Raw genomic sequence first — 60,948 nt, 5'->3', positions numbered from 1 at the left:
TAATGTGAGCATTTTGTATTATAAGGATTTTTTTCTCAGTGTCACATACAATGGTTTAAGGGTTTACAGGGACAGTGATTTGGTTTATGCTAGCAATGTGCATCAGAAAGAATTTTTTTCTAATATCACATACAATGGTCTGACAGTTTACTGAGAAAATATTGCTGTCATCTTTTGCATATTAATGAGATACTACATAATTTTATGCACATTCATGTACATGAATATTTTATGTATATCAAAAATCTGCCAAAGTCACTAGGGTGTACTATTTTTCATAAAAGCTGCACGACACGGTACAAGTCCTTTTATTTCACTTTTCATCACACCATTATAATTTTTTAAAACACTAGCTCTCCTTACAAAAGTCAATTCATGAAAATAAATATCCATCTCATTCAAAAATGCAATATTTTCAAGAACTGAGTTTCTTTTTCCTCCGCCTTTTCTTCCTGTGGAGTTCTCTGTCAGGATCCTGCGAAAAGATAAAAAGGTAGCACTAACTTAAATCTCTACCTCACAAATGGTTTCTCTCCTACAGACAACCAAGTCACACTGGAAGCTTGCTGTTTATTTTTCTTTTAACAAAATCAACACATCATACAACAGATAATTTTCACTATACCATGATGAAGTGGAGTATGTAAAATTGCATTCAGTAGATAAAAAATGAAGGTGTTCAACCATCTACTAAATGGCAGAACTATATGAAGGAGATACAATGGCCACAATGAAATACGGAATATCAAATGAAGGAATGCATAGAGTACATGTCCAATCAAATAGGGGCATGACTGTCAGTGAATAGGCTAGTCTGTAAAACATGGAGTGATATCCACTTATAAAAATACCGCAATTATACGGTGTCGCTCAAATTTGATCAGAATTGGTACATACCAGTATGGGTACCAAAGATCAACAATAAATGTTGTTTCTATCTGTTCAGTGCAAGAAAATTCTACGTTGATGTTATGACAATGATTTCTGCACAGTACAACCAGAAAAACAACAAGAAATATTTAAACCAGAAAAACAAGAATGACAAAAGTAATTAAGGTCTGAAACTTTAGGTACTGGAGGTCAACTTTAGCAACATGCATAGCAGAAAGGCAGCTAGCCCCCTTAGTTTGACCATAGATGGTCTTCCTCCCCTCTACTGACGATCTTCCTCCCTCTACTGTCTATGGTTTGAGCAGGTCTGTTAATATGTAACAGTTCATAAACAATGACAGGAAATGACTCAAGTCAGTGGAGTAAGCCTGTTTCAAGCCTGTTTCAGAATTTCGCTTTTTCTTACTTCATTTGCACATTTTTGACACTGATGTGTTCATTTGAACAAATTCACATCTCAACCCCTACATCTACCTGTACACCAAATACTGAGACGGTAGCTTTGGCGGTATGGGAGCCTTTGTGTGTGACGGACATACATCCGCACATACCCACAAATATACAGACATACAGACGCCACTTAGACTCATCATATAAGCTCTTTTTGGTATTTATATATAAAACCAAATATGAGCTAAATATAGCTGGACAACAGTGAGCATAGCCTAAACCAAATGCTTGATACACTTAAAATATGCCAAACCATCACAAACTTGTCTAGACAGTGGACTATACCAAAACAACAACGAAAATGAACAGATCAGTAAATCATCTACAACATCTGGCTCAGACAATTTGGACACTGTATCACTCTTTTCAAAGTGTACCTTGCCATCTCGGATAAGTTGCTTTCTCTTGTTTATCAGTCTTCTCTCTCCAAACTCTTGTTCTTCTAAAGTCTAATGGCGGACATAACAAAAAGACAACACAAAATGTAATTATGTGCATCCTTAATCTGTTTGATTAAAGTTAAACGGTAGGCAGTATATTAGCTTAATAAACAACTCCTGCAAGCAGAGCCTGTACAACATGTTCTGATGCAAACATCTGTAGGATTCTCCATTATCTCAGTGTTTCATCTAGGCTGCGTGATTGGGCGATTCCCCCTCTTTGGTGTGCTGCGCGCCGCTAATTGTACGTAGCAGGGGCGACCCATCGCGCACTGCACTGAGCTGGCTGGAATGGCATATCAAATATCATGGGTGTCACACTTCTATACTTTTGACCCATTATCAGCAGCTGTTAATACTTTGGCAACAGGCATTGTATAGTGTAGCAAGAACATTTACATGAAAGGAACTAATTTTAGTTCGATTTTGATACTTTTTGTACTTTCCGTATACTGATTTTGCATATGAAAGCCTGTCAGCCCATTGAGAGTTACGTTCACAAAAGTTCATTGCCCTTGTCTCATTACCTCAGTACGATCGAGAACAGGAGACAAACTCAAGTTTTTGTGCATAGTATGAATGTCTGTAACACTATGAAAATAATTCTGTTAGCAAAAATTGACTCGGAAATTGGACTTTACTGTTACAGAAACGTTTTCAGTTCAGTGAATGGCATTGGCAATGCGATGGGATTGCATTGCATGCAATAAGAGTCACAAGCAAGCTGGAGTGTCAATGGGCCAGGTTTTTGAATTCAGTGAACGTACATTGACTTACTTTTCGGGCAAATAAACCCTAAAGTTAACTGTTGGTGACAACCAACCTTTCTGTTTGTTATTTTCGTACTTACGTACGTACGTAAAATGGCTGACAAAAAGCAATTGGCGCGAATCTGACATCGAGAGACTCCACATTCAGAACACGGCAGACAGAGACCTAAGTTGTTCGTTTTAACTCTACTGAGTATGCGCACAAACTACAAGACCAACTAGGTCACTAGAAAATGCAGCTAACTGGTTTGTATAGGGCAATCTTGATCCAAACTCTACAGTGGTTAGGGATGATGTAAGCACAGTAAAAAGTGACAAGCAAATGTATGTTATTTTTTCAGAAGATAGGAAAACATTCCTTTATAAGTACCAAAGCTTTTTTCTTGCTTTGTGTAAGTGCACACAGTTCATAATCATTTAAAAATGAAAAAAATCCCTTGAAGGTTCATGTACAGTGGAAATGGCCAGCTGCTAACAAACATACAGAATATTGTAGCATACAAATTACGCTACAATTTTTCCAGGAATATTAATGCTTATAATATTAATGAGCCTACCGCCACTCTTCTAAGCTCTACATACATTCACAACAGAGATACTCAAATTTGTTGACTTTTGAAAACATCTTATATAGGATGGTTTTTGCAGCCAGCATCTTGGATTGTGTAAGCAAGTGATGTATGGCTTGTAGTATGGGCATCACAAGTGACATCATTGCAACATTAAAACTTACGTGTAAAGCCTTGATTATATGTTTTAGTTAAATCCCCCCAAAATTTAAAATCCCCCTCAAAAATTCCAGTAGAGGGGACCAGTCCCCCCTGGTGTAGCATCCTAGATGAAACACTGTTATCTCTGACACAGAAGACTGTAAATTCAATTTGCAAAGAAATGAACACAAATATTGAATCACTTGGATTGTGAAAAATGTCAAGAAATCCAATCCTTACCACATCTGCTCCTCTTCTTGCAACAGATACTTCATTGAGAATTTCTAAAACTTCTTTTTCTTTGACTTCATATTCTGTGAGCTTGGTGTCTGCAATGGAGGACGCAATCATACATGTTCTCAAAATTTTCAGATAACAGTTCACAGTGCAACAAATTATGCACAATTCTCTATGATTTTTACTTTGTATTCTTGTAGGTTGCCCATCTAATAACTTTTCCTGATCAAATATTTGCAATAAAATGAAGCATCTCAATAATTATTTGATGGTATCTAATAAAAGACTTTTAGATATTCCAGTTTGTGTTTCAAACTCAATATTAAATAACCATAAAAGTGATGGTCTGCAGGTGCTGTAAATGCCATACTTTCAGGCAGCAAGTTATGACAAACTGAAATGATCAATCTCTATGAAAAGCTATCATGTAAATTTAGTTTTTCATACGCGGTAATAAATCAATATCTTTGTTTCACAAAACAGATGCACGTCATTCCCTTATTTTTCCTTTCACTATTCTGTATGGACACAATGACAGAAAATTTTACAAAATGCTATCTCTTTTCTCAATTGAACAGTTTTTTAAATCATTCAAAATGATAATTGAGAAGAATAGTGTGCTTTAAAGTACGTTTTCAGAATCTGTAAAACTAGTCTGTAAATTTGTTTACACATGAGGACATGGTAGAGTTCACTGAGGAATCTCTGAGGTAGGAATTATAAAGGATTACATTACCATGCCCTGTCCATTGCATTTTAATTGGTCGAGCTGAACCATGTGACTGCCCACAAATACACAGTAATGGTTTGTTTTCATGCCCGTGAATATGAATAATATCATAAACACAGTAACTTTACGGCTAAAAAGAATTATTGTGATTTGTACAAAGATCATAATCAACCACAAAATAAAATGGAGCATTTGTTGGCCAAGTTTAGATGCTTTATTCAAAAAAATCTCTGGATTTGCAAAATTTTTGCAGCGTGTGCACTACTCACTAGGTTCTGGGGCCCCGTTGTCATTCGCATGGGAAATTTTCGTACATTTTGACGGTTTTTCGGGGTTCATTAATAATATAATTGAAATAACAGACTCTGCGCTGACCATTAACAAGCCAAATTACCGGGCTGGTAAGTTCCGCCCGTTAATTTTTGGCTTTCCTCTCACCCTTGCCCATAGATAAACATTAATGGTCAGCGCGTCGTCCTTATTTCTATCTTATTATTGTATATCTCTAGTACTTTTGTATCTCTTAGTTTTAATTTGGACTGCTTATCAAAGTAAACTACATGCTATCCTGATGACAAAATATCAAAAATACCGTCAATGACGCTGTACCTTCTCTAATGTGTGGCCAGGTCAGGTAATTCGTTGTTGGCATGGAGTTGTTGGTAAATAGTTGATGATGTAGGGGCATGAGGTGGGATATGGACCCAAAAAACCCAAAAGATGATTAAATACATCAATCAAAAAAATTCTAAGCTACAGTATAAACTGCCTAAAAGATAGATAGTTCAATGTGGAAAAAAGTTAAACAATTCAGAAATAAGAATTAACAGTCCAAAATAGTAATGACGCACTTCCTTACTGACCTGAGTGCATGTGAAATACACAACCTGGCATCTGTAAATTAAATGTATACCAAGTGGTCATTTCCAGTCACTTTTAACTGTTTTTAATGGATTTTCCAAAGAGTCCTGTGGAAATGATGAAAACGCCTATCTGGTCTTGTGTTTGTATAACCTCATGGCTGATAATTGTCATAGTATTGAAAAAAAATTGAAAGTGAAGAAATTACTGTTTTTAATAGGCATATTTTCCTTGAAATACATGACCGTGTAAAGAATATATGCTAAAAGTGTTTAAGAGTAAATTTCTTTTCAAAAAATAATTTAATTTGTGACCAAAGGATTTTTATTCTTTGAGTTTACAAATTCAAACATTGCAATTTGTTCAATCATCTTGTGCAGTGCAAAATTTATAAAATGACTGAAAAACAAAAAAAATTGGCAGAATTACAGTCTTTGTGATGTAAAATTATGGGTTGACATCACGATAACTGTTAATCTGTTTGAAGTACAAATATACTATAATTTAAAAAAGAAAAATTCATGCAGAACGGTAAAATATATTGTCAGCATGTAGTGTTAATTTTGACTTTTACATCAAAATATGCCTTTGCTGGATACCAAATATATAGGGCGAAATATCAGCCATGTTCAGCAAAATCCACACAACAGCATCGATCCTTTTCTAATTTGATTTGATTTGCTTATGTTATCCTTGTATGACAGTCAGTACAATATGGAACTTGAACACAACACAGTGAATAAGTATGCTGTAAATGAAATGGTGTGGCTGCATCCACATGCAGCAATAGGAGTGCCTTTGTCTCTCACCCCTCATTTCCAACCTGTCCCATCCCCGAAAAAATAGTGTCAATGACACTGTGCTCCCATTTTACAGAAATACTAAGTACTAGTACACACATGACATTGCATTCTTACAGGTTGATTACTAAGAAAATTCCATTGTAAGTCCAAATTAATCTTATACCCCAGCAATATGAAATGCTCCATCTCATAATGACTTTTACATATCTGACAGAAAACAACCCTAGGATCAAGACTACCATGTTTTAAAGCAATCCAACAAATACTTTGGGAGAAAATGATTTTTTGACAAAAAATGGGAAAAATTACCCCAAAAATACAAATATATGAAAATTTCACCACAATTTGAATGAATCTGACAAAGGCAAACCCTGGGATAATGCATACAAGTTTTCAAGGCAATGGGATGAGCGCTTTCAGAAAATAAGATTTTTTGACCAGAAATGGGAAAATCGCCCCAAAAATACAACTTTCAACATTTCACCACAATTTGAAGAAATGTAACTAAAGTCACTATAAAGAGCCTGCATACCAAGTTTCAACCAAATCTGGTCAATGGTTACAGAGTTTAAGTAATTTGCAGGATTTTTCTTTTTTTCCCCCCACATTTGCATATTTTTGACTTTGGCATATTCATTTGAACAAATTCACATCTTCAACCCTGGATGCACCTGTCCACCAAATACTAAGATGGTAGGTGCTGCGGTTTAAGAGTTTTTAATGTGGATGGACATACATCCGCACATACTAACATACATACATACATACATACATACACAAATACATACATGCATGCATGCATGCATGCATACATACATACATACAGACAGACAGACAGACATAGACATGCATACATACATACATTTATTTTTACAGCTTTTAACCTCCAACAGCCGACCAACCTATCAATATCAGCTTGTTCAACTTGATACTACTGCTTATAATAATATAAACAAGAGTTAATACATTCTAATTAACGTAAACATGCCTTGAATATCAAGATTACGTCATAAAATAGAATCTTCAGCTTGTTATCTTTATCAGTATTTTCATCCTATTAACCAAGCACATTTTAACTCTCAAATTAACATTGCAAGTAAGTTCTGTTGAATAAGTTGAGACTGTAGGTACTCAGAGAAAGCACACTGAAGAGACAAATGTTTGCAACTTAAGAAGTTCAAGGTCATCAAAAGCATTATAAGGAATCATGTAACTCTTTCATTGCACTGTTTACACAGATTGCATAATTGCTATAAATAGAACATAAGGAATCTTATAGCCCAGCTTTACCATAAAAACCCTATCACTTTGACCACTCTTTTAATTGACCACTCTATTTTTTGTCCTCAAAATGTAATTTTATTTAATCCTTATCAAGTTGACCACAACTGGAAATCGGAACTTTCTCTATGGGTCTCTTTATATGGCCAACCTATCATGACAAACTATTATGAGCTATTTCTTTTAGATAACATACAGAGAACAATACATGATGGTACAGAATATGTCAAAGTTGGGATTCAGGAAAGTTGCCTTTACATGTTTTAATCATCCAAAATGGTAAACATTTCACTATGAACTGTCAAAAATGTTGAACTTTCTAATAATTCTACACTAAAATTATCTTGGCTTTGTTGATTTCCTAATTAATTCAATTATTTAAAATCATATGAATTATTTTTTTCTAGGTGAATTGATAGGGTTTATACAGTACAAGAGTTACATACAATGTAAGTCAAATTCAGTTAAATATCAATTACCGTCTAACATTGCATCATTCCTATAAATAACACCTCAGCCTGGAACAGCACAATCATAATCTGCTCATTCACACAGGCAGTACTTGACTTTGAATGAATGACCTACTACATTGCACCTATGTACCAAATTTGAAAGCATGGCAAAAAGTACCACAAATTTGCAAATTTTGCCTTTAGTTCATCAAGTCATCTTCAGGTCACTCCTAGGAACCTGCACACCCAATTAGAAAGTAATGGCATACACAGTTTCAAAGAAGATTTTTTTGACCAAAAATGGCAAAAATTGCCCAAAAATACAAATATGTAAATTTTGCCATAATTTCAATGAATCTTATTTGGGTCATCACAAGAAACCTGCAAACCAAATTTTAAAGCGAACAGACCATTGGTTTCAGAGGAAACAATTTTTTACTGAAATGGCAAAAAAAATAGAGAAAAAAATTCATTAAAAATAGAAAGCAGTCAATATTGACACCAAATCTATATGTTTGAATGAGTGGGGCCCAAGGTACCTAAAAACCAAATATGACAATGATCAGAAGAGTAGTTCCTGAGTTATTGATTTTTGACCATTTTCGCCCTTTTTTCTACCTCATTTGCATATCCATGAGACTAACACTTTCATTTTAACAACGGCACATCTAGACCATATATGGCATCACTACACCAAAAATCAGCTTTATACGTGCAGCAGTTTTGGAGTTTTTGCGTTGGACGGACAGACATCCATACATACATACATACATACATACATACAGACAGACATCTCACATACAGATTTTTTTCAACCATATAACCTCCCAATTGCCATATATGTATGGCAAATGGGAGCTAAAAATAGTTTGGTCTTATATTTATAATTGTTAATAGTTTCTGTATTTGTTAAAATGTGCGCATCTCAAAAACTTTTGATCATAAACATTTTCATTGTTTTTTATAGCTGACCAATCAGTTAACCTGTTTATTTTGAATATTTGCGCATTTTTCTTCAGTATTTGACATTTTCTGAATACCTTCTTATTCAGTTTGTCATTTTCTAAAAGTTTAAATGCTCCATTGTGTGGTCAAGCTTTCCACAAGCATCAAACGTGGTACTTCATATAGGAGGGTCTGCCTCTAGAGGCGCGGGCATCATGAACACTCCTGTGTTTGTTGATTAATTCCTCCACGTAAACTTCTGATTGTACTGTAAACATTGAACATGGCCGATGTCCGATTTTCCTGTCTAAAACTTTCACTCATTTTCGTTCATATGACTCTGAAACTCCAGGAAACGATTGGGAAGAAAGGGTTATCTTGAAATATTGAGGTACTCGCCGATATTTTGCAAAATTAAATGAGAAAAAATGCAAGGAAAATGCCGACAGGCTTACACAATGACAGTTTTCAGACTCGGAGGCAATCATATGATCATCTCTGCAGATTATGCAACAGGCCCAGATCACGTGAGGCCATGAGGGGATATCCACGCAACTCAGTACCAAACACTAGCGCTCACAGAGTGAGCAAACACAAAGTGAGTACCCTAACGTCAGCTCAGTAGTCTGTAATAGATTGTAGTCAACTAAGAAACCTTGGAGAAAGGCTTAACACTGTGGCTATGCCGCTAAGTCCCTTTTGATTTTTGTCATAGCTCAAATCGTTCTCCCACACCTCAACCTGAGCCATGAACACCCCCACCAGTTTATGATATGAACCCATCACAATGGCATGACGTCAACGGATCTTGACAGACGGAAGTCTTGACAGACGGAAGTTCTTGACAGCAGCATATTGGTTTTCAACTCTAATACCTTCTCTGTCTATAAATAGACACGAGAAGGTAACAAAATGGGAGCACTTACTAATATGAGCTTCTATTGCATGGATCAGTTTGACATCATACTGGGTCATTAGAGTTAATGCCATACCACCTCGTCCTGCAAGTACAATGCCAAGGAGTTATTAAAGTTCAAAAAACAATATCTCTTAACTATTACAAAAGATCATTATTTATGATATAATGAGTACCCCTGCAGTTGTTCCATGGGAACTATCAAGCAAAACATTGTGAATGTACGTACAAGTATAATATGTGATGGCTGATTTTGACAACTTTATCAATAATGGTTGCCATATGGCTGTATGCAATTCTAAATTAGTATGCCCTCTTAAAGTCAATTTGACAAGACACTGACTCAAGGGTGCTTTCTTTGAATCAAAATTTTACAGGTCACATATAATACTATAGGGCTAAAAGCAATTTCAAGAACTTCCCAAACTGACAGGGTTCAGAAATCTCATAGGTTATAGGGTACGCTACTCTGAATTGTGATTTTCATAATGCATTACTGACTCTTCTTGTTTCATTACATTGTGAACGGTACATGTATTTGTTAGACCAGGGTTACCAGTATAGTGTGAGGTGGCAATCTGTGATATAAACTCACTGTGACTAGCAATGTTATCCATCGTCCACGTCTATTCTCTTCCAAAGAAAATCTGATGAGTAATTATTTTTCCTTCTTGCTTTTAGTAACTTTATAATTTTGGTGTCACATCACTTTGTCAAACATATCAACAACAGCAACAAAATCTACTACTACTACTACTACTACTACTACTACTACTACTACTACTACTATGAAACTACAGCTCTTCATCTTACCTGCTCTAGCTGTACGTCCTACACGATGTATATAGTCTTTGGGTGAGGAGGGAACATTGTGGTTGATAACTACTTGTACACTGGGTATGTCAAGTCCTCGGCTTGCTACATCTGTTGCTATCAGTATCTTAGCAACACTTGATTTGAATTTTACAAGGGCAGCCATTCGCTCTCTCTTAAAAAGATGAAAAATATGCATGCATGAAATTACTGTGGGACTCCATGTGCTTTAAAACATGCTCCACAATTTCCTCAACCCTTGTTGAAGAAAATATGTCTATAAACGTTCATACCACAATGGTTGCACATGATCTTTTTTCTCAAAATTTGCATCAAAAGTTGACAAACTGAAAATCTATCAGTGTTAGATGATGAGAATCCATGATCTCAAGCAATATCAAAGGACAAATTGTAATTAACTGTGCTGCTTATCATTCCCACAAAAGATACAAAACAAACTCAATTGACTTTTGGTGATACAATTTGATATGTATTACAGCTTAAGGTTCTAAAATCAAATATTCATTCTGCCAGACTTTACAGTCTGACAATGTTCAACACTGTTCAACTCACGCAAATATTCTCAACAGAAAAGAGTGACTCTAGTACTAGTTTTCCTTAAAAGTAACGTGAGAGTTGGAACTGTTCATCAATACTGTTGCTGTCTGAGAGAGAAAACTTTTAAGGTCACTAAATAACAATGAAATAATGAGTGTAACCAACACTCAGAATGGACATACATACATGGACGGACATACATCCACACATACTAACATACATACATACAGACACACAGACGCAACCGACTCACCATATAAGCTCTTTTTGGTATTTATACATATACCAAATATGAGCTAAATATTATGACCTACCTGACGGATCATAGAATGCAGTGCAGCACAGGGAAAGTCTAATTCTCTTAACATCACTGATAAAAGCTGGCAATTCCTAAAGGACAAAATTAGACCAAGAAATAATGTTGTACCATTCATGAATAATATAAATTACAGTTTAGCCGCAGTATTGTTGTGACATAGTGAGATTGTGTGCTCAGATATCAGGACCAAAGTGGTAAAGTTTCAATGCAATTTAGCAACAGAATTTATTGCAGCATTCAACACCATAACCCTCAATATGGTAAAAGCAAAAAAACCTGCATACACTGTGAGAGCTTATGGCAACTCATAAGTGTGTGTTGGTACACTCAATGTATTTGCAATTGTTCATGGCATATGGTATGGCCACTATAATTTCATATTAAGGTAGAACACCCTTTGGGAACCGACATTCAGATTCACAATACTTCTCGTGTCTACCACTTGTGTGGACTCATTTCAAAGCTTGTGGAATAAAAGAAGTTTTTCTGTATTTTTTAATCAAAAATATAATTTAATCCAACAGAATTAACAGCCATATGAATAGGATTAATAGTCTGCTTCTCTCACAGTTTGATTTGATCCTACAGGTTGAGCTCAATGAACGGTGAACAATAATGACCTAATTATGATTAAACAGTACTAGGTCTCACTATTTTATACTCACAACAATTAATCTACACATACTGAAATTGGCATGACCCTGAACTTTCATTCAAATTTTCAACAACATATGACTACGCTTTTAAGAGATGACTAACGTTGCAAGAGATGACTAACTTTGCAACAGAAGACAATAGGATTGGACAAAACCATGGAAGTGAGAGTGTTGCAACTTACTTGCATGTGTTTGTAAATATGAGAATGGAATGATCTGGATGCTCATTCAGAATAGTCTGTAGTATGTGGACTAGATGTGCATCTTTGACTTGAGCTGGTGTCAGTACATAGCGTTGGTCAAGCTGTTCAACAGTAGCAATTCTATTGAGGGAAAACACAAAAGAAAAGTCAACATTGGATGAGTAAGACTGTTTCAATACATAAAAACTAATGGTAAAGATGTTACAAATCTGAACCATACATATTTTTTTCAGTTATCATCAATAACAGTCATCTTCAGGTTGATGGAGTGACACAATTAGGCATAGAAATGTTTTGCTTTCCTTTGTTTAGGTGCTCTGTGACATAGATGAAATGAAAGGATAAAGTGTAGTCTGTATAAAAGAAATATGTACACTTTATAGTCATAGTCTATTGGAAGTTGAATCAGTGTGGAAATCCGTACCACCTATACAGACTCTATGATGTGCTGATGATTGACAAGATAAACAAATTGCACATATGTTTACACAAGATGAGCATTTACTTCATACACCGGTATCAATGCAACATGTTACAGTACACTACATGTACCGTACTCGTCCGAGTATAAGCCCCTGCTCGTGTATAAGCCCCCTACTGATTTTAGAGGATTTTAGAAAATGCATTACATCCGTGTATAAGCCCCTACCCTAGTGTAACTCAAATACAGAAAGGTTAGGAGAGTATATTTGGTCATTTGACTTGGTAAAATTAATTTTAGATAATAAAGAAACCATTAAAAGATGTTAAAGCAATTGGAAACTGGAGTTCCCTTGATAATATCGTAAGGAAAATGACACGTTTTTCCAGTACTATCTTGATTCTTTGACCCTACTCACCCCCGTCGCCTAAATAGAATAGTCTCACTCACGTCCGCCATTGTTTATTTCATTCACGCCACGATGTTTTCATGCTTGAAACATGCAGTTTCTTTTGTTTGAAGCAATTATCCTTTCATTTGTGAAGACTTCTCCTGGTGACTATTACAATTTTCACTGCTATGTTGTTGTTTTCACAAGATGTAGACAGTTTGATATTGGAATATTGAGTTGCCTTTCCGTGTGGGCAATGCATGCCTGTTCACATTACTGTTGATCAGCAGCATACATGACGTCTTTGTTTCAAGTTTAGGGGTTTTTTCCGACGCTGAAATTTCACCAAAATTTCACTTCTGTATTCAGAGATTGTACAATCAATTTCTTTGGATGTGTAAGTCGATTTTGAAAGCGATAGAAAGATCGAGTGGTGTTGAAAAAAATCGTGCATAAAATTAGCATAAATTAAGCGTCCATGCCAGATAACTTGGGGTTGCTCGAGTATAAGCCCCTCCCCTAGTTTTACCGCTGTTTAGTGTTGCCGAACCGGGGGCTTATACTCGGACGAGTACGGTAAATCAACAATCGCATTCTATGCCTCTGTGTCATGTCAACATGAAATGGTACATTAGTCCAGTCAAAATAGGGTTAGACCCACCACAAATTGCAACAGAATTTTTTCTTCGGAATGCATTTCAGAGAGGTACCCAGAACAACATATTAAAAGTTTACTCGAATCCACCTTGGGGAAATATGTCTAATTTGCATAAATCAAATATGGCGGCCAACCATCCAACAAAATAACATAATGTGCTATATATCACAAGTTAAACAAGCTATTTCAGTGATTTCAAAGTCTGACTCTAGTAATTTGGCCATGGGAATTATTTTGGAAGTATAATGTTCCTTATAGATACTTTATTAATTTGCATAATTCCAATATGGCGGCCAACATACTACAAAAGACATTTTCGGTCATATACCACGTATTAAACAAACTTTTTCAGTGATTTTAAGTAAAAAGTATATTTCTTTGGCATGGACAAACGATTTTCGAGATGCTATGATTTGCATAGGTAATTTGTTAATTTGCATAAATCCAATATGGTGGCCAACATTCCTACGAAGGACATTGTCGGTCATATAGCACGCATGAAACAAGCTATTTCTTTGATTTTAAAGTTTTAATATTTTTCGTGGGTATGAAGAAACGCTTTTAGTGGCTCAATTTTTACAAAGGCCCTTTTATAATTTGCATAAATTAAATATGGCTGCCATAGTAATGCCCCATGGCTTAATAGCTTCTAATATAAATAACGGTTTTGGTATAGTTTTTAGCACTAGGAGACTATCAAGAATTTTTAAAATTTTTGATTTTTCTGTATATGACGACTGTTAATGAATGTTAGTCTTCTGAATGATATATTCTCTTTCTAAATATAACATTGAATTCATCTGTGTGTGGCATTTTCGTAATTTGCAAGGGTGTTTAACACTCTACAGTGTCAAAGCATGTAATCTATATTATAATGTTTACTGTTAAAAAGGGGTGTTCAAAATCTTTAGTTTTTAATTAGACTGAACCCCCTTCTTATGGATGGGTGCATCGTTATAAGATCCCTTATGATAGGTAAGAAGTCATCACACATACCAGCAAAATACAATAAACACAACAAAGCTAAAAAAAAAGAAAAAATGATATGACCGAAATAAAAAATGTCGTAATACACACAAATTGAAACTTAGCACTATTGCAAACAATGTCAGATTCATAAAAACTTTATGGACACACAAACTCAAAAAAATCTGAAAACTGCATGCTTTAGCAAAGACTTACAATTAATCCAAACACAGAATCCAACTATTACATAATACAAACAAGTACATCTTGAGTCATTTTTCCAAGTGTCATTTTTCCAGATGTACATGTTTGTATCGTGTAACAGTTGGATTCTGTTGGGCTAATGAGTTGTTTGAATTAATTTTAAGTCTTTGCTAAGCATGCAATTTTCAATTTTTGTGAGTTTGTGTGTTGATCAAGTTTTTAAGAGTCTGACATTGTTTGCATCAGCGCTAAGTTTTAATTTGTCTGTATTGTGGCATGTGTTATTTTTGGTCACATTATTTTTTGCGTTGTTATTATCTTTGTTGTGTTTATTGTATTTTTGCTGTTATATGTGATGACTTCTTGCCTATCATCTAGGGGGATGTACCAAAGATGCACTCGTCCATAAGGAAGGGGTTCAGTCTAAATTAAAAACTAAAGATTTTGTCCACGACTTTTTTAAAACAGTAAACATTAAAGATTACATGTTTTAACACTGTAGAGTATAAAGCACCAGTCCTATACAAATCACAAATAATGCCGTACACAGATGAATCCAATGTTATATTCAGAAAGAGATTATTATTAGATGACTAACAATCATTAACGGTTGTCATATTTAGAAAAATCACAAATAATTAAAATTGTAAACGCACATCAACATATACGTATTTTAATCCGTTTGGAAGTCATATATGTAAGTCTACCAAATTTGCTTTAACATTCTTTTCAAAATACAATATATTTATGGGGTATTTCAACGAATTCAGGTATCACAGACACCTATTAAAAGAAACTTTTATTCGTAAATGGATTGTTATTGTTAGTAAATTTATTGTATATTTCTACATTTTTAAAATAAATGTTCAAGGACTTAATGTTGAGCTGCACGTTGTCAACACAGGTTTTTTCGAAGGAATATTTCTCATCTAAGATGACAAGGAAACCCGTACAAACTATTTTGTGAAATGCAATATTTCACTTGAAACAAGAGTATATCCTCATTCTCAAATGGCATGGGCTGAACGACTGGCACTCAAAAAAGTGCTTAAAATCATGGTTAGCAAAATAAAAATGCCTCTAATACAAAATGTAAGAATTTTATTGCAAAATAAAATAGTTGTTTTGTTATATAGCGCTTAAAAACATGATGTGAAAATTTCAGAAAATATGACCCAGCCAGAATAGAGTTATATTCTTTGGAAATCTTGAAATTCGGATAAAAGGGAACCAGGAATTCAGGTGATTTGCATACATTTGCATACATTAACCCTTCTATATCATGCAACTTACGACTGCTTACCAAGCTAAAAGGTTAACCTAAGCAATTTTTAATCTTGGGTTAACAAATTAATAAAATTTGGAAGAATATTTGCAAAATACAGTGTGTTGGGTGCAGTGCCCTCTTGACAGTTTTTTTTGATATTCCTATTCCTAAAAACTCTACCATAACCTTTTTTATATTAGAAGTTATTTGGGCATTATTTTTGGCAGCCATATTTAATTTCTGAAATCATCAAAGTGAGTTTAAAAAACATTGAACCACAAAAGGTGTTTCTTCATGCTCAAGATATATGATTAAACTTCACAATGGCTGAAATAGATTTTTCAATACATTTTATGACAGAAAATTTCTTTTGTATTGGATTTATGCAAATTAACGAAATGCCAACGCAAATCATTGCACATCAAACATCATTTGACCATGCCAAAGAAATATACTTTTAACTTTGAAATCACAGAAATAGCTTGTTTAACCCTTTGACTGCTGTCGTTTTTTACACCAAAATTTTAATGCGATATTTTACCAATTTCTGTGAACATTTCTGTACATTTTTTCATAATTTTGGACCAAATGGATATCATTATTCAGCAGCTACAGATTTTAATCAAGATTTTGGCAAAAAGCAGAAAAATTGACTGTAGTACATTTTATAAAGTTGACAAAAATAGACTTTGGCGCCAAAAGGGTTAATACATGGTATGTGACACAGAAAATGTCTTTTGTAGAAATGTTGGTAACCCTATTGGATTTATGCAAATTAACGAAGTACCTAAGCAAATCATTGCATCTCGAAAACTGTTTGTCTATGCCAAAGATATACACTTTTAACTTCAAAATCACAGAAATAGCTTGTTTAACCCTTTGACTGCTGTAATTTTTTACACCAAAATTTTAATGCGATATTTTACCAATTTCTGTGAACATTTCTGTACGTTTTTTCATAATTTTGGACCAAATGGATATCATTTTTCAGCAGCTACATATTTTTATCAAAATTTTGGCAAAAAGCAGAAAAATTGAATGTGGTACATTTTATAAAGTTGACAAAAATAGACTTTGGCGCCAAAAGGGTTAATACGTGGTATATGACAGAAAATGTCTTTTGTAGGTATGTTGGCCACCATATTGGAATTATGCAAATTAACAAATTACCTATGCAAATCATAGCATCTCGAAAATCGTTTGTCCATGCCTAAGAAATATACTTTTAACTTTAAAATCACTGAAATAGCTTGTTTAGTACGTGGTATATGACCGAAAATGTCTTTTGTAGGAATGTTGGCCGCCATATTGGAATTATGCAAATTAACGAGGTGCCTATGAAACATTATACCTCCAAAATGATTCCCTGAGCCAAATAACTAGTGTCAGACTTTGAAATAACTGAAATAGCTTGTTTAATATGTGATATATAGCAAATATGTTGTTTTGTTGGATGGTTGGCCGCCATATTTTGATTTATGCAAATTAGACATATTTCCCCAAGGTGGATTCGAGTAAACTTTTAATATGTTGTTCTGGGTACCTCATCAAAATGCATTCTGAAAGTAAAAAATTCTGTTGCAATTTGTGGTGGGTTAGGTGCCAAATCTCGTAGATTGACTGGACTACATCTCCAGTGGCTCTGCAAACTGTGACATGATAAATTTCACAGTCACTCTGTACCTGACAGTGTTTCACTTCAGGAAAGTGGTGTGGAAAATATCACTGAGATTTCTTGGTCACTTTGTTTGTACCTGAGTACTGTACATTCAAAGCAGTCCTTTTAGAAAATAGCAAAAATGTTGACATGATTAGGAAACCATTGGTTCTCAGAGCACTTTCTTTGTATTGCTGCTGCTATTCTCTGCTGCAAACTAATATACTCTCAGTTCCACCTGAGAAAGCTGCAAAGAGTAAGTCGGGTATTTCAAAGGGAAACGACAGGCTGTCATCTATGGAAACATTAAGGGCACATATGTATACAAGTAGAAGGACAGGGCTGTATTCTATAGCAAAATGAGAAGCTACGGAAAAAGACTATGAACATGTATCTTGCAAAAAAAACCTTAAAAACCTACATTTGATCTTTGGTTCAAAATCTAAAATAACACCAACTCCTCGCAAGTGTGGTGGTCAGCAGGATGCCCTCTGACCAATAATACCGGCATTTCTAAACTTTTTAAATGAAATTACAAATTTGTTAAAATTTCTCTGCATCAGCCCCATACAACTACCAGTGCATGTACTATGTTAACTTTCAAGTGTAAAAGAGAACTTTCTTGAGTACATGGAATGTCTTTTTAACAGTGAGTTCACAATGCTGGTTAATCATACCATGGAAGTTTGCACAGTGGAGAAAATACAGCATTAAAATTTCATTTTGTCCCTTGCATAGGATTTTTGTTGGGGATTTGAATGAGTGGATCAGGATTCTGCTTTGACATCAGTTCACTTAATGAGTCAACCAGGAGAAGCAAGGCTTTATGTGATATGCAAATTACAAACTTTTGGGCAGAGCTTTCCAAAGCATCAAGCTAAGGAGAACAATTCTACATACAAGTACATGTATGTATGTTACCCACATTTCTCAGGAGTTACTGTTCACCACACAAACACTAGGATTTTGATATGATTTACTCACTCAGCTTTTGATTGCCAAAAGAATGGCTTATTCATGCAAACTTCTTGTAATTTTTCCAATGTATCTGTTAGTGTGGCACTGAAGAGAAGTGTTTGTCTTTTCTCTGGTAATGCATCAAATATAGTTTCAAGATCTTCTGAAAAAGTTGGTTCCAGCAAACGATCTGCTTCATCAAGGACCTGTTCAGGCAAGAGAGAAAACAGAAAGACAGATGACAAAACTATTTCTGACAAAAAATATGGACTCAGCTTTTACTGAGGAAGTAGTAAAAAACTGAATTTCACTTCAGAAGACACCAAAATCACTCGCATCATTAGGGGCAAATGCTTATGACAAGTGGAGCTCATTTCATAGGTGAGGAATTAAGATCAGTTTAAATTATTGTGTGCAAATTAGCACCAACTGTACACCTCACGTACACCAGGGAGAAAATGCATCTAAATGATACACTATCATTGTTCTGAGTTTACTTCTAAACGTTTGCTGTTCACAAACCTGTTTCCATCAATGTATATCAACAGTTTATAATATTTGGGGGTATTTTAAATCTTAACCCTTCAAGGGCCAAAGTCAATTTTTGTCACCTTTACAAAATATACCCTAATCAATTTTTTTCAGATTTTTGCCAAAATTTTGATAAAAAACTGTAGCCAATGAAATATGGTGTCCATTTTGTTCAAAATTATCAAAATAATTACAGGAAAATTCATAAAAAATGGTAAAATATTGCACTAAAATTTTGGTGGGAAAAAATACGGCACTCAAAGGGTTAATTCTATCACTGTACTTTTACACTTCAAACTTTTGTTCATGGGAGGGAGGTAGGTGAGGTGAAATTACAGGAGTTTCATTTGCCATACAGGTTTGCTGTCCATGATCCCTACCAGGTGCAAATTCTACTGTCTTTCACTTCAACACCTGCTGTACACAATTTTTGTGCAGTCATGCATCCAAGCTGCTGTGTGTGGTGGTCATTCCATTGTTACATACTGCATAATGATGATCATATAATATTGCAGTGCCATTTACAATCAGCTGATATTTTTCACTTGGTAACAATGTTCTCTCTCTTGTCAAAACCACTTTACTAAAGACTATAAAAGCAATTTATTTCAATGTCTTGCATTGTGGAAGAAGATAAACACTGTGCTACTGTCAACTGAAAACATACACATTCATCTATCTTTTAAAATAATTGACTTACCAAGTATTTGATCTTTTTCAGACTAAATGTGTTTGAACTGTTGAGGTGATCTGCCAATCTACCTGGTGTTGCTATGACAACATGAGGCTTGGCCGAGAGTTCCATTGCCTGTTTAATTGTGTCTGAATTGAACAACAACGGTACTCAGTTACATTAAAGTTAAGAAAGATTTGGAACAATACTAGATTTTTAATGGAGTGGGAAATTTGTATAGCTTTTGTTTTCCATCGAAATTGTAATCTGGTTGGTAAATTTTCTGATGAGACAATATGGTGCCAACACTTGCCTTTAAATCAACTTTCAACTGGGTCACCCTCCATAGTTTTTACATTTCAAAAATTGTTACGAATTTGCAAATTTTTGCCATTTTCTCTGAGCTTTGCTACAAATAGAAAACTTAACAGGTTTCTGACCAAATTAATTTCCAAAAACTGCACAAATTTTTGTATGTTAATATTACCACAAAACAGCCCCTGGCACTATACAATGTGTGAAATACAAGATAGGTCGAACCATACTATAATTGCATAATCATTCTCTGAAGAAAACATACTTTTTATTTGGTTATAGGCACTCGGTAAATAACTGACTGAAATCGCTAGGGATTCATACATTTATACAGTCATGTCACAGATTGGTTACACAAAACCCCAGTGAAAACTATTATAGGGACAAAGTCTGCCACTTTCTGCAATTTTTCATTAATTTTGTTTGATACGAGACACTGTTGAAAGATACTGAATGAGTGGGTGACCATGCATATCTTCCGTCCTGGTTTTAGACACAATGAATAAAATCATCGGCAGAAGAATAAACAGTCTGTACCATCAATTCAACTGCTCACCACTGTATGCATCATTGTGTGAAAAAAAAAACACAAAGTAAGTGAAAGGTCATGCATATAATTGTATGGCTCTAGATTGAGAATGCAGAGTTGCAGTTTCGGGATTCCCTACTCCCAATTCTGTTTGCTCCAGCTGCATTTTGACAGTCAGCTTTGAATGTAGACCTTGACAACATCCCAATCCTATTCTTCAATATCCCATTCTTTGCTACAAAACAGCATATTTTCGTGGTGGACATTTCGGATGCCTACAAGCAGCACTGTTTTCGTCTCGTTTGTACCTCCATACAGACTTGCCTAAAGACTGTGGGTATGGAAATATCAAAACTGAGTAAAATGAAGGAATAAACTTCAGCAGACTGTCACGTGAGTGTGGAGATCGCAAAATTGAAGCAATATACTTTGGTGACTGGTGTATGACGTGAACATTTTGGGGTGAACACCAGTGAGTGCATGCTGCGTACACCTGAGAACACACGTTGAACAGACTACTCGGACTAGTGTCAGTCAGTCTCGCCTCTACGGTCTGGTAAACTGGTTGCCCACATGGATACAAAAGTGAAAGCGTGCACTGATCTGGAGAAGAGTGCTTGGCAGACAAATATATCAGCGGACATCGACTTTTGAAACGATATCAAATGTGCCTTGGAGCTGGAAACACATCATCTGAGTTTGCAAAATTCCTAATTGACTGGGCACGTCCTCTGGTCAATAATCAAAAAGGCGTGAATAAGCCATACAATACTGTTTCAATCCAAAGACATATACTCCTATGCTAACATTTTTATTTGTTCTAAAGAACGTCTAAATGAAACATTGGCAAGATACAGAACTTCACCCCTGAGAAATGCATTTCACTCCAGAGTCTATATTTCAACCCTGGCTTTGTCCAAACAAAAACGTTCTGCAGTGTCAGTACGGTACATCATGTCTCAAGGATTGTACAATCTTGTGTTTTCAACGATACCAATGAAAATTTGTAAAGATAATCATGGCTGATTTCCTGTTATCATTTGTTTAGCGGTATTCAACTTAGATACACCACTGTCAGTCAGCAAACCAAGTGCCATATGATCTACCAGAAAACAAGGGCAACTACTGCCGTCTCAAGGCACTGTCAATGCGATGTACTCACTTTTGGTATGAAATGTCATTCAACTGACAAAAATAATTACGTGATGCACAGAGATATTCCCCATTCAATAACATTTGAACAGATCTTGTGTATCGAGAGGTCACTAACCATTGCGAGCAGTATCAATCAACAGTATCCAGCGCAGTGTCACGATGATGTCACCGACACTACACCATTCAGTCACACTTCTGAGCGAGATGTTTCCAAGTTCAACAAGTGTCCATGTCATATTTGAAAACACCCATCAAATGCAATTGAAAATGCCCTAAAAATCTTGGAAGTCGACAAAGATTTAGGTAAGATTTGCTCAGGGTAAAACACAAAGAAAATGAATTACTCTGTAACTATTTCCACTATCACCATAGCAATCTTACATCATTTTAGCTTTATCTGTTTCACAGTCAGTGTCATTCGATAGTTACATCCAACTTACAAGCAAATGCCCTGTTAAATTGCAAATTTTTACAGTAGTTTGTGAGACGTGCAGATTTTGTTTATACGTATGCTGAAGTTTATACCATGCATGTCACAGCTAGGCCACTCAAGCGCTCTATGATGATGTACAGTATTTTGCGTAGTAATATATCCACGACACCATCTATGATCAGCATTTTGATCACCCATTGATTTGACAGGGTATTTTAGTCATCAAAAAAGGGCAGAAAATGGCCGACTTTGTCCCTTGAACAATACCTATACCAGATACACTTACCCATTCCACCGATGATGATAGCATCCTTCAAACCAATAGGTTTACCCAACACTCTGAACTGTTCAGCAATTTGAATTGCCAATTCACTGCAATTGAGGTGACAGTCTTTCAATTGGTAAACTCCATCGTAAACCCTTTTACTGTTTTTTGTAAGTATTGAATCAATGTATAAACTGACATAAGAAGTATTGTAAAGAAACAGACATAAGAATTGTAGTAACACTTTTGCAATGTACCTAAATATCTTGCACTTTGCAAGGATTCATTAAAATGCCATCATTGTTAAAGGGACAAAGTCAGCCATTTTTCATGAATTTTGATTGATATGAGATACTACTTATTTTGTTTGACACGTTGAAAGATACTGAATGAATGAGTGACCAAGTATACCGGTACATTCAACCCTGGTTTTAGACAAGACACATGAAACCATCACGAAAATGAATTACCGGTAATGGCCATGACCATTAATTCATTTTCGCGATGGTTTCGCTTAATTTGTCTAAAACCGGGGTCGAATATATGCATGGTCAGCCATTCATTATCTTTCAACATGTCAACAATATAAGTAGTATCTCATACCAAACACAATTCATGAAAAATGGCCAACTTTGTCCCTTTAAATAGTACTATTGGTGCAACCATAGAAAATAAGGTACTCAATCCTCCTTAACCTATTCACCACTGAATTATAGTCTGCATCTCTACAAGAGGCCGCAGAGGCAGGAGAGTTGTGAGAGAAATCTACTTGTCTTAGTCTGCCTTTTATGATAAATAAAAAAGAAACATATCTCCTGCATATGTGATAAATTACACCTACGCTTGATGATTCCAGTACTCTACAACACATCAGATTTCAAACAGTGTAACATTTCTGGGAGATAGTTGCGTTATTTCTGGCTGACGTCTAAATGATGACACAAACATTGGTGTGCCATGCATTAGAGTCATTGTTAAATTTCTGGTGAGCACAATCAGGATTTGTGGAAGTAGAAGGGAGTCATTTACATTTGTCACATGACGGCTCTCTTCATTGTCGAAATGAAGACATCAATAAACAAACTGCACTACGGACAATACTGCCCAATTCTGAAAGACTAATTTTTCATTGCAATAAAAAAAACAAAGACCACCAGAACAAGGTTACTGTCACAGTAAACACTCAGAAAACTTAAAAAAATTACCCTTATCAATGACTGGATAGTTTTCTCCACAGTTCAATTTTATTCCAGGTGTCTGAAGATGTGAGACAATTTTTTCAATTTTTTCAGACACATTTATACTCGTTTGTGTTTCATATTTGCTATTCAGTTTCACAAAAGAAGGCATATACTTAATCATCACTACAAAGAAATATTTTTACATTATAAAAGCATCTGTCAACATGTTTGATAACCTTTTTACAGTACATTTACCAATGATTTTGACGATGAGATACAGCTGGATATTGATACACTACCTAATTAGGTTTGTCAGTTTGCTCGCGAATTTACCCTTTTAGTGGTCAACTTTTACAACTTTGCGCCAACATCAGACAGACTAAAACAGCAGGTGACGCAGCAAGATGTCTGTAAACTAATTTACTATGTAGTATGTTTATATCTTTACAGCAGCTATCAGTTTCAAGACTGGTTGCCAAGTTTTACAAGCAGTTCAAATTCACGGAGAGGTGGTAAAAGAACAACGTTACTGCAAATTTAGACTCAGAGGACAGTGTTCTTTGTAGTTGAATATCAATAACGTTCATGACTTCAAAATAATAGAGTGATGTGTAAAATGAACAAACTTTACTTTGGTTATCAACAAATGAATGACACCACATTTCTCAATGAGCTGACATCGGGGCCTACTTCAGTACGAAGTGAACTTGGGGGTTCAGGCTATTTCGTGAACGTCTTTTGTTTTCTATATTGACAAGATTGTAGCGACAAGCGATAAAAACATTGCAATATTGTAAGAGTGTTTATCATTTCTAGTTGATCCGACGTTTTTATTAAACACAGAAAATAATAGATGTAGTGTTCTTTGTAGTTGAATATCAATAAAGTTCATGACTTCAAACAAAATCTAAAACTAACAACACAAATCGATCTGAAAGAATCAGAACATTTGAGTAGCGATAGCAATGTCTGGAAGTCAGGGCTTTGAGTCAGCAACTTTCTAGTCTAATAAAACTCAGACAACGAGATGTTCTGGTATTGCCAGCCATGGTGGGGCTTTGTATACATACGCTGACACGTAATTAGCAGCTATCAGTTTCACTGGCGTAATGATCTGTACATTTGTACAAACAGACGTTGAACCAGACAAAAACGCATCACATCACACATCACTCTATTATTTTTGAAGTCATGAACTTAAATTTATTGATATTCAACTGCAAAGAACACTGTCCTCTGAGTCTAATTTGCAGTAACGTCGTTCTTTTACCACCTCTCCGTGAATTTGAACTGCTTGTAAAACTTGGCAACCAGTCTCTGTGTGTGTCACCATTGAAACTGATAGCTGCTGTAAAGATATAAACATACTACATAGTAAATTAGTTTACAGACATCTTGCTGCATCACCTGCTGTTTTAGTCCGTCTGATGTTTGCGCAAAGTTGTAAAAGGTGACCACTAAAAGGGTAAATTCGCGAGCAAACTGACAAACCTAATTAGGTAGTGTATCAATATCCAGCTGTATCTCATCGTCAAAATCATCGGTAAATGTACTGTAACTCTCTTGATATTTTTATTGTTTGATATTTTTGGTTTATTTCATCGTTTGGAGTCAATTGGGTAGCAATGTCCATAGTTAAATGTTCATTCCTACACGGTCTTACTCTACTATGAAAAGAACCAGTGGATGTAATAAACAACCCACCTTCACTTCTACAATTACTGCTTGTATCTACATCTACTCTAATAAAACAAGAGTCAAATGTTTATGTTACAATCAGTATCATAAGACCTTGTTTTCAGAATATCTCCTTAAAATGTTACACAGTTTTGAAATCTGCAGACCAGCTCCATCTTCATTCTCTGTTGCAAAGTAACAAATGAAGATGTTAAGTGAAAGATGAAGGAGTTGGTTCTGTTGCAACAATTCAACTCACCGTGTTGGAGTGAGAACAAGACAGTAGATACCATATGGATCTTCACAGAGTGTCTGCAGAATTGGTAGGGCAAAGGCAGCAGTTTTACCACTTCCTGTCTTGGCACATCCCATGCAATCACGACCTACAAGAATTGAATTGTATCATAAAGCCTGCCGCACACGAGAGAAATAGCTGAGCAAAATTTCATTCAAGGCTGTTTGTTCAGCTAGTTTACTCTTGTGTGCGGGCAATTTTTCATGAGTTTTTGTCCTCACAAGCAGTTCAGCAAAATATACAATTTGTTTGATATTTTTTGCCTTGCGAGGAAAATGTCCTACACTGTGCGCCGGAGAAAGTGATGTTTTTGCCATGTCAGCAGCTATTGCTACTGATAAACTTGTGTCATAGTTTTGAAAATCATATGAAGATTTTTTGTTTTTTAGCTGGAGTAGATGAATTGTTGACAGTAAGTGCAAAAGCAAGTCTAGTATGATTTATTCATAGATTTGCATTTAATTGATTATTTTGCAGCTTATTTCAGCAACACTGGTAAAGTGTCATTATTGCCACCAGAAAAAGCCAATGGGATGAACAGTTCTGTGGTGATGGTCCCCTGTTCAGAGCGCAAGGGATACACCGCACCGGTTGCATATTCACAGTAAGGTTAAATTTACTAGTAGCCTCATTGGTTTCTTATCAATAGTTAATTATGGTAAATAGAGCAGTGCAGAAGTGACTTCAGCCAGAAATTGAAAGGCCGAAAGGACTTGTGCCGGAACAACAAGATACCACTGTTAAGAACTAAAGATAAGTAGATGTAGGGCTACATGTAGCCTGCGCAAGTGACCACTTGACACATATTGCAAGTGGTTGGTTTGAGATAGAGGAACTTCAACAAAAATACCGCAATTATTCGGTGTCGCTCAAATTTGATCAGAATGGATATATACCAGTATGGGTTACCAATGATCAACAATAATGTTGTTTCTATCTATTCAGTGCAGGAAAATTCTACGCTGATGTTATGACAATGATTTCTGCACAGTACAACCAGAAAAACAACAAGAAATATTTAAACCAGCAAAAAAAGAATGGCAAAAGTAAATAAGGTCTGAAACTTTAGGTACTGGAGTTCAACTTTAGCAACATGCATAGCAGAAACAGTTAGTCCCTCTTAGTTGGACCATAGACAGTCTTCCCCCCTCTACTGTCTATGGTTTGATCTGGTCTGTTAATATGTAACAGTTCATAAACAATGACAGGAAATGACTCAAGCCTGTTTCAGACACTGGCCATGGCACTCCTGCACATTTGCAGGATTTCGCTTTTTCTTACCTCATATGCACATTTTTGACACTGACAAGCTCATTTGAACAAATTCACATCTCAACCCCTGCATCTACCTGTACACCAAATACTGAGATGGTAGCTTTGGCGGTATGGGAGCCTTTGTATGTGACGGACATACATCCGCACATACCCACAAATATACAGACATACAGACGCCACTCAGACTCATCATATAAGCTCTTTTTGGTATTTATATATAAAACCAATATAGAGCTAAAAATTGAATGTGGAGCGGGTCCTACTAATTACTGCCTGTGACTGCCCGTAGCTGTCCGAGGACTGCCTGAGAACTCCCAAGGAAAAAGTAGACCAAATTTCACCTATTTTAATATTAACCCAATAGGTTCAACTTATATCAAGCCTGGCTAACAAAAATAACATTGATTTGGCCCTCATCTGATGTTTTTTCAGGCAGTTTTGGAACCCGGAAAACTGGACTGTAAGGATGTAACATCTTGATAATGAGATCATACCATTCAATGCAAGGGGTACATGCACAGGCATGTTGATAACCCATCACCCATGATCTCAAAATCAAGATAGGGGTATGTGAAGTCCAGAGTCTTCCGGCTTCTAAAACCGCCTGAAAAAACACCATGTGAATGCAAAATCAAATTTTGGTTGACAAGACTTGATCTAAGTAAGTTGGATCTACTGGGTCGGTTTTCAAATAGGCAATATTTGGCCATGGGGCTGTCCTCAGGCTGTCCTCAGGCAGCTATGAGGGCAAGAGTTCCTTTACCCCAAAACCCTTAAAAATCACTTTAAAAGCAGACTTTCCTCATCAGAAGCACATCAAATACAACTTTTGGAGTAGCTGCAAAATTGTGACGCTACGGTGAGGCGGTTGGTGATTTTTGGTTTATGGGACTTCGCTCACCAGTAGCGCTACAATGCCGATGGCCCTGGGGAGTATAAAATAAGCGCATCCCACTGGACTAGGCGTGTTGATGTGAAATGGTACATATTTATTGCATTTGGTCGTACCGATTTATCACTACTGAAGACTAAACACTATACTACACCATGGGGTAGTAGAGATGGCTGCTCCCAGCAACGTTCGGTCCCTCCACAAAATGGAGGGACCGTGCACACGCAAACTACTCAGTGCTACAACTCAGGTGCCGTGCGCGGAATTGCACGGTGTCATTTTCTCGAAATGTGTACAAGTTCAAGATTTCAGTCCTGGGATGATAGAAAGGTGATGAAAACTTTAATGGTAGTGGTTGGTTATTCAGTTTCACCGGTTGGCGGCAAGTTCGGGGCAATATGGTATTGGGGTTACCGGACGAGAGGCCCTCCTATTCCCTACAATGGGGCTGACACAAGTTTTCTGAGAGTGAATGCTCGAAATCGAAGGCATAAAGGGGGACCCAGGTAGTGATAAATTGTACAAATTCACCTTAAGTATGCAACAGTTGTGCACATTTATGTCTATGAACAAGGTAATGACGTGAAAATCTTGAAGTTTATGAACACATTTTGTCAACAAATGTCAGACGGGACGCCATCTTGGAAGTCGTCTACTCGCACGCGAATGGTCACTATTAGAGATCGCGTGAATGGAAACACTTGCATTTCACAGTGAATGTTGTGAAGACTAGGAAGTCAAGATGAGTTCAAAAATTTCCTAAGAAGGTATTTTTTCTTCCGAGAAACTGCTGTCGAAAGTTTTACTTTGAAATGGCTATGACTTTTGACATCATTTTCCAGGAGGGAAGGAATGGCCATGCGGGCAAATTGTACCTTAGATATTTTTCTACTTGTTTTGTGCTCTAAAATAGCTCAGCTATGCAGCGCAAATTAGCGCCCACGGTTTTTCCAAAGCAGGAAGTAAAGTTCGCAATAGTGCCGTACTTGAACAACGTGCTTTTTCACCGGTGCGCACCTGTCTCTGACCAGAAACAATGGCTTGTATCATGATACTGTAAACACAAAGGTCAGCGTGAGGACAATCTCCCATTTTCTTTCACTGGGACTCATCAACCCATACAATATTCACAGAAATAGTTTGGAAACTATCAATGCACCTTTCACCAGACTCATTATTGTACAGTCAGTCATCTTTGAGCCATTTTAACAATATTTGATCCGATTTTTGGTCATGTTGTCTCATTATTCCTCATTAAAATATTCTCAGGGTTCAATTAGGAAACTTTGATTTTCCAGAGGCTGCCAAATTGTGATCATGCTAATTAGCCAAATTATTTTTTCAGATTTGGACTTTGTACCAACACTTTCAACAGGTGCCATCAAGATTTTGGCAAAAAATTCAGTTTTAAAAATCATCCGGTCACCCTAATGGTATTGGGGCAAAATGGTGCGGGGCAACGACAACGTGACTTTCGGGGCGAAGTGGTTTTGGTACGAGGTTGTTTTGGTGCGAAGTGGTTTTGGTGCGAAATGGCATGGGACGAGATGGTATGGTGCGAAGTAGCCCTGCGTACAGGTCTGTGTGTTCCCGGCGTTATACGGCCCCCAGGTGGAGGCCGTATAACGCCGGGAACACACAGACCTGTACGCAGGGCTAGGTGCGAAGTGGTTTTGGTGCAAAGTGTCTGGGAACCAGGACCAGTGTCGGGGCCAGGAGAAGGTGCGTGACTTCCGGGTCCGAACCTCAAATGCTCCATGTATGTTATCGTGAAAAAAGGAACCTACCTTGAAGAATGGCCGGTATAGTATGATATTGCACCGGTGTCGGTCTTCTTATTCCTACGGCTTGGCACTGTTTTATAAGCCAGTCATTCAATCCGAGACTTGAAAATGTGGCACTTTCACCATCCTCGAGTTGCATGTCCGCCATATTGTCCACAGAGTCACGCGAGATGGAATGAGGTTGCGATTGAAGTTTTCGATTCCGTAAATCCCGCTGACGCGAAGCAGCAAATGCTGGCTAGGCATCGTGTTCGCCCTACGGTCCACAATATTAAAAACAGCCTGCCAGAATATATTGCTTCAATGTGCTTAAAATCTACTGTTTTGACATTTACATTTTGATAAGGTCACAATTCGATAACTCACGCTGATCAGGGATAGTTGTTGTTGTTCTTTATAGTGTTCAGGTTAAGCTTATTAGGGAATAAATTGTAGAAAACTAATACTTATTAATGTTTGTTGCTGCCGTTCAATCATTATGATGTAGTTGTGAAATACATGTGTGATGTGAGGCTCGTGTGAAGGAACAGTTTACTTCGGCTGGGTTGGGGGGTTGACAAATATTTGCAAACATCAAAAAGTGGCTTATCCCTCTCCATGAAAAAACAAACAAACAAACAAAGACAGGGTAAGCATCATACCAACCTTCTTACGGGTGATCGAGCCACTAATTTTTTTACCAAAAATTTTCGTTATGTTTCTCTAACAGTAAGACTTACATGTGAGGATGAGATTACGACAAAAATCAATATATGTCACCAGATTAATTTGGCAGCTAGAAGGATTTGGAATACACCAACTTTATCCCATTCGAATGACAGAAATTATGAACCTCCCGTAAGCATTGCCAAACCCGGTATATTTACTTTCAGTTCCTTTCTTGAAGTGCTGCACTTGTTTTATTTACATGTAAACTACATTGAATAATAAATGAAAGTTTTAGCTCTTATTCTCTGAAAATGTGCATAAGAATTTAAATTATCACTTCTCAGGCCTTCCAAAACAACAGTTCAAGCTGTTGCAAACTTAATAGTAATGACCACTTCCGATCCAACAATTTGTTTATTTTCACATAATTATTGTTCACATATTTCACATTATATGCATCAAATAAAAATATTGGTCAGCAGCCTATTTAAAATGCTACATCGCCCCCTCTCCGTATGTGAAACGGGAAAAATCACAATTTAATGATGAGAAATATGTCCTTTTCAGTTGGGATTTTTAAATATTTTGTAAATATATCGAATCGATATTCAAACATTTAAAACTTACAACTCCAAGATAATATAATTATCATTCAATCATCACTACCAACGTCCGCTTTCATGCTAAAAACTCTGTTTTATGAAGATAGATTTCCATCAAAACAACGGTGTAATTTTTACAGTGAGCACGGTCCCGTACAGTTGACGTGCGCGTCGTAAAGAGCGCGTTCTATTCTTTACAGCTATGATGACGTAGTAGGTGATCGATCACCCTCAAAACAGTGTGACACCCCGTATGAATAGTAGTAGTAATAAGTCGAAAATGATATTAAATACCTCCTTTTACATATACTATAATATAATGTAAAAGGACACTTTATATATATATATATTTTATTATTATTATTATTAAAAACTTCTTTAAAGCGCACTACACATACGTCTCAGCGCGCTGTACATGACTAAGAAAACAAAATACATGACTAAAATGAGAGCAAAGGTAGTTTTTAAAATAAAAAGTCACAAATAACGCAAAGAAATTTGGAAAGGAAGTAAAAAAACAGCGTAAAATGAGCAAAATGGCTAAAAATCACAGTTGATAAAACTCAGTAAAAAGGTAAGTCTTCAAAGCACGTTTAAAACATTCAACATTTTTTGCAGAGCGAATCTCTGATGGCAATGAATTCCAAAGGAAAGGAGCATGAACAGAAAAGGCCCTATGGCCATAGGACTTATTATACTTCCCTTTAGGCGGGACTAAACGTATTTTTTCCATGGACCGGAGATTTCTTGCCGGAACATACAACTCAATTAAGTCGCTCAAGTACATGGGTGCAATACCATTAATAATTTTATAAGTAATTAAACAGAACCTTGAATCTTATTCGAGCTTCGATTGGAAGCCAATGCAGGTCGATCAACACGGGTGTAATATGGTCAAATTTGCGTGATTGAGTGACGAGACGTGCACGTGCAGCAGCATTTTGAACTGACTGCAATCGAGAAAGCTGTTCTTTTGATACTCCGTACAAGAGACTATTGCAGTAGTCCAATTGGGATGTGACGAAGGCATGGATCAATGTCTCGGTGGTACTTCTATCAAGTAATTTGCGGATCTTGCTGATACGGTATAGAGAATAATATCCGTTCCTGCATATTTGGTTGATTTGGTCAGACATAAAACCGTCACTGTTCAGCCTAACACCAAGATTCCGCACAGAGGTGGAGGGTGTGATGTCAAAGTCGCCAATCCTGAGATTGGCCATCACCGACACGTCCGACTTGAGCCTTGATGAGAAATGGATAACCTCTGTCTTGTCGTCATTTAATATCAGCATGTTTGATTTCATCCAGATCCGAATGTTGCCAATGCAATGTTCGAGACAAGAGCGCACATCAGCCGGCGTGTTGCAAATGACATAAACTTGACTGTCATCCGCGTACATCATGCATTCAAGGCCGTGTTCCGCGATGATGTCCTCTAAAGGTGCTATGTAGAGCGTAAAAAGAAGTGGTCCCAACACCGATCCCTGAGGAACACCATATTTCACATGAGAGCAAGGGGATGACGCAGTCCCAGCTGTTACAGATTGTGTCCGATTTTCAAGGTAAGAGCGGAACCAAGATAAAGCCGTTCCTGTAATGCCAAAACGAGATTCAAGCCTTTGAAGTAGGATTTCGTGGTCTATGGTGTCAAACGCAGCCGACAGATCCAACATGATGAGAACAACGTCCATTTTCTTGTTTAACGCACACATGATGTCGTTATGTACACGAAGCAGGGCTGTCTCCGTGCTGTGATAAGGACGATACGCACTCTGATGACGTGGGAAGAGACGAAACTTGGTGAGGTGATCGCGTAATTGCAGGGCTACAATTCTTTCCAGAATTTTTGATATGAAGGGAAGGTTAGACACAGGTCTATAATTTTTCAGTATGTTTTTATGGAGATTGGGTTTTTTCAACAGTGGTCGGATAATAGCTGTCTTGAAATGGCTAGGAACTATACCTGACGATAGGGAGCTGTTGTAAAGATGTGTAAGGAAAGGTGTTACAGCGTCAATACAGTTCTTGAGTAACTTTGTCGGCAAGACATCGAGTTCGCACGACTTTGATGGAGCATTCTTGATGAGGCCCTTAACGTTGTCAACTGTAACAGGGGTGAATTTAATTAGTATGTGGGATGGTAGTCTGGTATGGTCACACTGGTCAATTTGCACAGACAGCCCGTTCCGGAGGTTTGAGATCTTCGATTCGAAATATTCAAGAAATTTCGATGGCAGATCATCCTTACTGATGTTATCCGGTTCGGAATTGGCAGAACGCGATTTCACAGATGACAGTTCAGCAATGATAGTAAAGAGTTTCTTACTGTCCGCTTCCTGTATTCGCGATCGGTGGTAACGAGACTTGATATCATCACAAGTCGGGCATACTTAGATCGTTCTTGAATGAAAATCTGCCGATCAATCTCCAGCTGTGAACTACGCCACTTCATCTCTCTCGAGCCGTCGCAATTTCTTTCTTGATTCTATGAGTTCCTCACTGTACCATGGTGCTCTTACCTTGTTGGTTATACGTCTGTCAGTTATTGGAGCAACGTCATTGAGAACTTCTGTGACAGCCTCACGGAAAAAATAAGAAAGATTTTCAATATCAGCATCCTGTGGGCGATTCGACAGTTTTAATGAAAGTTTGTTATGTAGATCGGCACCGTCCATCTTATCATAGCTGCGACGAGAGATCTTTAGCATCGTATTTGCTGGGCGCTGTACTTTCAGCTTGAAGTGGACGAGACTATGGTCAGAGATGAGCGAGTTATCAGTTCTCACAGAATGTAGATGCTGGTCAGTTGTTCGAGTCACGAGAAGATCAAGAGTGTGTCCTTTAACGTGGGTAGAAGTGTGAACATGCTGTTGTAAGCCCATACACTCCAGCAAATCATGCAGTTTGACTGCGTCTGGCGAACTGGTGTCATCAACATGGAAGTTAAAGTCACCTGCGATTAAGAGGTGTCCGGGCGATGGTACTTCGCTTTCAAGAAGAGATGTGAATTCCGCAATAAACTGATTTGTTGTAGAAGTGTTCTTCGATGAGTGTGGTGGACGATATAAGACATGAATGTTCAGTAGCTGACTGGACGAACGCACAGTAATACCCAACGATTCGAATGACTGGAATGTGCAACATCGTTTTTCGATGACCTGAAGGTTGGAACGTGTTATGACAGCCACGCCGCCGCCCCTACGTTTCATGCGATGATGTTGATGGATGTTATACCCACTGATGGAAGCATGAAATTCGGCAATTATGGGATCATCGTCACATTTTAGCCACGTCTCAGTGATGATTAAAATGTCCAGGTTATCGTCGATCAATGTAGATGCTATAGCGCCGATCTTCCCATTGACAGATCGAGCGTTCCACAACGCAGCATTCAGTTGAAGTTTTTGAACACTCAAAGACAACCTTGGGACTTTTACATAAAAAGGATGTCGTTTTTTGGCAGCTGGGGTTGCTGTTCTGCATGTTGTTATCCTTTGAATGGCTTCGTGCTTGTTTTCTAAAACTGGAGCAGCATGTACGGTGATCGGAATCTGCCGCAACACCCTTGTTGAAGAAAGTTGAACCTTCCTGTAGGTGCGATTGCTGGTATTGACAATAGACGGAATTTGAAAGCTGGGTTTGGGATGTTTTAACCCAGCTTTGCGTCCTCGCGGTCTGAAAGGCACTCCAACATGATTGGTCGTAAGCGAATTCCATCGTGACAATGGACATGAACGGCGAGCAAGGAGAAACGGGAACCGGGTTGCCATGATGAAAACACCAGCGATTGTACCAAGCAAAGCCTCGATGACAGTGAATGACAGTCCTCACGAATGGAAGGACAGATCAGGATTGATGCTTGAAGACTTTAAAAATACTATGCAGATAAAAATTTGAACGGAACACGTCCAAACAACGAAAAAATCTCCAAAAAGAGAGGAGACAATCTGAAAGGCTGCCGATCAACAGCGCCACCATACAAAGTATATATATATATATATATATATATATTATATATATATATATATATATATATATATATATATATATATATATATATATATATATATATACTGTATATATGCAATGTTCGTGAGCCAACATTTTAAATGCCTACCACTCCGTCAAAAATATAAAGTTGTAATTCTCGAAAAAGTACACAAAGATGACAAATTCTCCAGAGATTTCACAGAGTCCAAGTGGATATTTCAACTCAACACAATGTATCCTCAGGGTTTGAACAGAGAGACACCACAAAAATTCTAGATGTGTAAGCAGATTTTACAGCTCTTTCTTCATTTCATTTTGACGATTTTTAGTAGGCATCACTCTTTCAGCTGTATTCATTTTTAGTTTTCTTTGTAACTGTTCTAGTTTGATGTATTGTAGAATTTCAGTTGTTACATAAGTGTCCTTGGATGTACGTTATTGTCCACGGTTCTAAATTTCACCTGTTTGAGCTGTATTTTAGAGTCAGATATTTTTAGTACGTCATTTCTGTGTGGTTTGCACTGCCACCTTTCCTACACTTTAATATGCAAATATCTTACAAGTACTAGTATAAATAAGCCTTGACGTTGTTTTGAAACAATACCCACACTTTGACCATTCGACTTCTGGGTTCGAAGGAAAGCGGGGCAGTTTCCTGCTCGCCTTTTTGTAAGTTGGCGCCAATTTTTATTTTTAACTTTTACACGTTTTCCAGTCTCTGTATGATTCAATCTATTTTAGCATGTGTATTTTACTTTAAGTTTGTCGTTGTTATTTTATTTCAGATTGTTTTAACCTTGATAAAGTGGGATTACTCCCACGAAACGTCGGTGTAATAAATTTTATAAATGAAGAGCTTGGTGTCCTGAGTTTGTGCGTCTTGACCTGCTTTGTTTTATATATATATATATATAGAGAGAGAGAGAGAGAGAGAGAGAGAGAGACACACACACACACACATTATTCGTTTTCACGCAGTGTTGCCAAAATGATGAACATGATAACATTCAGACCCTAACAATGTTCAATCCTCCCAGAAGAGGATCTTTCATCAGTGTTTACATTGTATGTATATCACCATAGTACCTGTTGTATGCGTAGTAGATCAAGTCTTCCTACAATTACTTCTTTGACATAAAAACGGTTTTCAAAGCAACAATCCGTAAAATCAGTGACAGTATATAAACATGTATATCATTTTGGTTTGAAATAAAGCATACCATTTTCACGTTGACACTGTCTGTGTACAAACACAGAAAGATTGATTCAAGAACATGAAGAAAAATTACTTTTGAAAAGTTTTCAATTTATACATAAAAATATATCTTGTACCCAATCTGCTTATCATATATCTGGTATTACTGTGGTTTGCATCACTGCTGCATGTGTCAATGTTAGTATTAATCATGACTTTCCCATTTTTATTGTCTTTTCAGTTGGTGTACATGCGTTGAACTTAGTCATAAGTAGTTGGTAGCATTAAATTCACAGAGATTTGACTTTCATATCTGAAATCTTGCATTTTACATTTGTAGGGTTCAAGGTCAAGATCCAAGGCCATCAAAGTGACATCAGAAAACTTGTCAGTTGAAGAAGTTTTTGAAAAATTAAACACTGAAATGCAAAGTTGACGGACAATCTTTTTTCATCAGATGTATATATTTAAATTTATGATAAAAGTAGATCTGATCTCAATGTTAAACATTATTGCCAAGCGATATAAACTTCTCACATCTCGTTGAATTGCAATTGTTACATTTTTAAGCATCTGATGCTATTTGACTGTACATAGAGTTTATAGATTAAATTATTGAGTTTGAATATTCAAACTGGCATAGTTCTTGTCATCTTCTCCTGAATCAGGGAACCATATAACATCCACAAAGTAATCTTATTAAAGGACTTTAAGAATAGATACTGTGTGGTAATATACGCCTCAATCATCTCATTTATATGTGCAATAACATTATCAAAATAGTAACGCGCCAATCACTTTACACAATGCTATGATAGGCACTCCTATTCTCTGCCTACCAGTATACAGACTCGCCTTGCCTTCCTCAGACAACTGATGTACATGCATTTTAGACAAGGAACAATTATGTCACCCTCTCGGATAATCACAAAAGAGAAATGTTCCACTAGTCTCCCAAGGAGTAAGGTGCAGAATTGTCTTTTCCTTACAGTCATTTCTAAACTATGTATATTCACTACCGGAGCTAAAGTAGCTAACCATGATAAACGCGGCAAAAAATCCCTCCTGAATGCTCCAAGGATGCTTCCCTGTCAACTTCTTTTATTTCAAAATATGAATCGATATCAAAATAGGTACAATAGATATTTTTGGAAAGTTCTGTATTCAAGAGTTAAAATACAGTGCACAATAATATTTGGAGTTTGTGTTTTTGATGTCTGACTATCAAAACCGCTAGATTCTATCAGTTAATTGATTCAGAGAGGATAAAATGGCAGAGGAGATCAAGGTTAAGCCATTCACAGCCATGGTTTTGGCTCAATTTATTATTATCAAATGTTGATTGATACAGGTATTGGTGTCAGTAGCTTTACGTACTTTAATGTCAAAACTTTGTAAATGTGTATAACAAATTTACAGCAGGGCTTGGTGTTATTGCTAATCTTCACCAAAATAAAAAATATTTGCTCATGCGAGAATATTGAAGTGTACTTGTTTGACTTATAATTTCGAAAATGAAAGACGGTCAGTGGCTTTCAACGAAATTTATATCTTTGAAGAAAGTTCACGAAAACTGTATCTGACCCGTAAGCTTTATGTGTAAGATTTGTTCGGAAGTGCCATGTCACAAAGTGTGCCCTGGTGTGCTATGTTGCATATTGCTAGAATTTGCCTCAGGAATGGGGAGGCCGCTTTGAATCTTGCATAAAATCGAAAAGTATTACTCAAAATTCTTTGCGGAAACAAGAGAGATCTAAAAATAGTTAACTGACGAATTTATATTTTTAAAGGTTTTCGTATGCTCTGGAATCCGAAACCAAATCTCAGTCCTGAGTAAAGTCTAACCTTGGTGGCGCTGTTCAATTGACCTTCTTTGACCTTAGAGAGACGCTGACGTACGCCATCTTGCCGGCTGCTGTTCGCACGTTCGAGGTGAAAAATTCACAAAATGTCCGTCATTCAAAAGTTTATCGGCCCTAGATATATTGAACTGGCAAGGAATTGGTAAGTAACGTGAAGATTCTCATGTAATAGTGTGTGTTGACAACTGTCGGCACTTGGCAGTTACAATTACTATGTGGCCTCATTCGGCGGTGACCGGCGTTCTCCAAGCTCGTGAAACTGCACTCTACACAATCTGAGAATACAGTGGGGAGGTAGCTGCAATAATTGTAGCCCACGGGCCGTGCGCCGGTTTTTACTGATGTATTGGCTGTAAAGACTCGTATTGGCTGTGTAGACACAGCCAACACGTCAGAAAAAAGCCGGGGCATGGCCGTGCATTATTGCACCAGTGGGTAGAGGGACTGTGAATGCTACTCGACAGTTCGTTTCCTGTCTTTTTGAAGAACTCTAACCCCGCAAAACTATTTTTATGTTGGTTCGAGACAACGTATGACTTTGTCGAAGTTAATTTTGTTACGAGATAGAGATGGACTTGTAGTGATGTAGGGAGTACAAAAGAGGTAGTTTTGGGATTTTGGTGTACGTGTGTTGGTGCAACAGAGTGTTGGTGCGAAGTGTCTTGACCCCCACCTCACGGCCATGAGAAGGAAATTCCGTGACCCTGAACGTTATAAAAGAGATGTATGGGTACGAGCGTAAAGTTGGCGTCATACTCATCCTCATCCTCAGCCTCAGGTGACCTTTCTTGGTGATGCTGAAAATGACGCTGCTCAGCGTCAGCTTCAGCGTCGTATCCGAAGATTGCCGAAGTTACGCTACCTGATGATGGATAAATGATAAAATTCGCCCATAACTTAAGAAAATAACAACTCCATTCTTTCTCAACTTTCTTTTGAATCGTAAAACTGGTTCGCAGGTAATTTTTAATCGTTAGAATATCTCATACAGGCTAGTTTTTTGGAAATGTTCGTAATTTTCAGTCCATGGATCCGTGGATGTGTTTGTTGGTATCCTCTCAACTCTTGCGTTAAGATTTTCAAAAAATTGGTGCAAAAAGGTATACATGGTCCGAAATTTGTAAAATCCGCCACTATGAGAGGCGATATGAAAGCCCTAATTATTCAGAGGATATATAAAACAATTAACTTGTGGAACTATGACTTGAGGCCTGAAAAGTCAACGCCACCTTTGAACTATAAATTGAAATTAAGGGCTAAGAATGTTGCGTTGTAACTACATCGTGAGAAGCAGAGAGTTTACTAAATATTATGAAATACAAATCCAACTGTGTTTTGATTAACATTTACAGTGATATGAAACTTGGAGCACATTTTTAAAGTTGTTTTTACACTTACTATTCCATCAGACGCATTCGGGAATAATCGGATCTGACGCCGGTGAAGCTGACGCTGTAGCGTCATCCTCATCCTCATTTTCGCCATGACCCCTGAGGCTGAGGATGAGTATGAGTATGACGCCAACTTTACGCTCGTTGTATGGGTATCATGGAGAATGGAAACCTCGTTTTGAATCTGAGAAGTTGTAGTCAACAGTAGCTGCAAAATTGTAGCGGTCGGTGATTTTTGGTTTTTGCGACTTCACTCACCAGTAGCGCTACAATGCCGATGGCCCTGTAGAGCCTAGAGGTCAAAATAAGCGCATCCCATTGGACGAGGCGTGTTGATGTGAAATGCTACATATTTACTGCATTTGGTCGTACCGATTTATCACTACTGAAAACTAAACACTATACTGCACTAACCTTGTCATTTATGGGGTTTGGAATTTGTTCAAACATGTCGATTGCATTCCATAAACATTGAGCGTGGGGCATCTGTGTTTCTGGGAGCCACCATTACCGGAAGTTGGTAATGGCGGCTCCAAGAAATGTCGATACGACCAAATGCAGTAAATATGTCAGCGTTGGAAACTACGCCCGTCCTCCCGTCCGAGACGGGTAACTTTTCAGTCGGACGGGAGGAAAATTGTACTTCCACGTCCGTGTGTCGGGCTCTCGATAGTAGCCCATACGGCATACCCAGTAATCTCATCGATCATGATCAGCTGCTTCTAGATGTTGTTTTAAACGAAATGTAGTATACCAATATGTTGCTTCAACGCGCTTATGCTACTGAAACTATGCAACTGTGTGACGCCGGAATGCAATGCAAGCGAGACATGTAAACACGGGTAAACAGGAAGTCGCTCACTAGTAAATCTCACACTAAGTGAGATTTGGGCGATATCAGCCAGTGCTATAGCCTAAATCACGTCCCTCCACAAAGGGACCGTGCCTAAATATAAAGATATAAAGGAAAGATATAAAGGATATAAAGGAAAATGAGGGCAACTCCAGACATCGGCTCAACCAAGATTGTTCAGTATTACGATATGGTGAATAAAAGGATCATTGCATTTATTTTGTGTGGAATACATGGCGAGACACCGGTGAATAGATAGTGCCTTGACCCTAGTCATGTGATTTGGCTCCCCGGTAAACCGGTTTGTTGATTGAGTGATTTGTCTTAACGGTGTTTCGGACCCAAAATGGGGTTCCTTCATCAGTCGCTCTCTTGTTTTGTATCCCATCCGTTTGGTGTGTGATGAAGTCATCTTCAGCCTCGAGGAGGAGAAGCCAGATTCGTTATTGAGAGAGTTAGCCACTATTGACTGACTCTATACTAAAGTGAGCGATCCGGTGTGTTCAGGTGTCATATTGACCCAGCATCGACCGGAGTTTCTGGACGCTTATAAGGATTTTTGTTTAAACCGGTGTGCGGGATATAAAAGGCCCTTAACTTATTGAAAATTCATAATGGCGCTTGAGTGACAACTGGCAATAGCTAGGTAGACCGCTCCGTGAAAATCGGCCTAAACGATTCTCAAACATATATTATTGGCATACCATGAACATAGACTGTTTCATAAACACCTGGCCATACAGGTATCTGCAAAGTTTCACAAAGTTTTTTTAAAACTACGACGATTAGGGAAAAATCGCTTTCTGAACATGGGAATGGCCCTCAGGAGACAGTCGTTCCGTGATTCAAACAATTGTCAATCATTCGGTGACGCGCAGAGGTGTAAACTGGTCAAACATTTGCTGTGCATACGAGAAGAATTACGATGTAAACAAACTATATGTAAACTTAGAGTTATATCAGCGGGCGAAGGATGAAAACTTAGTGTTGCCATAAACTTTTGCTAGCATTTATGGTGCAATGACATCACGAAAGTGAACCATTTTCAGACGTGACTTAGCAAGAGGACTAGTCAGTAAGCTTACCCGTAGTACGATGTTTTCTAGCGAAAAGCGCGTAAGCAGAGTCCGTAGTTTGCACTGAGAATGGCATCGAAAATAACCATCAAAACATGGCGGTAGCCTCCATGATCAATTTAATTATTGTCAGTCGAAGAGATCCACTTTTTAACAACTTCCCCATTCCAAATCTACGGCCGAACGTGACAGTACTGTATAGATGTTTTGGATATACATGCTGGCCCCGAAAACGGCCGTATGTACACGTGTTTTTACACGTGGAAATGACATGTCGTGTTCGGAGGGCTGGTACTAGTAGGTTTTGACATACCGATTATCCCAGTTACATTTGGACTTCTGTGATGAGATATTTGAACAGTTGAAACATTCAATCTTTCAGTTCAAGATGAGCAAGTAAGCGCCATCAACCAATCTTGTAAACGCTTTAGGATACGCGTGTCTGAGGACAGCTCATTGATTCCGCGCTACATCGTTATAACATTTCGGCAAAAGCTGGACTTTACATGTAATTCCTTTTAATAACCATGGAGGTAGAAAGAAAGACGGAGAGGAACCCAGTCTGTCATTGATTCCAGTCGAGGGTTAACAAACGTTTCGAGCAAAACTTGCAATTGCTCCGAAATAAACATAACTCGTGATAATTTTTCGATATCCCCCCGCCGCCAAGCAACCGAGCAACTGACCGCGATCGCTATTACAGATATCGTGATACACGAGATTCAAGGAAGTCTCGACCCTTCCGTGAATTTCCTTTATTTTTTGTGATGGGTCATGACGTCGCCGTTTACCTATATTCTACCATTTTCCTGACGTGTTCCTTTCCTTCCTAGTTTTTCTTTCTTTCTTTCTTTTTTCTTCGAGTATTGCCATGGCATAACTGAAACGAACCGGGAAACGAAGGCTGTACGTACCAAGCCTGAGTGTGATTTGAGAGCAAACAGATTACGCAGATAATGCGAACGATCGCAACCGTTGCCAACAGACTCATTATGCAGAGCCATGCCCCAAAACGCCCACCCAAACTTGTAACTAATCCTGATCCGGTCCATTTCGAGCCGGGCTTTAAGGGCATATTTTGAGCATTGCTAGTGCTCGTTATGTTAACAGTAAATATTGTACTAATCTGTCAACGATTAGTTGTTTTAGGCATTTAAATCGATTATCCGAACTTTTAGTTTTGTGTCAATTTTTCGTGGACTTTGTAATAGATTTCGGGTCGATATTGGTGCCTGCTTTCCGGTGTTTGAAAAGCATGTTGTGAAGGGCTGCTTCGAGAAATAAATCTTGTTTCTCTGTGTTTAGCCATTCCCAGGTTTCATGGTTTCGTTAACAATATTTGCTGTAAACGGCCTTTGAAATCGGTTTGGTCTGAGGAGAGTATTGGTTTATTTAATTCATGCCGCCAACTTTGATTACTTATATGGCAGCTCTCTCAGTTTTGATTTTCTTTGCCAGATGACGTTTCTGTATTGCTCAGCAATCTTTTCAGTTTGGTTGATTGTAGTACCAATTCGATGACAGATTGCATCTTGGTTTTATACGATAAAGTGGCATAAAATGGAGACAAATTAAAAAAAATGTTTCCCCATTGTTAAAACCGCTATCGTGAAACCTTTTAACTGTTTGAGCGATATGGGCAAAGTATGTTTAATTAACTAATAAATTAATCAGAGTGTTATCAGCATTGTTATTGTAGAAATTTTGTATTCAAGTCTGGATTAGAATTCATTTCAAACAGTGGAATTCAGAACAGTTTGTTTGTAAGATCATAGTTAATACTCATTGTGAAAATAAAGTTGTTTACAGTTTGAAGTACATAATGGTTTTGTGTTTTTTGAATGAATGAATTTGTCAAAAATTCAGGACAGGCAACTTTCTGGCAGGACAGGCAAGTTTTGAAAGTTACCAGTCTGATGTCTGGCAAATATTTTGGCCAGTTTCCAACACTGAATATCTACCATTTCACATCAACACGCCTCGTCCAGTGGGAGGCACTTATTTTGAACTCTCTACAGGGCCATCAGCATTGTAGCGCTACTGGTGAGCGAAGTCGCAAAAACCGAAAATCACCGACCGCCTCACCGTAGCGCTACAATTTTGCATCTATAGTCAACAGCTTCTTTTCAGTCACTTCTACCTCTGACAGTTTCAACCCCAGTCACTTTTCGTCACCTCGACCCACTCGTACCCATCTCCTCATACCTTTCCTTTTTCGTATTTGGTATTCAGGAGACAAACGTGTAACATTATCTTGTTAGCACAATGCCAGTTTTGTTTAGTCTTGGACCTGTCCTCAGCTATGTTGTATGCAACTCTCCCACTGAAACCCACACAGGTCTTGGTTGGAGTGTAGCGTTTTTCTCTAGGGTCTATGGTTATACAATGGAGCTACCAAAAGACTCCATGGTTATACACAGTAACTGAGGAGACTAGTTTTGTCCAATACTCACAGTGCTTTGCAGGGCTGTAATGATAGCAAGTTGCATCAGAAACGCTCCACATAGTTGGGCAAGGCCAGCCAGGGGCAGCAAAGATGCATTCCGTATAGCCTTGGTGTGATATACACAGCCAATCGCTGGTGCACAGGTGCTAGGCCATGGTGCATGCATTTTGTGTATCAAAACAGCTTAATGTTGTATCGAAGCAAGCAGACTTATTCACAATAACATCATTTCTCCCAGAGTTTCATAATTATACTAGTATTTACTTAAAATGTTGTCATAATAACAAGAAAAGTGTCACAAGGTCAGAGTGACCATGGTGCAGGGATCAAGGTGAGCAGATCCAGGAACAAGAGAGTGTGATTTATTTTGGTCAAAATGGAGAAGGATCGAAGTGACTGGCTCATTTGGTCAACCACCCATCCTGATTAACTTAGTTTCAAAATAAGCAGAAACCTCAGGCAATAGATACCAGTACGTTATACATGCATAGTGTTAGCTGTGAGGTTTACTGAAGAAGAATTGAATAAACAATGAGTTTGTTATGTTATCAATACTTGCTAAGTTATTGTTAAACCAGGACTTCAGTTTTTCAATCAAGACGGGACGGTTGGGTGATTCACCCTCTGTTTACATGTTGGCACCCCCCCCCCCATAGCAGTTTGTCTGGGGGGGGGGCCCAGTGCCCCATGAAATTATGTCAGTCACACGTCAGAGATATAAATAGAACATACAAACAAGGTGCTCCCCCCCCCCAATATTCTGGGTATAAAAGGGTACACTGCCCTTTTGATGCTATCTTGGATGAAAGTAACTTGGACTTTTAGCAACCTTGACGTTATTGGTTTTTTGTCCATATTCATTATTTAATCTATAGATTTATCCACTGATGTTATCAATTGTTACAGACTGGATTTGTTATTTGTCAGTCAAGGATGTATACATGTAAGGAGGGCCTGACCTTTTGAATGCATGTAAGCTATATAATCAGTTTCTGAATGGCAAATTTTAATGTCCAAGGTTTCCAATATTAAATAATATTGGGGACATAACTTTTCTTTGTCACCAGGGATATTGAGAAACTATCAAATTTTATTAGGTTGATGAGATCATTTGACAACTTGCTTGCAGTACGTAATGAAAAGTCTGCAAAACATTTGTTGAATTTTCACCAGGGTACAGTGTGACTAATGAATTCATTTGAGTCAGAAATTTCTTGGAAATTTTGATGTTTCAGCCCTATCTCTGCATGTTTTTTGCCTCGAAGAGCACTTACTTCAGTCAGTGATGTGTAAATTTAGCTTTCAGGGCACACTGATCCTTACTATTTACGTGTAACATGTTCAATGGTAGACATTTACAAGGCCGTTATATAAAAAACCACATATAGACATCCATGTCATTTACATTCATATATGACTGATTTATGTAGAGGTACATCATGTATTGCCAGTAATTTCTCACAATTTGCCAGATGTAGGGAGATTTTCGACAAATTTCAATTTAGTCAAAATATGATCAGAACACCCAGAGTACTGGTAACAATTTTAGGACCTGTTGCACTGTTTGTTATTAGGGACCTCATTTCATTGCTCTTTATGACATTACAACATTTTCTTTATTTTTGAACTTGAACTCTAATATTATCCATACGGGTCAAAATTCAAAGTTGTCAAAGCATTATTGACCAGGAACCTGACGTACATTTCTCTAGGTTTTGTAATGTTGACCATCGCTTTATAATGGTGCAAAATGTGTGACAAACATACTGGTTGTGCATAACATTCTTCGTAAACATTTGTAATAGTCGACTGGAGAGGGTTTGGGGACACGCACACATTGCATTTTCCTTTTGCCATATTTAATAATCGCGCGTGCTAAATGAAAAAAGAAATAAACAACTGATCAATATACCATCAACTGTATTTCTGTGATTTTGCAACATGGGCCTTTCACTAGACCTTGAAGGGTATGTTTAGCCTAGACCCTACACTTCACTTTTGGCCTTCGCCACACTCTGTCTAGTTGTGAGGTCAATGATAAAGATATAGTAAGTAAAAACCGCCAATTTAAAAGTGAATGGTCGCCAACAGATACCTTAACATCACTGGCGTCCCTTTCAAAGTCAATCACTCAAAATGATCCTCTCATGTGAGTTGTTCAGGGGCGTAGCTACAAATGTGTGACGTAATTACTGTGAAAAGCTAGCCAGAGAACATGTGCCATAATTGGGCATAATGAATGTTAATGACAACACCCATTTAATCATAGGCCAATCATGAGAGGACCATTTTAAGTTATTGAGTTTGAAAGGGATGCCAGGGATGTCAGGGTCTCTGTTGGCAACCATTCACATTTAAATAGGCAGTTTTTGCTTAGTATAGTTTTATCATTGACCATGCGGCTAGACTGAGTGTGGCGAAGGCCAAAAGTGAAGTCTAGGGTCTAGGCTAGGGAATGTTTTGCTGCATTGTCTCAATCATCAATGATTTTCTTATTTGTGTACAACAGGAGAAAGACTGGTGTCACGTGGTTGGCAATAGGCTCATTAGCTACAATCTGGCTCTGTGATTGGAAAGCTGTCTTAGGATATGTTCCAGTCATCAAAGATAAATACAAGGAAGAGGAGGAATAGATACACACTCTGTCTTCTCAAGTCTGTTTATTGGGTAAGCTATGTGAATACTACTTATTTCCTGTATGGTACCAACAGCAAACAACATTCTTGGGTAGTTGATTTGTGCATATGCAGCATGCAGGGGCAGTCCGATTTGGTTATTGAAGCAGGCAGTATATGTGTATCATGTACATGTATTGGTAAATGTAGATACACACACAAACACAACACACACCATCTCTCTACCCATGCATAGATGACAGACAGACAGGAAACAATAGCACCAATGGTACAAAATAAGTGTATTACATACCTTATAAGGTAACAAATATTCTGTACGTGTATCTGAAGTTGATGACCTATGTTGAGTAATATGGTCACAGAAACTTAAAATTTGCTCCGCAAAGCTATTATCACTTGCATTATACACAGTATGTGGCTAGCAGTTTATATAAATGATTCACCTTTCAGCCGTATCACCCATACCTCTTATTTTCATCACACCAGATATGAACTGAAAATGCTCATGTGTTTCATACAGTTATGTGTAAATTTGAACCTTTGCCCACATGTTTGCAACTTCATTGAAAGTATTATGATCAACATAATGAACGATAATCACCGCCGATTAATTCTCAAAGGTCATGAAGTATACAAATAATGTAATTAGCTGAAATAAAAATATTAAAGTTCTTTGACTGCTGTCATTGTATCACCATTTTATATAGCAAGTGTAATTACCGTTGGCCAAGTCCTTCAAGCCATATATGCCGAGCTGTGAAGCTCATTAGATATGCAAATTGTAAATTAGCTGACATGAAAATGTGAAATGACTTTCGATATTGTTTTAACCAGGTATAATCATCAATGTTGTCATGTTTTGCCAACTTTGATCAAGTAAATCCCAGTATATATCCCTAATAAGCAAAGTTCATTAAATATGTAAATTAGGAATTGACTTAAGTAAAAATGCTTAATGATTGTCAATAATGTTGTATCATGGTATCTGCAATATATGTAGCAAGTTTTGTCAACTTTGGTCAAGTCAATTCAGATATATATCTCTAATTAGGAAAGTTCATAAAACATGCAAATTAGGAATTGGCTGAAGAGAAAATGCTTAATGACTTTCAATAATATTGTATTACAGTGTCTGAAATGTACATAGCAAGTTACATCAATTTTGATCAAGTCTATTCAGATGAATATCCCTAAGTATGAAAATTCATTTAATATGCAAATTAGGAATTGGCTGAAGTAAAATGTCTTTTGACTTTCAACAATGTTATATCACAGTATCTTTGATGTATGTAGCAAGTTTCAATGACTAAAATCAAGTTAAATTGTATTGCTAAGTTATCCCTATATACCAAAAATCAGACCTCTAGCTCTATTGGCTGGCTCAGAATTAGATATGCGCATAATTAATGAGGTACAATATGTGGCATCATAAGGCAGTGTTGGCGCTACCACTCGCCAGACGGCAAAATGGCGAATTGATTCACTCATTGGCGACTCAGACGGTCAGAACAATCGCCAGACTGGCGACTCAAAATTTGTACGTTCGGTCACTTTGTTCTACCATGGTTCTATGATGTTCTGTTGCATTGCGGTGTTTGTTTACTTCTTGGGAAGTCTTCCGCCATAGTACTATCGTACTCATCTAAGTATAAGCCCTGCCACTGTTTTCAGAGTATAATGGGTCGTACAAGTTGGTAAAATTACTTTTCAGATCAAAGAAACATGGGACATCGAAGTTCCCGTGATAGTATCGTGAGGAAAATGGCACGTATACATGTACTTGTGCCCCTCCGAAATGTCCCCCGTTACCTAAATAGAATAGTCCCACTTCAGTGACGTCCGCGCCGCCATTGTTCACGTTCACGCTGTCTGTTTTCCCGGGAGGTTGTCATAGTCTAAACATGCAATTTCAGTTGTTTTCAGCGATCATCCTTTCATCTGTGAAGAGCTTTTACCGGTGACCATTACAATTTTCACTGCTCTGCTGTTGTTTTCACAAGACACGGACCGTTTGATCTTGGAAAGTAGAGTTGCTTTTACGTGCAGCCAATGCACATGCCAGTTCACGGGTTCACACCATGCTCTTGAACGTGAACGGCAGCATACATGATGTCTTTGTTTCACGTTTATATTTTATTTCAAGGTATGATTCAAGCTGAAATGTCACCAAAATGTCACTTTTATAACGAGGGATTGTGCAAACCAGTTTGATTTGAAACAGCTTTGTAAAACACTGTTTACTTAGCTCGGAAATTGTTACTGAGTTTTGCTGTCTTTTGGCATGCACGGACGTGTATCAGTATCAGTACTAGTGATCCTGGCATGCCATGCCACGTTCATGAAGATCTTGAGGATGTTTCTCTTTCTGTATTTTTTTGTACTTCAAAGTTCAAGTGGTGATCAATGGTCATGCATGAGTTTTGATACGAAGCATTCTTTTTATTGAACTATTAAAACAGCACTGAGGATACATATGATGATGAGAAAGTGGCAGACTTCTGAAATATTTGGTTTAATATGATTACTCTTGAGTGTTTAATGATATCACCTTTGACCCTGCGAGATGAATGTGTGTGACCCTTGACCTCACCTCTCAAAAGAAAAATCTGGCTACTTGTGTTCACACTGTATTAGCCAAAAAGGCTAATCAGCTGAGTAGCCAGAGCAAACCTGTAAGGTCTCCCATCATACCAAATATGAAGGGTGTAGCACTTGTGGTTACTTAGTTATGGCCATTTATGTATATTTGAGGTCAAAGGTCATCGGGGTCACATGACATTTTGTCAAATAAATTGTATTGCTAAGTTATCCCTATATACCAAAAATCAGACCTCTAGCTCTATTGGCTGGCTCAGAATTAGATATGCGCATAATTAATGAGGTACAGGATGTGATGTCATAAGGTCTCCCATCATACCAAATATGAAGGGTGTAGCACTTGTGGTTATTTAGTTATGGCCATATATGTATATTTGAGGTCAAAGGTCATCGAGGTCACATGACATTTTGTCAAAAAAATTGTATTGCTAAGTTATCCCTATATACCAAAAATCAGACCTCTAGCTCTATTGGCTGGCTCAGAATTAGATATGTGCATAATTAATGAGGTACAGGATGTGATGTCATAAGGTCTCCCATCATACCAAATATGAAGGGTGTAGCACTTGTGGTTACTGAGTTATGGACATATACTCATATTTAAGGTCAAAGGTCATCGAGATCACATGACATTTTGTCAAAAAATTTGTATTGCTAAGTTATCCCTATATACCAAAAATCAGACGTCTAGCTCTATCGGCTAGCTCAGAATTAGAAATGCACATAATAAATGATTGCAGGAAGATGCCAAGGTCAAAGGTCAAGTGGAATCCCCAAAATTGTGGAGAGCAATTTGGTCCCCTACTGGCCATTGTCCAATAGACGCTGGCTGTCTTGGGCTTTAACATAGGCCAGAATAAGCCATTGCCATAGCTTAGCTGCATAGGTATAGGGGAGGTCAAAGGTCATAGAAAAATCAGAAAAATAATACTTTAAAAATCTTCTCAACAAAATTGGCAAGACCTTTGACTTTGATATTTAGCATGAAGGAGCAAGGCTATAAGGTCTAACCAGGGTTAGGTTGGTAGCGGGTCGAGTTGACTGGGGTCGAGTTGGTTAGGGGTCGAGATGTCCAGAAACCATGGTCATCATGCTTCCCATAGACTACCATGTATCACAAAAATTAAAACTGTGATAACTTCATTAATATGCAAGCCACGCCCACCAAAACCTTTTCAGTTCTAGCCATTTGAATTCTGAAGATGTCTACCAAATTTGACTGAAATACGTTGAGCCGTTTTTGAGATAATGGGGATACAGACACACGGACACACAGACACACACACACACACACAGACATGGCTAAACCATATGCTCACGTGTGTGAACACGTGAGCAAAAAATTGTAGCATTTGGCAAATATCTCTGATAATTGTTTTATTTTTCAGGGCAAGGTGAACTTTTCCGGAGGTGATGGCACCACTACCAACCCATGCAATGCTGCTGTCTTCAACATCTACTCTATCAACTAAGACTCCATAGATGCCATCAGTATTGTCAACTATTGCCGGGTGCTTGACAATGATTGTTTTCTTGAGTGTTGCTATGTTTGTACAGAATGAAATTAAAGCTTAAAAGTAAATGAAACTCCTCAGTACATTGACTTGTAGTTTGAACTAAGCAAATTGATATTTAAATAAAATTGTTTGTGTTTATTTACATGTTTTTTGTCCTTTTTGATTTTGTCAACCGTGTTATTCTTTGTGACATTGTCAAAGCAGGGGCTATAATAATTCAGAAACGATGCTTTAATTCACAAACTTCCACAGACACAAAATTTTACTTGAATGCATATTTTCTTAAATCTTTCGTCTGTAAGACATGAAATGTTCTAACCTGATAGGTCTTGTACCAAGGCTACACTCTACAGGCATAGCACTAGGCCTCAGCTTGTTCATACATAGTCCGCTGAGACCAATGAACAAAATCATTTTTGAAACAATACAGACAATTAGCTATTATTTCTGAAATATTATTTTGGAAATCTAAACAAACTTTGGATAAAATAAATAATAGACAGCTTGCTATGTGTCCCTGGGCAATAAACAGTTTCTGAAGTAGAGTTACAAGTGTTTCTCACCAAGTAAAACTATGGGCCAGGACATCTTTATGTATTACATCAAATTACTAACCACAGGAGGGAGTGAGTGTGTACAGGCACTGTTGATGGCACATGATGGCTAAAGCATTGTACAAATAGTGGTACCATGAATGTGTGCTTATTCTGCCATGTTTATAACTTGTCGGAAGAAAGTATTTGAGATGGGATACCATTCCGTTGCTGAGTATGTCATTTACTCTTTTCTATCAAATGATGTCATATCCGGTCATGTCCGTACTATTCAATTTCCAGCTGACAGGCAACATGTGCGTACCCTGTCCACTGTACTGTGCAGACAATGCTGCTTTGCCCATCACTTGGTAAGACAATGTAGTGGGTCACATGTCTAGATCACGTGATTGATATTGAAGAATATTACTAGAATTTGTTCCTATGAAAACCTTTGAAGGGTTTCTTCTGACGACACACTTCAAATATTTTGCCAAGCACAACTTTTCACAAGTTTAATTACAGTGAAATCTGTCTATGAGAAAACTGTCCTTTAGAGACAGGTGGAATCTATTCAAATTGTAACTTTTGGTTTGATAAATCTGTCCTTAAAGCCCCTGTAGCTGTAACTCTTGAAATTTGTCGACCTGAAAAAGGCTTTCTTTTTTCTCTGGTTTTCTTTAAATTCTACAAATTTAAAGGATATAGTCTTCTACCACTGAAAAATTGGACAAGTAAATTTAAATTTTAACCGTTATTTTGATTTCCCGCCATTTTTAAAAATTGATAATATTACAAAGAAAACATAGCATATGGTGTCCCAGTGGAAAACATTCAGCACTATGCATTATATTGGACTACTCTGTTGTTTCTGTGAAGATTCCAATGCATATATGCACTGCGTACTGTGTTTTGCTTTATTTTCATGAGGGCGCCATTTTATGTTTGGGCAAACATTTATTATTTATCTTGCTCAAAATTGCACATGTAGTCCCAGTGGACAGTTTATTCTACCTGTATAAACACCCCTCAATGAGTACATTCCCATGAACTTGTTTTAGTTTGGAAGTAAAATCACAAAATAATACGAAAAAGATACAGCTATCGGGCCTTAATAAAGATGTGTCCATAAGTGCAAGCACAGGTTTCACTGTACATAACAAAATATATCCATTGTTGGGAATAAAGGCTCCTTATAGGTTGTTTCTTTAGATTCAAAATTCAAATTGACATATACTGAGTTCATGGGAAGAAAGGATGATGCTGTGACATGAAAGAGAGAACTGAACTAAGATGACCTTTATGGTTGAATCCTGTCAGCGTCACAGGGGAACCACATGCAATATTGTGTTGTAATACAGTCCTCGAAGTAAATATGCAAAGAAAATGTAGGTGGGTCATGAAACATAAGTCATGCAAATGCCACGAAGTTGCAGATTAAAAAATAATACTTTATTGAACAAGGTGGGTGGTAATCCTATTGAATAATACAAATGTTTTCCTTCAAGTGAAAATGCCAAGAAGAGTTCCCACAACACTAAGATCGTCAACCAAAATTGGGCTAACATCACAGTTCACTCTAAATTATGAAAGCACACCTTTGTTAATTATGCACACATGGTCACACATACAAATGGTACATTGTGACAGTATATGTTATGATAAACACTGTCAGTGTAACAAACCCAAACTAAAGGCCTGAGTTATCCCTTACATGAAATACAAATCTCACAAGTCACATATAAGGCTGAACCATGCCACCACTGAGGATTTTGACATTTAAACCTTGCTGTCTTATAAATATTGAACCATTCAATGAAGGAGTACATGTTGGAATCTTTATCTTTCTTGGAATGTAGTAAATTAGGAGTACCTTTAACGCAGAGAGAAAACTTAAAGGCACCCTTCTCAATCCCATGTCCTAGCATTAGCGAATGTGTCAACAGCCCATTAACAGTTTGTCATTCTTTTTGTTTTCCATTGAATATTTCATCAAGTAAATAATATTTATATTAGATGAATCTGATAATTGAGCGGGGGGCGGGGGGGGGGGGGGGGGGGGGGGGGGCTTTAAGGGACTAGTACCCTGTACCGTTTATGTTTAAAAAGGTATTTGCCATGACACTTAAAAGCTATGTCTGTGGCCTTCTGCTACAAAATTAATCTTACATATAGTTCTGATAATTTTTACCATGAAGGTAAAAAAAAAAGATTTGCCTCCATAGTATAACTAAATGGCTGAACTAGATGCAGGATTTCAGTGTCATTTCTTCTACATGTTTCTAAGTTTGTGGGTTCTTTAAATTTGATTGTTATTGTATCAGTTGAATGTTTAAAAAAATATTGGGTAGGCACATGTGGAAGCACATCTCAATTGTGTGTCATGGCCAGATTCTTTCGTTTGGACACGGTCGCGGTCCTCCGCCCACCGTTGTTTGGAAGATGAAATTTCTTGTCTGCTTCAACACATTTTTTGCAGGCTGCAGCAGAGAATACTGAGTAGCTGTGAATTTCCTGAGGGTGTTGCTTGTGTTTATTCCTTGTCACAGGCTATCCAGGAGGAGCTGTGTTCCTGTGGTTAAGACTGTCCCTCCACAAAACCTTAGGGTTGGCTATATAGTAGTCATCTTGAAGTCCATACGCAATGGAATAATCTTGCAAATAAATGTTGAACAGTGGAGGTCAGAAGAATACCCGTTTGTTGTTTCTTTTCAGAAAAGTCAAGATGCTGCTTGCACCACAGTTTTCGTAGTCAGGTGTAGATCTCTTCTACTTGGTATGTAATAATGTGTAACTTGTAGTTAGCTAGCAAGTTCTTTAGACAACTGTTTTTCGTCTGAACGTGCAGCCGATGTGGTTTGATCAAATTCCTTCACCTGTTTCCCTCTCATGTCCTCGGCGTATTGTCTGTATATCGGCCTATAAATGTACATACCCCCAACAACACCGAGCGCCGTGACTATGACCATCTGTGCAAATGTCAGCCGTTTTCTAATCATTGTCGTAGCACTGATGTCCTGGCATGAAATGGTCAAAACTAAAATTGTTATATTCCGACTTAGGGTACCTTGTCTCGTCGTCGAGTGTCACACAGCTTGAGTTTCGACCGCACGATTGGACTATATACTCCAGCTGATTCACAGGGAACGATGCTTACTATGCTATTTCGGATTCGGATTCGGTTTCGGATTCGATAAACTGAGAATAGTTTCATATTTCCAACTTATGTTATTATTATTTTCGAAGGGTATGATAACTACTGATACACGAGGAGATATTTTAGCTAGATCACCTTACTGCACATGTAGCATGTATTTCATGACATAAATGTTTCGTACATAATCATAATTTATAGAGTTTAAAAAACAAAATAGGCGGTACAGCAAGAAACTATAGTGCATGAATACTCCAGATACCAGATATGAACTGAAAATGCCCACGTGTTTCATTATATATTGCAGTTATATGCAAACTGAACCCTTGCCACATTTCTGCAACTTCATTGAAAGTGTTATGATCAACATAACGAATAATATTCACCACAGATTAATTCTAAATCCAAATATATATCCCCAAATCAGGAAAGTTCATTAAAATATGCAAATAAGGGAACACTGCATAAAAACCCTATAATACTCACTGTATTAGCATGAATTATAATCTGTATTTTAGCTGAAGAGTGCATATACAGATGAATACAGTCAGGAATCCATTTTTGTATTCAGCAAGCGTGTATTTATGTGGATTCATGTGAATTCACGTGTATTATACTATAATACAGCAACTTATTAATGTGAATTTATCTGAATTCTTAGGTTTTCATGCAGTGGAATTGATTGAAATGTTCTCATTAAATATGCAAATTAGGAATAGGCTGAAGTAAAAATGTTAAATGACTTTTAATAATCTCGTATCATAGTATCTTTAATGTACAAAACAATTTGTCAGCTTTGGTCTGGTCAAGACAGGTAAATATCCTTAATTAGGAAAGTTCATTAAATTGCAAATAAGGTATTGGCTAAAGTAAACCAGATATGAACTGAAAATGCTCACGTGTTTCATTATATATTGCATTTATGTGCAAGTTTGAACCTTTGCTACATGCTTTGCTACATTTAAAGAGTTATGATCAACACAATGAATTTCACCACAGATCAAATCTAAAGGTCATTAAGTATTCAATATGTAATTAGCTGAAATAAAAATAATTAATTTCTTTGAGTACTGTCATTGTATCACAATATAGCATGTGTAATTACCTTTGGTCAAGTCCTTCAAGCTCTATATGCCAAACCGTGAAAGCTTGTTAGCTATTTATGCAAATTATGAATTAGCTGACATGAAAATGCAAAATGACTTTCAATACTGTTATAACCTGGTATAATGATCAATGTACACAGCATGTTTCGCCAAATTTTATCAAGTAAATGCCAGTATATATCCCTAATTTGGAAGGTTCATTAAATATGCATATTGGGAATTGGCTGAAAAAAATGTCAAATGACTTTCAATAATCTTGTATCATAGTATCTTTAATGTACATAGCAAGTTTTGCCAACTTTGGTCAAGTCAAAACAGATAAATATCGCTAATAAATGCGGGATATCGGACCGCAGGCGGGCGAAGATTGCATTATAAGCGCGCCAACCCAAACTCACTGCATGGACATCACATTTACGAAATCGAAGTCCAAAGTCAACTACGTCATTGTTAGAATAAGAGAGGTTTTCCATCACACGGGAGCATACCACAACAAATTTTGCACAGATGGCGTTGCACTGGCATTGAAAAAGGTGTCATGGGAGCAATGGTTAGCTGTGGGTCCATAGCTGTGGTGTTTTCAGACGGGATTCATGCCTTTTACGGGCTGGTTTTGACTTTTACGATTTTAACCCCGCCACCACAGCTATGGGATATTCCATAGACTAGCGTCCAAATCCGCCGCAAGCACCCTTTGCGCAAGTTTGCTCGACGATATTTCGAAAAATTTTCCATCCAAATTACAAATTGCCAACACTCATCGACAGCTTGGTTATTAGGGACTCACCAGACCAGAAATCCGCTCAAAATTCACTGAAATATCGCCTTTTTTTCTAAGTTTGCGCGACATGACTACACGTAGACCGCCATTTTGCTAGCGTAAAACTGTTGTCGAGGATCCCTGCAGTACGTCACTACAGTGACGTAGGGCCGTGACCTCTCAACTTCTGAACACAAACTAACTTACGGCCAGCATCCGCGCGGCGCGCCACGAATAATTATAGATCCTAGGACTGAACTTTTTTCCCCCAAGTAAAAGTTTGGTTTCAGTTTTGTGAGACTGGGAATGTCCATAAGACGAACGATGGTCATCGATATCACACGATGAATCTCTCAGTTTGTGTTTAGAAGTTGAGAGGTCACGGCCCTACGTCACTGTAGTGACGTACTGCAGGGATCCTCGACCAACAGTTTTACGCTAGCAAAATGGCGGTCTACGTGTAGTCATGTCGCGCAAACTTAGAAAAAAGGCGATATTTCAGTGAATTTTGAGCGGATTTCTGGTCTGGTGAGTCCCTAATAACCAAGCTGTCGATGAGTGTTGGCAATTTGTAATTTGGATGGAAAATTTTTCGAAATATCGTCGAGCAAACTTGCGCAAAGGGTGCTTGCGGCGGATTTGGACGCTAGTCTATGGAATATCCCATAGCTGTGGTGGCGGGGTTAAAATCGTAAAAGTCAAAACCAGCCCGTAAAAGGCATGAATCCCGTCTGAAAACACCACAGCTATGGACCCACAGCTAGGGAGCATGGGAACGCGGGCAGTTTTCCCTCGTATGCAAGTATTCAAGGTATCAAAAACGGAGGAGTGAGGGACATAGTGCGGGACACGCAAACTGCAATTTATGGCACTCTGAGGGACGTCCCGCACTGTGTAAAATATTGGACTCTGAGGGAACGTCCCGCAGAGAGTTAAAAACTGGACTCTGAGGGACGGGGGCGCCCCCAACGATGTGCATTGGTATAGCACAAAATCACGATCAGGCCCATGGAGATAGATAGGGCTTACTAAACATTGCGCTGCAGGTCGCTGAAAATACTACGTGAAATTTATCGAAAGGCGTGTAGGTGAAGAGAGTTGCGTGTTCCCCGTGTTGGGGCTGTATGCTATGGGCAGTCTTGAATAATTGGAACGACGAGGATGAAATTTACGCGAGACATGTTTGCCATGTTGAGACTGCTTCAAAGCATGGACTGTGAAATTTTGTGAGGTCGACAAATTAGGTAACAAAAAACCCTCAAACGCACGTGGGTGTCACATCAAAAGTGGCCGCGATTACAGACGGAGCGATCTGTGACACTGCACCGGCCGCACGACGGACGACGCGTAAGTTGACATCGCGTGCCAGCCCTTGGAAATATATTGTAACTCCCGACAGGCATATGTGATAGTCTAATGGCGTTTGATGCATTGAAAGTTTGTAAAAATAATAAAAAATGACATCACCGATCATAAGAAATGTGGGTGTTGAAGAAAATAGTTTTTGAGAGAAGACTATGACGACCATATTTCTGTAAGTATTGTCTAACTTTGGAAAACCAACATCTGAAGATTTACTTCAACCAACACTTTTGGATATGTTCTACTCTTATTATAAGATTTGTCGAATTTCTGGAAAGTAGGTGTACATTTTCGATGTCTGTGTATCGTCTATACCGAAGTCATATCCGAAAGAGTATAATCAGTTCGCGACAGCGTAAACCTCTCTCTCTCTCTCTCTCTCTCTCTCTCTCTCTCTCTCTCTCTCTCTCTCTCTCTCTGGCATTTTTCAATGTTTTATATTGTCGACATTTATATATCAGTCTGAAGTCACTGCTCAATGCAAAAGTTGATGTCAATTTCCCGTATCGGGCATGGTCTCTGTCGTCACTCTAATCGTTAGTTTTTTCCTGTTATATTCGATATCAGACTCAAAACACAATGTGAACAACGCTGATAATATATTGCATCTTTCGTATCGAAAACCGGTAAAGTTCGTAACTGGTGACATGTCACGGCCTGGAGAAAGTTCATCACCATCGATCGAATGTCCGTGACGCTTTTGCTTCCAAATAGACATATTGAAATGCACAGGGAACTTCGCGGTATGGTAATTATATGAATTTTACCGTGAAGAAAGTCTTTGACTTCAAACTGGCCGTACAACCAACAATAAACATGGAGGAGCAATGATACCGACTTCAGAGACTTCGATGTTTTTTCATTGCGACCGCTGGTGAGAGCGAGTCGTCGATTTTTTTCCCACTGGCTATTTGGCTTTGAATTTTCAATTGCCATCATGTGCTAAGTTAAAGCTGAAGAAAAGACGGGCGTTCTCTGTAAATCAATAAGCCTTTTGAATATGAAAAAATCGGACATCTGAACCTCAACACGCAGCTTCAAAGTTGTTCTCCGAATCAGGACAGGGACATCGGTGAGGCCGGATTTCACGTAGTAGCTATGGAAACCGACGGCTCGTTCGTTGTAAGAAAGCATGCGATGTACGTTTCATGCTCCCTTGGGCCGTGGACTTTCGCCGCATAGCCTCTACAACACCGTCTATTACCTAACCATGCTAATAATCACACGATAGTTCAGTGACATATGTCCTATTAATCTACCGATCATCGACCGTCGAACACTTCAAAAACAATGGTCACGGTCACGGATTCAAAGACGTTCACAAGAAGACACTATCAATAAGTGGTGCGCAGAATTATTTTTACTGGTTTTGAGAACTTCTAAAATAACTTGTAATCTCACATCAAACCGATATTGTATACCTATCACCGTCGAAGTTTATGTCTTTCTCTGTAGAGTTCTTTTTATCCAAAACACATATCCAGAAGAGTCCCACAGAGCAGTCAAATGAAAGGATAATTGCTTCAAACGAATGAAATTGCACGAATGAAAATCAACAGCACATCCTGGACGTGATTTAAAACAATAGCGCTTGTGAATATGACTATTCTATTTGAGTAACAGGGACGGAAAGCACAGAACTGTAAAAGTACTGGAAAAACATGCCGTTTTTCTCGCAATTTTTGCAACTGTAACGACCCTTTATTCTTTACTAATACCTTTCCATAATTGAACAATGTTTAGGGCTTAGGGGCAACATCAAAAGTTCAATGAAGGATAAAAAACTTAATTCTTTTGTTTGGGGATGGGGGGGGGTTTGACCTAAAAAGTTTCTATCCTACAAATCGATTTAAGGTAAAAATTGCCAGGGGAATGAATATTTTGAAAAATAGAGCAGAAATGCACACTTTCGTGTTGAATCCAGCGGAGGGAGTTGTTTTAACACGGTGCAGAGCTGCACTGGCCTAGTTAGTGTAAACAATGCAGGCTGTTGGCTTCTGTTGCACCATAGACGGTAGTTTCTCTACTGTTTCTGGTTGCACTCGGAATTTATTTTTAATTATATCTTGCTACATTTCTGGTGCATGTGTAGTCTGCCTGAATGGAGCAGTGTGAACTGAGTTGTTACAACCACCAGGACAGATGAGATAGTTTTATGCCTCTGGAAGGAGAAACCTGGACTTTATTGTTGTTGTTCTTGTTCATTCATTGATAAACTTCAAGTTTGTTGTTAGTACGTTTTATTTACATTGGATGAAACACAAAGTGTGTTCCCAATCTTAAGCCCCACTAGCTGTATCTTTTAGCATTATTTTTATGATTTTACTTTCAAACTAAAATAAGTTTGTGACAATGTAGTCATTTAGGTCTGTGTACACACTGCCGGGGCTATATATGCAATTTTGAACAAGATAAAGATTACACTGCGATTAAATGTTCGCCAAAACATTAAATCACAGCCCCATGCAGAAAAGCTAAAACCCTTGATACTATGCATATCTGCATTTAAATCTTCATATAAACTGCACAGCGTAGTCCAAACTGTAATCCACAAGGGTGAATGTTTTCAACTATGACATTGATGTTCTGATTCCTTTTTAATTTACCAAATTTTGAAAATGCCAGGAAATCAAAATGACCGTTAATAAAATTTTAATTTACATGTCAAATGTTTCTGAAAGGAATGGTTTCCTAATGCAGTAAAAGCTCATATCTCTTCAGAGGGTAGATTTCAGAGAGGAAAGAATAGGTAGATAATTTGACGTCAACAAATTTCAAGAGTTACAGCTAGTGGGGCCTTAACGATGCATTACTTTATTTCACCCCTAAATTGACTGATCCTTAGCTTCGCTTTACTCTATTAGATAGAGCCTGGCAACAGGTTCAATATAAGTCAATTAAGTTTCTCAGGGGGGTGGGGGGGTTTGGGGGAAACTAAGGGAATTAAGTTTTTATCCTACATTGAACTTTTGACGTCGCCCCTTACACACACAGTGTACAATGATGTGCAGAACTTTAAAAAAGTACTCTGCTGGGAACGAGCAGGTGTTTACACTATAATGGGCGCAGAAAAAAACATGGTCACGTCCATAGGTTCAAGGACGTTCACGGGGAGACACGATGACAAAGAGTGTCGTAAAATTGCTTTATAAACTAGTTTTAAGAACATACAATATCTGGTCATCGGCGTATACCGCTACCTGTGAATCGAAACGACAAGTCTAAGCCTATAGATTCGAAAATTTATTGGAGAGACACAAGACTGAGACCGACGTAGCACAACAAACTATTCCGAATTGTGCGTCCGTGTTAAGTTAATACAGACATCTCTGTAGGTGATTCTGGTTTCTCTATCGAATCAAAAGTCCGACATTGACAAAATTGACATAAAATATGTCCGAAAAGTTATGTTTTATTAAACTGACTGATTCATCTGCTTTGATATCCCCTAAGCTACATGTAAACAGTCCGGAAAGACTGACATCGATGTCTCCCGGGCCCCCATGCATACAGTATGGTCGTACGTGTTCAAATATTTCTTCACAGTTTTGCAAAATATCTCGTCAACCGGGCGCATGGGCCACGTCTTTGTACGTTGGTCAAAACTAATGACACTATAGGTCAGGATATAACATCGGTCAAAGTAAGATTGAAA

At 37.7% G+C, this 60,948-nt stretch overlaps 2 protein-coding genes across 2 annotated transcripts; both read right to left on the bottom strand.

The window, feature by feature from the left end:
• Window positions 1–266: 266 nt before the first annotated feature.
• On the bottom strand, window positions 267–29,742 carry LOC139122049 (probable ATP-dependent RNA helicase DDX49). The gene is made up of 12 exons (XM_070687420.1): window positions 29,565–29,742; window positions 25,575–25,698; window positions 22,479–22,564; window positions 19,788–19,909; window positions 18,584–18,762; window positions 12,015–12,155; window positions 11,172–11,247; window positions 10,300–10,474; window positions 9,497–9,571; window positions 3,502–3,590; window positions 1,719–1,790; window positions 267–475 (listed from the first exon to the last, which is right to left on the bottom strand). The coding sequence occupies exons 1-12, from the start codon at window positions 29,707–29,709 to the stop codon at window positions 416–418; spliced, it is 1,344 nt and encodes a 447-aa protein (XP_070543521.1). The 5' UTR covers window positions 29,710–29,742; the 3' UTR covers window positions 267–415.
• Window positions 29,743–31,620: 1,878 nt separating this feature from the next.
• LOC139120962 (uncharacterized) lies at window positions 31,621–34,584 on the bottom strand. Its single transcript, XM_070685550.1, has 2 exons — window positions 33,334–34,584; window positions 31,621–32,586 (listed from the first exon to the last, which is right to left on the bottom strand). Exons 1-2 carry the CDS (start codon window positions 34,582–34,584, stop codon window positions 31,621–31,623), a joined length of 2,217 nt encoding a protein of 738 aa, XP_070541651.1.
• Between the last annotated feature and the right edge of the window lie 26,364 nt (window positions 34,585–60,948).

Source organism: Ptychodera flava, chromosome 21 (assembly GCF_041260155.1).
Source record: "Ptychodera flava strain L36383 chromosome 21, AS_Pfla_20210202, whole genome shotgun sequence".
Lineage (NCBI taxonomy): Eukaryota > Metazoa > Hemichordata > Enteropneusta > Ptychoderidae > Ptychodera > Ptychodera flava.
The sequence above is the reverse complement of the archived record's forward strand: the minus strand, read 5'-3'. Positions and strand labels throughout refer to the sequence as shown.

Coding starts and splice junctions, on each gene's coding strand:
- LOC139122049 (XM_070687420.1), bottom strand. CDS start 29,709: ATGGCGGACATGCAACTCGAGGATGGTGAAAGTGCCACATTTTCAAGT. Junction 25,699..29,564: donor TATACCGGCCATTCTTCAAG/GTAGGTTCCTTT, acceptor CAATTCTTGTAG/GTCGTGATTGCATGGGATGT. Junction 10,475..11,171: donor TGCATTCTATGATCCGTCAG/GTAGGTCATAAT, acceptor CATCTTTTTAAG/AGAGAGCGAATGGCTGCCCT.
- LOC139120962 (XM_070685550.1), bottom strand. CDS start 34,584: ATGGCAACCCGGTTCCCGTTTCTCCTTGCTCGCCGTTCATGTCCATTG. Junction 32,587..33,333: donor ACAGACGTATAACCAACAAG/GTAAGAGCACCA, acceptor CCACGTCATCAG/AGTGCGTATCGTCCTTATCA.